This window comes from Haemaphysalis longicornis, unplaced genomic scaffold, assembly GCF_048455015.1.
Source record: "Haemaphysalis longicornis isolate Haplotype H1 unplaced genomic scaffold, Haemaphysalis longicornis Haplotype H1 scaffold_81, whole genome shotgun sequence".
NCBI classification, from domain to species: domain Eukaryota; kingdom Metazoa; phylum Arthropoda; class Arachnida; order Ixodida; family Ixodidae; genus Haemaphysalis; species Haemaphysalis longicornis.
This window is the reverse complement of record NW_027526449.1, coordinates 26,933-87,880: the sequence shown is the minus strand read 5'-3', so window position 1 is coordinate 87,880 and position 60,948 is coordinate 26,933. Positions and strand designations below refer to the sequence as shown.

Sequence of the window (60,948 nt, the reverse complement as noted above, 5' to 3'; positions counted from 1 at the left end):
AGTGCCCGCAAGTAGGATAATCATGGGCTGACGAGCGCGACCACGAAGGGCAACAGGAATTTCAACAGCAATCAACCGGATGCTCCAGGCGATTCCGGGGTGGCGAAAGAGCTTCACAAGATGCTGTCCGCCAGGCAGGTCAGGTGGCGACGGGCGTAGCCACATATTTATACATAAAATTTAAGAGCAAATCAACAGGATATCCAAGCATGCGCCTTCACATTCATAGAGGGTTTGAAGCATTCCCATGAATATTTTTTACTTTCCTATTAATTTTAGTTTGTGTAATTTTCTTTGTTATGACATATCGCCTTTCCTATTTCTTCGTTTAAGCATCCCTTCCTTAGCCTAATACTTGTCAGGCAATCAGCGGCGAACGCTGCTGCTCCGGATCTGCTCACTTCATCTATAGGCTTCGCTCGTTTGAGTTTCAGAGAAACGTGTTCTTCTCATTTCGCGAACTCAAAATATTTTATGGTTCTCGTAGCGCAAAAAACAGACAACGGGCTGAGAAAGATAAAGGCAAGCACTGCTTGTTTCTCTGTCCGCACTTTTTGTTTGTTTTTCGCACTTTAGGCATCATGAACTATCAATTATTTGATACAATAAAAATATTCAGCAGCCAGCCCAAGAACACTGTAGGTAAGAATAAAATTATGAAACATATTGGGGCTTTAACCAACGATTTAAGTGCAGAAATTTCAGGCATAAACTCCACGTAGCAGGGCGCCCAGATGAATCACTTCATCCGGGCTTCACGCCGCAACGGCGGCTTAGGCTCGTGCGATGACAGGGAGTTTGATTCCCGCGAGCTGAAAGCCGTTGCTCTGTGTTTTGTGTCTACACTTTATAGATCAACCACCCACCTACGGCATCCTCGATATCCTCCTCCCCACACCCTACCACACAGAAAGCAGCTGCCACAAGCGCAGACGGATAAATTGAGCGCGCGAATATGTCCTTGCATTTTGCGATAGTCCGTGACTGGTAATCAAGGAATCGCATTTTCTGTCCCAAAACTCGACTCTCCATTAAGCTGACCGCAATTAGTGGTCCTGCCACACGTGAAATCCAGAATCTCAAATCCACTGCACACTCCTTGCATTTTGTGAGTGTGCAGCTTCTCATAACATTTTTGTTACTGCAAAACGACCTAGTACATTACATGTGTACACACATAATTTGCTTGGAGGCATTGAACCATAACCATCAACGATAAAAATCTTAGGCTGTCAGTTCATGTTGGACTTTATGGTTGCAAATTGTTCCGTTACTTCGTGTTTCGGGTAAGTGAGGGTGCGTGTTGCAAATATCGGTCATACGCAGCACTGTGAACTAACACTACATAATTAAACATGATGAACGCAGTCGTTCTTTATGTTGTGTGCGTGTGGTGCAATGTACTCCCTGTTTGTTGTCAACTATTATCCCAGTCGAATATAGCACGCCCAGTATTTCCTTCGTCTCAATTGGGGGGCTCTAGCTTGGCCGCAAAGAAGCTAAAATTTTTGTTGTATATTAAAATTATGTTTATTGGCCAGCCAGAAAATGCAATTTGTCGGAACGCTTGCTTCCACGACTGGTCACTGATCGTCAAACATGTCAATTTTCCGAACTCAAATTGTCCGACATAAATAGGAACTTACATTTATGAACACACTGCAGCACGTCTCTGCCCAATGGGTACAGAGTCCATCACTATCCACAGATGAGTAGTAGTTTATTTTTATTTAGTGTGGGGTCTAGAGTTCATGAAAAAAGACAAATGCGATTTTATTTGACTCTTCATTTTGGAGGCCCAATGAAGTTCGTAGTCCTAGCTCTTGGCAGCCGCAGCCGTATTCAGAACGCTCGCTCGAAGTTACCTGCGGAGAACGGAAAGGAAAAAAATATAAAATATAAGTAAGCAATCGGCAGGGGTAAAGTTGCATGGGTGCAACAGCGCTGAAAACACGGAGATATAAATATGGTCGGAATGAATACATGAAATATTTCTTTATTGTTTAACGGTCAACGGCAAGCTTCAATTTTTATTTAAAAAGAATACATCTGGTCCCAAAACTGACATGGGAACTGTTATCGGCACGCACTAAGTTTGCAGAGTTCTTTCTTGAAGGCAAATTGACTACAACGTTGCAGACCTGTGTGCACTAAAAAAAACTCAAATTTTTGGCACAATATACACCAACTTCCTTTACAGAGCTCAGGCGCCTCTCGCAAACATTTCTCGCATTTGAATCATAGTAAGATCAAACACCTTCAATTGTCATTAATTTATGTGCAGGCGCACACGATACGTCCTCATCAATTTAATTCCAATGTTAGCAGAGCACAAGGCACAGAAGTGGCAGTTATTTGTTTAGTGTGAATTTTACCAGATAGTTTAGCATTTTAATTTAGATTCCGATGTGTAGCTGTTTGAAATCAGGTACTTGTTCTTTCATATGCCTAATTAGGATAGTGTTACGGTTTATTTACCTTATAAATGATCTATTAAGTATACGCGAGCAAGTCAAAGCATTTCGTATACGTGTAATGTACGTTACAAAATTCCCGTCAGCAGCTTGTTTCCACAGACTACTTTACGGATCGCTTTTTAAACCTGGAGCTTTTTGATCAGTTTGATCAGAAACGTACTTGGTATCGGTATAGATTTCGATCGTCCGTAGATTCATTTACTTAGTGGCCAAATCATTAGCGCGTGGATCCGTTCTTCGTTTGGGATTTGGGTCTTTGAAGATTTTGGCGACCCGATGGACGGACTTTCGGTGACAGCGGGATGATCTTTAAGCGTCCCTGCTTCCCTCGATTTTCTTTACAAGGAAATGGTAAATTTCCTTACAGTAGCCTGACAAGGCAGTGACATCCGAATCGTTCAGGTAATTTTGAATATGGAAAAAAACTGTTACTGTGGGAACGCAGCGATTAACAAACACAGAAATAATGTCCGCGACTGTCACGATAGGCCTCTGCCTGCTCCCTGCCGCAACTATATCTAGGTAACATTTTGGCAATAAAGCTTTCATTCTGAAACGTGTGAGTGCGCCATCGCGTAGTCTACCACGTTCACATTTCTTCGTGCAGCTTCAAAACATTGAAACTGGCTGTACAGCACTAATAATGATTTATTTATTTAATAAATACTGCTGACCACACTTACGTCCAAGCAGGAGGGCATGGTACACTGCAAAGAGCAATACCATGAAACACACACAACAAACAATGCACAGTTACCCACTAATAGAAAGACATGGTTCAGGTACCTGGTTCCCTTTTGAAATAGTGCACGGGAAAAACGAGAATTTGAATGTATCGCTTTTCGAGTAGTACGGAGATAGTGAGTTTGGTTTGTGATGTCTTGTCGGTCTTGTGTTAGCGCTTTTTTAGGGTTTGAATTTGAGCTTAAGATGAATGATTTTACGAGTTAACCAGGGTGTTCGCTTCTCAATTTTTTGCTCTTCCTCGGTATGAAGTTGTCGGCGCAGTAATGAAACACGTCCTTAAAACGATCCTATAGGTTGCAAACGTCATCACGTTTGCAAGACATATTTCTAAATGTTCAAGCACAGAGTAGCAATTAGCTCGGGAGTAATCTTTGAAATACCGTGTCGTCGACTTATATTGGGAAAGCAACTTGAGAGAGGGTACAGTAACGCATATTAATTGGTGATCAGCAATTCCTTGTTCTATTGAATGGAACTATTAGTCAAAATCGCAGGGAATAAATACAAGATCCAAAACAGAACTACAGCGGTCTTGTACACGCGTGGATTCGTTTACAACTTGTTTTATGGTATGTCTAAGCAAAATATCAAATACTATATTTGTGTATTGGAATATTTCGAACTAGCCATCAATCGCTTCCAGTAAATCTCACGAAGGTAAATATCCCCAACTACAGAATTTTTCTTGATCAGAAATTTTGACATATGCTCTAGAAGTCTAGAAGTCAGGAGGCCTGTAAAGCGCGCAAAAAACAAAAGAAGGTCCCCAGCACGATACCTTTAGGCACAAGCACTCGATTTCGTCAATGCCAGACAACAAAAGGGCCTGTGTGTTTCTCTTTAGAAGAACGGCTACGCCCCACCCCTTGTAGCCCTCTCTTTGCGTATTACCTGACACGACGTAGGAAAGACGCTATCAGCTATCATAGTGCTTCGGAGTAATGTTTCTGTCACTACGGAAATGGGCGGGTCATTTTGAAGGCAGATAATTTCAAGCTGGTCGCTTTTATTTTTCAGACTACCAGCATTCAGGTTTAGGAGGCGCAGCTGTTTTCATTTGGTTTGGTTCGCATTACTGTTAGGGGTGCTCCTGGTTTTTGGTCGATCCGCCTTGCGGGAATATTTTTGCTCACAATGCCCGGTTTAGCGCTTGTGCTTGTTGTCTCATCATGGGACGATTTGGCTTTCGTTCGCCGTTTTTTCGTAGAAGTATCCGTTCGTCTGTTTCGCTATCCGAAGTGTAAACGTTACTATTCATGAATTGTTTGCTAAACACTAACGACCCTTTTTCGTTTCGTCACAGTTTGGTTTCTCAATTGTCCACAGTTTACTTCTCACGTCTCGCAATCTACAGGAGAAATCTTCACGAATAGATAAATCTCAATCTTTCAGCTTAGATTCTTGCTTAAGAATGAAGTTCTTGTCCTTTAATAAAACGTGTGGTTGGGCTAGTTGGTACATACTGAAAGGGAGGCTTAGCGCAAGAAAAAAGACGAGGACGGTGGCAGACGTGACAGGTGCTACTAACAACTCCCAACCGGAAGTTTTCGTTTGCTCTTAACAATTTTCGTTACTAGCAGTTTTCGATACTCACAACAGTTCTCGTTAGTAACAGGCGCTGCTAACAGTTGTTAGTAGCGCCTGTCTCGTCCGCCAACGTCCTAGTCTTTTTTTGCGCTACGCCCCCCTTTGAGGTATTGTCCGTTGCGTCTTCTAGCTTTAAAAAACTGGTCTAACTTTGTTACTGGCCTACCTATTCGATAGATGCGCTTGATCTTAACTGGTTCAAGGACTGATATGCACTGTGCTTCAAATTACACGTGTTGAAAATTATTGCTATGCGGTGCGCGTTCCCTCCTTCCGTCTTATACGTATGCGCTATACATTTTACGGAAGACACACCTCCTCGCACAAAAAGAGATACTTCTGAATTATACAAACTGCTCAATTGAGGAAACGCTCTTTTGCAATAGTCTTTTTTTTTTGTCACTTGTCCGCAACTTTGTGAAACGGAGAATAACATAGCACACTTCAATCTTGAAGCGCTCCAAACTTTGGCATCTCATTTGTGCGGGTCGCGTCCGCATATGCGGCTCTCTTTGGTTGTTGTCTCCTTTTTCTACTGACTTGATTGTGTTCTGTGCACTATATAATTCTTGCGCGTAGGCTTTGTGTGTGGACTATGCTGTAGACATTTCTTTTTTTGTTATCGACTTCAGACTAAAACTTGTATTGCAAACCTCATCATCATTAGTTGCTTCGGAGTGTTTTGTTACTTATGCATTTGTGCTGTATGATCTGTCACCCCCTACTTTGTTACCCCTCTAACTGAATGGCCTGTAAAGGGGCTTGTATTGTATTTTAAGTAAATAAACAAAAAATAAATGAATAAATTCTTTATTCTTAACAATCATTATACAGGGTGTCCCACCTATCATGCACCAAGATTTAAAAAAAGAGCAATGGCTTTACGCGAACAAAACCTAGTGCGTAATGTTTGCAGTACTGTGGAGAAGCTTGATAGTAATTTTTTCGTTAATGATGCTTAACTAATTAATTGTAATTAATTATCTAACTCGAGAAGTACTGTTCTAATCACTGAAGTGTCAATGAGGCGCTTGTAGGTACCCACGAGGGGCATCTAACTGCGGTATTTTCAGCGACGAAATAATTGCGTACTCATTTATTCTGACTGATAAAGAAAACCCGCGAAATATGAAAAATACCACGTGACGGCGCTTCCGCGCGCATTGTAAAGTAGCGTCCCCAAATAAGCTGATTGAAAGCAACTGCTTCGCCTGTCACCTGCCTGAAGAGACACTCATCACCTTGATAATGGCATGCATGGAAGGAGCAACAGCAGCAAGGTTCGCGGGGTGCGTGTGCAGATAAGGCACAAACTCGGTCGCGATTTATTCTTTCTTTCTTTTGTTTATTTCATTCTGGCTAACTCAGAGGCAGCCTGTTTGAGGGCATTGCTTTACGGTGCGCGCTAATGCGCGCGGAGGCGCCGTCACGTGGTATTTTTCATATTTCGCGGGTTTTCTTTATCAGTCAGAATAAATGAGTACGCAATTAGTTCGTCGCTGACAATACTGCAGTTAGATGCCCCTCGTGGGTACCTACAAGTGCCTCATTGACACTTTAGTGATTAGAACAGTACTTCTCGAGTTAGATAATTAATTACAATTAATTAGTTAAGTCTCATTAACGAAAAAAATGCTGCCCGCTTCTCCACAGTACTGCAAACATTATACATTAGGTTTTCTTCGAGTTACGCCATTACTCTTTTTTTAAACCTTGGTGCATGATAGCTGGGACACCCTGTATACAATGAAATAAATGAATAAACAGAATACCTAAAAATCATAAGCCGCCCAAGTATTTACCTAGTGAATCAGCTAGCAAAAAAACTATGAAGTGACTTGATGAAGGCGCCTCCACGCCCAAATTGATGATAAACGCTTCACCAAGAAAACCAGCCATTATGCTTTTATGCATTTGTGTAGTCAGTAAAGTGTATTCGTGGCAAACCAGCAGAGCGATAGTCCACAAACACATGTAGCCTCAACCTAACGTCCCAACACCTATCTTGGTACGCGGCGATAGTCCGCAATGTTGCAAGCGGCTTGCGCATGTCGTTGTAGTCGACTTCCAGAGAACAGGCATGTTTTTAGGCGAACTAGCATGGTAAGGTTGAGTGGTGGCCAGCTTTATATCGCCGTGCAAGATGACAGAAGTTAAACAAATTTGGGTGCTGCGGCTCAAAGCCCTCGGTCGGGGAGTGGTCTTGCCCTTTGAGTCAATACCAGCTGGTTTTGCGCTAAAATCCTGTGGTACGTATTTCCTCCCCTCCGTGGGGATCAACTACCCTTTTCTTGGCTTGCTGTTGCTACGGCTAATTTTCCAAATTACATAAATGCTTGTTTCACTCATTGAAAATTTGCGCTTTGGTCTTCATCCTGTGAAGCTTCTAATCGCTCTTCTAAATATATTCGTTTTCGGCGTGAACTTGGGCACACATATAAACACGTGTAAATAGCGTCTATACACAGAATTTTTTTAGACAATTACATTCAAAATTTTCATGCGTTTTATTTTTGTTCTCATTATGGTGAGTACACAAAATCCCTTCGGCAGGTAGCTCTTAGTTGAGTCATGTGGTGTTGCATGCGTTGCTCATACTCTTTGCATGCCTATTAAGAAAGTCAGAAAATGATCAAATGACTTTGTCCATTTTCAGTGTTTTTTGCCAGTATAACGCATTTCATTGCAATTTCTGTCCGGCCGCAGACGCTAAGAAATCATTTTTGAGGTTTTTTTGCACAGTTCGTCGAAGCGTTCCTCATTTAAATTTATTGCAGGGAAATACTTCAGATTCCACCACACGTAAATATAAACGGAATACGTACTCTGAATATTGTCCAAGGTTTGTGCAGGCACCTTTGAGTCTGGAACCGACCGCTCTACTCTTCTACACCGGCCTTCGGAACATTCTGTAAAAGTTTATTTTTTCAGCCACAATGCGCCTTGTTTAATGAAAGCCAACTCGTATAACCCGTAATTCATTTAGCAAAGTGTTCGTTCTTTTGCTACTTAAGTACGATGACGCCTAATTTTATGCGGCAAATAAGTGTAGTGCAGGCTTACTCAAAACAAATACCTTGTTAAAAAAGCACTTTTCGGTCATTTTGAAAACTATTACTGTGGAAGCAAGCATCTTTCATATCTGTCAGCAAATTTTGTGAGGTGCGAGGTTCATAATAAATAGGGGCCTCATATTTCCGGCCTCTGCGGCCGCTTTTGTAATGGGGGCGAAAAGCGAAAACGGCCATGTGTTTGAGATTTCGGCGCACGTGGAAGATTCCCAGGTGGTTTAAATTAATCCGGAGCCCTGCACTACGGTGAGCCTCATCGCCTGTTTGCGGAGGTGCGTTAAACACTACAATCAATCACATAGGGGCCTGTGGGAGCAGCGCATGTAATTTGGTGCTACGTATTTTTTTTTTCTACGCCATTTTTCCTTAATAATTTTTGTATTCTCAAATTGGCGTTAACTTCAACAAAAACAGGGGCGTTATATTTCAGGTTTTATATATATATTTTTTTTCAGTGGAGCGCATACAAGTATGACGGAATGCCCTGCTGCTTGGCTCAAAACCAATTTACACCGCTGTAACAACTTTAAGGCTTTGATATTCAAATTGTCCTTGAAATTTGTGAAAGCAAATACAACCGTTTTGCGCTAGCTACTAGCAAAATGTTTAGAGATAAATTTGTTTGTACTGATCTTTAAGCCACCGTCACAAGCGAGAATATCGATTATTTGGAGTATCCTTAGAGCAATAGATATTTTGCGAGTAGTAAGAACACCAATAGGCTTCAGCCCGCACGTGTAATAACAAAAATTTTGTTTTGCCTGGACGTCAATTAAACGATGCAGGGCCTCAAGTTTAAACGACTGCGCCAATTATGAGCTCACCGTGTGATGTATCGGTCAGTGATCCTAACGTAACTGAAAGGGCTAGATCAGTAAGCAGCATAAGAGATGGTCTGACGTAAATATGGTTTACAGTTTTCTGTCTACGCCGGACGGATTTGTGTCGACCTTAACACCTCTGCAAGTTAAAAAAATTCCTCCGACATTCCTTGCACCGAATGGTCCGCATCGAGACGTCCTGCACCGAATTGTACAATTTTAAACAATTGATACAATTACTCAATTTGTACAAACAACTGGCAAAAATAAAAAAATGTCATCAAGAGAGAGGAATTTTATTGAAATAAAAATGGGGTTCGGTCGGCACCAGAATCCCGGGACGCTCGCCGCCGAGTCTGTACACAAAGCAGCCGCGTCGGCGGATTGCCTCGAAATCGCGTCATCCCTATTTTATATATGCCGCGCTTTCGAGGCGCTTTTTCAAATAAAGTGCAACGAGTTGTGCCGCGCCTCCTCCAGATGGCGCCACGGGTCCCGCGACCGAGGGAAGACGCAGTGAAACAGGGGCACGATCAAATGCAGAGCATTTCCGGGGGCGCGCGACGTTAAGTAGTTTGCGTTACGTTAATGTTGTTGCACTTGTGGCAACTGCTGACGAGAGAGCGCTCGTCAGCAGTAATTTGAATGAGTCAACGATATAAGGCGCGTTCGTAACGTCCCATTCTGTGTCGGCTTTGTGGCGCAGTGGGTAGAGCACCATGTACATTGCGTTCCGCCCGCAGGGTCGAGGGATCGAAACCGGGCGCCGGATAGTATTTTTTTATATATATAGTAGGGAGGGGTGCGGTGCGGACTACGGACGTCAACGCGGGTGACATCGTGAGTTACTGAAATGCTATGCATTTAAAACGCACCCCGTGGTTGAAAGCGAACCTGGGTCCCTCGCGTTATGAAGCCGACGATTATGATTGCGCCATCATCGAATTCGGGTCGCTCAGCATCTCCTTCGGGTTTGCACCGCGGGCGTTGGCTTTGGACTTTGGCTTAGTTAAAATGGATTTTGGCATTGGTCCTCGGCAGTTTTGGTCTTGGACGTTAACATGGGTGGGGCGCTCACCTGTCTTGCGAGGGATTGTTTTGTGTTCGCCTTAGCTAGAAGTTTGCACTTTGATCCGTGACACTTGGACTTTAATGGATCTTTTTCCAGTAGCGGTCTGCGCATGCGCGGGCTGCCGGTCCGCCATTCTTGTCAGGCGCCTCGGGCAAAATAAACAAAAGCGCGCCCCTCGGTTTCCTGCTTGGGGAGCGGCTATAATCTGCACGTTTTCTTTTTTTTTCTCTTTGGACTCCTCGTGGTGGGTTGGGTTCGTACGTGCATACAATAATGGCTTTCTAAGAAAAGGGGCGAAAACGCTTGAGACTGACCACGCTGCCAGCACATGGCTGCCAGTGAGGGGGTTACGAAAATGAAAAAAAAAGGGGGGGGGGTGTTTTGAACACGGCAGATTAGTCACGAGAACGTTCGCCTGCTACCCTGCCATTCATGTGAAAGGTGCGGGTGACTGGTCAGTGCGGGAGGAGCTGCAAGACCACGATATTTTGTGCACGAGTTCTCGGAAAGCCAAACTTTCTTGGGGGTGCGCCTTACTGCCATTTTTAGTTCGCCGTGGAGGCCGCTAGAGGGACCGGTACTGGAAAAAGGTCCATTCTCAGGCGGTTTGCACTTTGATTGTTCACGCATTGACTAATTGCAGGGGCCTTTGAATGTGACACTACGCTTTTGATTTTTGCATGCAAGAAAGATTGGCGTTTCAACCATCGTGGTCTTTAGACGGAAGGGCTTCTGACTTTTTGTCGCCCTCTGCTACACAACACTACTCAGGAAACAGTCATTGTCTTTCTGTTGTGAGGGTATTTGCTACGAAAACGCGTTACTACTCCCTCCAAACCCACAATCAACGCATTCGGGATCTTCCGTCGCCGTCACCATGGTTGCAAAAATTATCGCCTAACTATTGCAGCTTGAAATATTCTTGGTGCTCGAGAAATAAAACTAAAGGCGTCAATGTAGTGAAGGAACCAGCTGTTTCAGGGTCGATAGTAATATTTATGCAGGACAGCCAAGACGGGAAATCAGGTGGGATACTTCTGTTAAAACCGTGGGTACTTACTTAACACAATCCTGTTCTGGTGACGGTGATGGTGACTTCGTTTTTCCTGATTCTTGAGCATAATAGATGCAATTGAGGCGCCCAGGCTGCCGAGGGCCGACGCGGTGGCCACACTACCAAGAACTAAGCTTGCAACCGCTGCTGCGTCTGTGTAAGCACAAAAAAAACACGCATAAAGAAAGTCATGAACTTGTATTTGGTTATGACTCACTATTATTAACTTTTTTAGACAGGTTCACGAGAGTAGAATATTTTGTGGAATGCACCGGCAACTTAAGAGCATCGCCTAATGGCCTTTTGATTTCAGGCGCGTACAGCACCAAACATTGATGGTAGCCAACGACAATATGATGAGGTACCAAACCCTACACTCAACGGCATGAAATGAACCACCGTGGGCTTTATATCAGCAAGGGAACGTTGGCTCATCAACATTTTTATTTTGCCAAATTTTCAAGTTATCTTAGACTTTATTTACCTCCAGCGTAGAAATAGCTACAAGCAGACTTTTAACCATTTAATAAACGCCTAATGTATTTTCCTTCTAAATTTAGCCTGTTCAATGGCTTAAAGCGACATAAATATACGTTCAAAACGCTGTAATTTATGGCACTGAATTAAAAAAAATATCCCAACCCACTTTTTTTTTTCCAGAAGACCACCGCAACACGTAAAGAGAAGAGAGCGATAAAAATTGCGACAGAATGTTTTTCCTGGGAACGCACTAGCTCTGAAAACACATAGTTTGCCACATCACTCGTCGTAAAGAATAAAACACAATGCTGTTTGTTGTGTTGAGCAATGAGAAGGGAAAATATGCCAATATACAACAAACACACTGCGTTTGTGTATATATTGCCGCAGTGCAATCCCCCCATCGGGGTATGCGTCATAGCGCCTGTATGAAAGGACTGAAAAAAAGACGAGGGAGAGGATCGAGACGCGTTCTGCCTGTTTTGCCTTCTCTTTCCGCTCGTCGCTGCCGCAGGTCTTGAGCAACCTACGCCGGAACTCTGGCCAGCTGATCATCTTGCGCTCATCCGTTGCCACTTTAAAAGGTCGCCCGTATAAATATGGCCGGAATTTGGTGACCGCCCACACGACTGCCAACCATTCTTTTTCTGTTATGGAGTAGTTGGCTTCGGCGCGTGAAAGAGTTCGGCTGGCGTATGCTATTACATGCTCGACACCATCTTGCCACTGTACAAGTACCGCTCCTAGGCCGATATTGCTTGCATCGGTGTGTATTTCCGTTTCTGCGTCTTCATCAAAGTGGCCAAGGACAGGCGTGCTCTGTAACCGATTTTTGAGTTCGCCAAATGCTCCGGACTCCTCTGGGACCCAACTGAAGGGAACGTCGTTTCTCGTCAAACGGGTTAAAGGCTCCGCTATTTTAGAAAAATTCCGCATAAAGCGCCGATAGTATGCACAGAAGCCCAAAAAGCGGCGGACAGCTCCTTTGTCAGTAGGAACGCCTAATGCGGCTACGGCAGCAGTTTTCTCTGGATCGGGACGGATGCCTTCACCACTGACAACATGGCCTAAAAATTTCAGTTTTTTGTACCCAAACTGGCACTTTTCTGGTTTGAGAGAAAGTTGCGCAGAACGAATGGCTTGCAGAACTGAACGGAGTCGCGCTAAGTGCTCTTCGAAAGTTTCGGAAAACACGACCACGTCGTCTAGCTAGTCAAGGCGCCATTTGAAGTCGGATAAAACAGCGTCCATCATTCTCTGGAACGTGGCAGGAGCGATACACAAGCCGAATGGGAGCACTTTAAATTCGTGGAGCCCGTCTGGAGTAATGAATGCGGTTTTCTCGCGGTCTCGTTCGTCAACCTCGATTTGCCAATATCCACTGCGTAAGTCAATCGATGAGAAGAACGTAGCATGGCGGAGGCGATCTGAAGAGTCGTCGATACGCGGGAGAGGGTACACATCTTTTTTTGTCACCTTGTTCAGTTTCCTGTAATCTACACAGAACGGAGCGTACCTTCTTTCTTTTCTACGAGGACCACAAGTGATGCCCACGGACTCGTTGACGGTTGTATGACGTTGTCGGCGAGCATTTCTTTCACCTGCCGGCGAATAGCATCCTGTTCCTTTGCCGAAACTCGGTAAGGGCGCTGGTGTATGGGTCGCTCGTTTTCATCGGTTATGATACGATGTTTTGTTATGCTGGTCTGCCGTACTTTTGATGACGTAGCAAAGCAATCGCTAAAAGAGTTTACAATCTCCTGAAGCTGTCGCTGTTGTTGTGCTGTCAGGTTGGGGTTCACGTCAACCTTTGTAGTTCTTGAGACATGAGGTGAGGTGGATGACTCCGCTAAACTGTGCAGCTTGGGACCGTCGCTGACTTCTTCGAAGTAGGCGACGGCTGTGTGGAATGGCAGATGCTGGTGTTCTGCGCTGAAATTCGTCAAGAGAATTTCGGTTCGGCCGTTAATAAGGTCAACCAGGCCACGGCCAGCGCAAACTTGCCGAGCGAGAAGAAGCGAAACATTTTGCTCCACGGTGCCACAATTTGCCGGTGCTCGCTGGCGTTCAACGGTGACAAACATGCTGGCTTGAGGCGACAGCGTCACGTTGTCTTCGCAGATGCGAAGTGCCGGTCTTGGCTGAGCCTTCTCTTCGTACCGTGTTTGTGGGGCGGAAAATGTGACGACCAGCTCCCGTAGGTTTATTATTGCGCCGTACTCGCGAAGGAAGTCCAGGCCGAGTATAAGCTGCTTTGAGCATTCATTCAGCACAACAAAACAACCGGTAATGGTCACACCGCGAATTTTGATCCTCACAGTACACATGCCAATGGGCACCACGAGGTGACCGCCCGCTGTACGGATTGGCGAGTCATTCCAAGGTGCTGTAACCTTCCGAAGCTTTCATAATCGGCACCAGTATCGACTAGAGCGGTTACTGGGTGATTATCGACGAATACTGGAATGTCGGCGGAATTATTTCGTTTTCATCAAAGTTCGTTATCTGGGTCGGGTGAGCTAAAGGAGTTCGTCGCTTCGATGGAGGCTCTGGACTTTGTTACGCAGCGGCCTTGCCACCGGAGGTCGCAGGATACTTTAAATGAGGATATCTCGACATTTTTGTGGGAAAGAAGTCAATATCTTTAAAGGATGTCAGGCGCTTTCGCTATGCTCTCATTAAACGCAGCTTGAATTATGCTGTCGGGAATTTTTCTGTGGCGATTTTTTCCCCGTCATTGGTTTTTATCGGTACATTAGTTATACTGTAATACAAAAGACACAACATCGCAGCGTATTTGATAGGCAGCCCTCGCCGTATCAGCGCAAGTAGTGTGCCTCTTCCACCCCGTTATTCGTGTCGTACTCTGAGTATCGTGCCCTTATAACGAGGGGCAGGGGTCGCGCGTACCTATTTAGACATTTCGCCTTCCCAACCCAATCACCTGACATAGGGCCGACCTGGCAAGAGGCCCCGTCAGCGACATTCTCGGGGATTTCAAAATTAAATTTCATTTGAAACCCTAAGGCCGGAATACCGGCAGTCAAAGAACGAGGTAAGTATGTTCAGAACCTACAGAACCTTAGTAAGAGATGAGCTCAATATACGAAAGTTTGTTTCCCTATCAGAGTTGTGCTGAAGCCCACCTGCCGCGATTTTTTTTGAAGAGTGTCAGTGCAAGTATTTTTCTGAATTGAGGATAAATATTTTAAACAGAACCACGCGGTGAAGCGCTTTGCTGTTTTATCCAAAACAAACATAAAATAAGTACAACAAACTTTTGCTACACTCTGTGATCCTCTAGACAGTGTGGTTTAAGTTTTATTTGCCTACTGAAAGCAAGCCATGACCAGCAGATTTTGTGATTGAAATTTTGTATGTCCTTTAAACTGTAAGATTAACATACAATTATTTTTTTCTCTTTGTCCTAGAAAGCACGCGGCTTAGACGTTAGTCGTTGACATGCTGCGTGTCAGAGTACGGGTGCCGCTCAGTCACCTATTTCTCCAGGTTCTTGAAAATACAAGATGCCAGCATGGCAGCATTAATGTCTCTTTAAGGAATTGTTACGACGAGATAGTAACTCTTCCACATAAATTCTCAATTTTATTCCAGTTATATTCTTATGAATGAGAGGCTACCGAGATGTGCCGAAACAACAATAATGAAGGGTATTATTTACAAATACCTGCTTTTTTAGCAGCACCATTCGGACCGGATGGCTTGTGTCCTGCAGAGTTAAAAGCGAGTACACATTGTCAAATCTTTGTCCTAAAAGGAGTACATACTATAGCTTTTATTTGAGCGGCTTTCGCCGGAGTTTAATTCCAAACTTCCGTAAGATAACTTTTTCGGCCCATTAATAACGCAGTAAATAGCAAGCGTTAAGCCGGATACCCACTCTTGCGGAATTGAAAACAAATGAGAAGGCAAACGCATTTTTTAGGGGCGAAGCACCTTAGGACTTCGCTTTGTCTGTGGTTTGTCCCTTGGCGTCCGTGTACACAGTGTGCGCATGCGCGAGGATCATTGGATTGGATTGGACATGGACTTGGATTGACTTCGATTGGATTATATTGGAATAAGTTAAATTGTATTGTATAAGATTCCATTGGATTGGAATTGTATATACGGTACAGCACAGCACAGTACAGGACAGCACAGCACGGGACAGCACAGCGGTTCGAGGTAGGTGGCGAGGCAGTGGAAGTTGTAGGCGAATGTATCTACTTAGGCCTAGTTGTGACCCCGATCCCAATCATGAGGCAGAGATAATTAGAAGGATAATAGTAGGGTGGAGTGCATACGGCTGAAATTCTCAGATAATGAATTGACCCCTACCATTGTCCCTGAAGCAGAAAGTGTATGACAGCTGCATCTTACCGGTAGTCACCTACGGGGCAGAAACTTGGGGGCTCACTTAGACGGTTCAACAGAAATTGAGAATGACTCAGCGGGCGATGTAACGGAAGATGATAGGTGTAACATTAAGGGACAAGAAGAGAGCGGAGTGGGTCAGGGAACAAACGTGTGTTAAGGACATATTAGTAGAAATTCAGAAGAAGAAATGGACGTGGGCAGGGAATGCAATGCGAAGGCAAGATAACCGTTGGTCATTAAGGGTAATAGAGTGGATCTCTAGAGAAGGCAAGCGTAGCAGGGGGCGGCAAAAAGTTAGGTGGGCGGATGAGATCAAGAAGGTTGCAGGGATAAATTGGTCGCAAATAGCGCACGACCGGGGTAGTTGGAGGTTAATGGGAGAAGCCTCTGCCATGCAGTGGGCGTAGATAGGCTGGTGATGAATGATGAATGAATGTATACTGTACACACCCGTTGTCACTCATTTACATGCACGAGTGGGCAATGCCACGGGTGATTTACGTTTAAGAACGATCCCCAGTGCTTCGCCCACTCGTCATAATTCACTTCGCGGAGATGCGTGAATTTTTTTTCGACAATATTTTTTTGACAATCACAATTGCCACTACGTAAGAATTTCAAACTGTTTGAACAACACCAATTAGCAACGACACTATTGATGCAGCGTATTTATACGTGCTGCATCAATAACAATCACCATTACTTGAAAATTTCCTATTTTTGAAACAACAGGAAGCAAGAGCACGCCCATCGATCCGTAAATGCCAGGACAGACCATGAGCGTCATTGTGTGAAAGAATAATGATAACCATACAAAATAATTTGCCCAGATCGAATTTGAACCTTAGCTGTTCTTGGTATAGCCAGAGCAACTGGCGATCCCAGAGCCCATGAGGCTTAGTAATTCACCATGCACATAAGAAGAAATGTGTTCCAAAAACAGAGAGTTTGTAACGTATAATCAGAAGTATAGCGACAGGCTATTCTCGCTTTTGGTCTCCCACCGAAGCTTTACAATTATTCTTCCTCAAAATTTATTGTTCCCCAAAATTGAAATGTCATTACCTGCCAGGACGTCATTACGTGGGTTACTGTTTGGCCATTTATACTTGATTTAGAGCTTTTTGAGTGTAGTTTCTCCGTTATTATTTTCAAGTATCCTCGCTTTCCAATGCACAAGGCGACGACATCCGTAAAGGAACCCGGCAACTATTTTGATGAAAACTTTCACTCTATTTTTCAAGTATGGAACCACTGCGAAAGCTATAGTTGTCTCCAGCACGAAGCGCACTGCGTGATTTGCTCTTCGCACCAGATACACCTTCCATTTAGGCTTGTTTTTGTGTATTTTTTTAAGTTGCTATCGAAAAGCGTTCATTGCTGCAGCTGAAGGAAAATCGGCCAACAGCTGCTGCATGGCCTTAGTGATGTAATTTCTGCCGTCGATGAACGCCAAAAAAAGAACGAAAAAAAAACTTTTGAGCGAGTTTAGAAGTCATCTGATGCGCATAGAGCAGTATTTTTGGCTGAGGTACTTTGGGACCCCTAATCTAAGTACTGGGTGTGTTCGTTGACAACGTTCTGCAAGCATTTAAGAATTCAAAAAAAAGCTGAAGAACCGCTTGCAGGGTTCCTTTAAATTGCAAGCGTCTCGAATCTGCGCACTTGCTTGTAGCACTGACACAATATAAATTTTCCAAACCAATATAAAGGGCAGTGTAAATTTCGCGTTGTCCATGTAGACTTTTCTGAGGCACCCTTGGAGGATGGAATTCTCGCACTTAAAGGCAAAGATTATCGTATCTGTCTATCCTTGGTAGGTGTTCTGTAAGAGCACTGTGTACGTTTTCTGTATTCCGTGGTGTCTCAATGTTTCTATCACAGCGAAATTTTGTTTTGTTTTCAAAATTTTACAATTCCATGCAAATGGTCTACAAAAGCCGATTGTAATTCTTTGGATACCTTAACACAAACTTTCGGTACTGTCTGCCTGTCTCTATATCTGTTGGTCTGTCTCTGTATCTGTCTGTCAGCCTATGCATCTGTTAAGCAAATCATCCTGCTAATGAGACTTCTGGCCGAACTGCTCGCCCAAAAGTCCGCCTTCATCAGGAACTGGTCATTTTGAGCACTGCTGAGAAAATCACCACAAGGAATTGGTCATTGCTGACCTCCCAGTGACCCACACGTAGATGATTGAAGGTTGACGCGACCTACGCCCAGGGCACCGCTAGTAGCCTTTGAAAGAAAAGTAATGAGGCAACTAGGCATTTTTGTGATGTAGTGAGTACAAAAGCATTAGTGTCCCTATGCCCTACGGGTCCTCTAAAATGTATAATTATCGTTTTTTTCTGAGCGTCCTTTGTCTTATCTGCATTACTATCTCCCGGCATACACCCTCGTTCTGATTGCTAAGCAAAGAGAGCGTTGTTTGCGACGCCCAGATGCTACTTCTGTATTTATCATGCAGAGTGTACTCCTCAGGCTATCACCATACGTCTCAATTACAGACTTCTTTCTAGAAGGCCTGAACATTTATAAGTTGTACCTTTATCCAGCCACTTAGAACGATGGTGTTGGAGATGGGGTGAGGCTTCAAAGTACCGTACGCAGTAATTTAATGACAGGGTCTATAAGCGATGTCTCTAATGGTAAACATTTAGCATCATGATCAGGGGCACAAGTACCTTCCTATTGTTTAACCAAAGAAATTTAGGCAAACGTTTCACTACTCCCTCCGCTCGTGGAACGAAACTTCAACATTTTAAAATTTACTCTTCTATAGGCCAAAGTCATTCTTGTCGGTCTTTCAATATTCGACATGTTTTCCACCGACCTGCCAGCCAATCTCCTATTATCTTTCAATTACTAACACTGAATATTTTTGCAGAATGATGGTAGCGCTGCTCCAACAATCCTAACATTGTAAAGGATATTCAGACATATAACATGCATTGCTGTTCTCCGATAACACCCTCATAAATGGCAAATGTTTAAAGACACTTGTTTATTTTCAGCCCACATTAAACTAAAACTTCGCGCATAACAATATATTGTCGGTTCGTGTACACTGCCTGGCGAACTTTCTAGAGCAGCGGCTGTGTACTGGGACAATAAAAAGACGATCGAACTGCGAAACACTTTCTGCAAAACTACCGCACAAGCAACCAAAAAGGAAGTTTTGACGACAAATTATCCAGCACACCGGGCCTTAGGATTGATTCTCTGCTACTAAGCGTAACTATCAATTTTCAATGTAAAACTTAAAACCGCACAATTTTTCTGCCAGCCGACGCCTAAGTGCCTACATAAATACTCCCTGCGTCCATCAAACGAAATCGAAACAGTTCTAGTTTTCAAAGGTTGTTCCCTTCAGGGCAGCTCAAAATATCAGATAAGTTTTAAAACACTAAAGGGATGATCTTATCTACAGCCAAGACATTCACCAAGGCATCGATTACTAGGCACATTTGGTGCCTTCGAGGCGTTCAGAAACATATTCTCATTGACACAGGCAACATTGTTTTTAGATTTTTAAGTTACAGCTTAAAACTGGCTAACTTTTAAAAAAGAAACTCATTACAGCACATCAGGTTCAACCCTGTCATCTGCTTCCAATAAGAACGGGAATACGATGAGCCATGCTCGTGCATCTTGTTTTATAGGAACTGCAAGAAGAGACAACTGAGGTACGTCCGGGGATGGTTTGAACATTCACTTGATTAACGTAACTATTACAATGCCTGTGTATTGTCTATCAGCCGTAGGAATTACAATAAAACCGACCGATAGCTTTTGCTTAGGTAAATCACTGTGAGATGAAGCAGGTACAAGTGGCGACCAAAACTTCCTTTCAATGCTCTAAGGGCTTCTCATACAAATAGGAGGGAGTTGCTTTGCGTTTCAATTTAAAATAGCCCTAAACATATTTTAATTGAAGGCGGCACCTGACACTCAACCTTCCTTGCTAGATAAGCGTAAACAATTTTATGTCCAGTTTTTCTCACCTCTACCCGTGCTGCCTACGCCTCTGCCGCCCTTTCCACCACTTGGAAATCCAGTGACTGAACCACCTTTACCAGAAACAGCCGCCGCTCCGTCCGCTTTGATTCCGGGTCTGGCATTTCCACTGGGGCCTGGTCCAATGCCAGGACCGGAAGGCGGAAGGGTGGATTGTCCGCCAACGTTTCCTCCAAAACCTGCACCTGAGTTTCCTTCAGTCATTCCTTCACCAAATCCTTCTCCAGACCGCTAGCACCGTCAAGTGCCTCGCACATTCTGTCTCCAATACAGCCAGTGCACGCCCTTGGTAATACCGACCAGATTCACAGAAGACCATCGCTACTTTCCTGAAAACTTTTCTTGTTAAAGCCCGCAACACTAGTGCAGAAGGCCTTTACCTAATTTCTTTGGGACTAGATGCCCTTGAACAACCTGTTAAAAGTCTTATAAATTTTCAGCAAAACTTTGTTTTAGTAATAAACGTCCCTTTTTTTAATTTTACTCGTGAATCGTCCGCAACAAATGATTTGTTATCGCCATTTATTCTCTATCGCTTGCTTCACAGTTGTTTTGATCAGGTAGTGTAGTGTTGCTGGGGAGGCAGCATCATCATATATGTCCACTTCATACAATTAAGGAGTTAATCTGGTTACCCAGGATGACAGTACAGAATTTTGGTCTATAAGAGCAGGCTTCAGTGATCACTCGTGAACCTTGAATCCACATATATATAAAATTTATTCTTTCTATTATGACAAGTCCGCATAATGAATAGTTTACATGAATTAGGTCCGTTCTTTTGCCTACCCCGAACAGCAAGAAAAATTAAGTAGAGTCCTTTTTGATGTGATTTATACCTTCACCCACCAACATTTAAGCGCAAAATTTATCTAATTATTCTTAACAAATGTAGCAATTCATATAGCCTTGGAATTAAACAGTAAATCTCCTTCTTAACTGGCAATCTCGGCATTATGGAAAAGGTGCGCAGACTTTTAACAGGGAACATTCGCAAACCATAGCTAACTCGTGTCACCGAATCTGTGCTATATGACTGGCAGTTCTCGAATAAATCGAAGAAGGGTTTCAGTGCTTATAGAACCACTGCCTAGGAACAATCCAGCACAGTGCTCCTGTGATGAAGGAGTACTATTACTACGTTCGGGTTGTATCTCGTGTTTACTCAAAGTCTACAACAGTTGCAAACACGAAGACTTATTGTTTTATGGAGGCGAATAGATACGTTGTTTTTCTAAAATATTACAAGTCTCACAAAATCTCCTGGCGTAGAAAATTTGTAGTGTAAAGAAAGCTTGTATTCTTCAGTGACAATACAATCACCAATCATATAAACCTGTGACGTAATTTAGCCTCTTGTAATTTCACGGGTGATTTCAAAACATCGGCGCTATACTTTCGTTTTTTTTTCCTCTCTCCTCCAGAACAGAAAAGTCACAAAGCACGCCCTCGCCCTTTTTTTTCTTTGCTTTGCCGCTGGCTCCACGGGTTGAAGTGTGGGAGAAGTGGTAGCTTTGCCCGCGTGTCTTTTTTGCTCACTCCTTCTCTTCCTCCACGGCACAAATTCTGTTCACGCTGTGGTTTTCTCTTACTTTTCTTTCCCTCTCGTCGCGTGAATGCCCCGCCGCATCCCGCCAAGACTGCCATGTTTGCTACCCAGAATCGCCAGCAGTGGTGGTAACCGCGAAAACTGTTCGTTAACCAAGTAGTACGTGCAAGGCTGTTCTTCTTTACCGATTCGTTTTTTTTTTTTTTTTTTTGCATTGGGCCTATGAAAAACCAAAAAACGTTCCCACGCTGTTCGGCATAAGCGAGAACTCGTCCTAACCGAGTTCGTCTTAACTGGAGTTCACTGTACATGGGATCAAAAATGTGCTATATTTGCCACTCCTTTAAGGAACTATCCGAAAAGTCGATTAGCTCATAAAAAACGCAGAATTTTTATCTACTTCCACCCACCGAAGTCTTAAAGGAAAAATAAAGCAGTTGCACTCAACGTGAAATCTCCCAAGGGTGGATGAGTGACATGTCAAAGAGGCCGCGGTGTCCTCTATTTTCAGTATCAGCCTAATGTTAATACCAAAAGTTGTCAAGATAGGGCAATGCAGCCCTTGGAAACACCTATAAAAAGACACTGGCTTGAGTTTGAATTATTTTGGCGCTTCTAGTCCGTAACTCGTGGTGATTTCTTTATTTTGTATTATGTACAGTCGCGCTCACTATGACCTACACCGCTCATTAGTATTCAGACGAATATATCGTCAAAACAATGACTATGGGCATATACGTTAGGATAAGGCTTGATTCATTAGGACGTTGTTCTCCTAGTGCGCACTTGGTCTTTAACACGGGGTGCCAAACAAAGGTCATATAAAGCTGTGAATACTAATGAGCGGTGTAGGTCATAGTGAGCGCGACTGTACTCCTTTACTATCTACCAAGATCAGCCTCCATGGCAACGGCGCACCGCGAAAAGCATTCCAAGCAACCTGCATTTCAGTAACGTGTGCCTGTATGACGCAATGAGATTGACATCGGCTTCGTAATGCGGCGGACCCAGGTTTCATCCCGACTACAAGAAGCTTGCGGTAATGTTTACGAAGGCTCAGTTTGGGGGCGTGATACCGAGTGACAGCACTGGCTGTATACCGTGCATTTACAGTTACAACAAGACGGCCGCTAAAGTGCTCCGTACTTAAAATGCACAATTTCTGAACACGCGCAACTTGCGTATATCCATTAAGTTTATCGTAAAAGCCTCCTTGTGACTGTCTGTGTGCAATATGGCATCATTGCGTAAATTTGTAACGCACATGCTCTACAGACAAAAGCGAATACACGAAACTGATACTCCACTCTATTAGATGCGACTGCATCTCATTCACTCGCCTTGTCCCTTCATACGGCGTTGTTGCCCGTCCACAACCCTCCCCCTACACTATAAAAAAAATAATAGTTAGCGGCGCCCGGTTTCGATCCCACGACCCTGTGGGCGGAACGCGAGGTACATGGTGCTCTTCCCACTGCGCCACAAAACCGAGACAGAGTCAAATGATACGAACGCGCCTTATATCCTTGACTCATTCAAACTACGTCAAGAAGCTACTGATACAACGCATGATGGGGCAATGATTAACACTTGCAATAAAAGAAAAGAAGCTCCCACTTACAACAACAATGATGGAGTAAAGGTCGTTGCGACAGCGAAGATTGACGAATATTGGCCAATAAAACGTAATAATAATCATAAAACATAATAATCATACGCGTTCCCGACACGTTTCACGCGATTTCAGAATCAATCCAACGGAAACACCAAGTCAACCCCACGATGCGTCCAATCTACACAGGGTTCCCCTCGCGGGGAGGTGGGCGAAATTTTTTAGGACAGTTTCTTGGCAGACTCTTGGTATCAGCTAGCCATGAAAACACCACTAGAACCAGTCCAGCCAACCACTTTTGTTATCGAGGTACACTCTCTCATATCAGCCTATAGTCGCCTGTGTTTACTTGAAATGGTTCGCCAGCGCAAGCAAGCCAACTCGGCTCTTTTCCTGGGACTCCAAATATTACTTTATTCAAATATTGTTTTTCTCAGTAAATCTTTACATTGTACAAAGTCGCTCAGCTTTAATGCTTTTAAACCTTGTTGCCAAGAGCGAAAAAAAACACTATGCACACAGTGATCCCAAAATTTACATTTGCTTCAGGTGTTGCAGCCTGCCGTGTATCTATATCGACTGTATGATTGGATTCATCGTTTCAATTGCACTTGTAGCCCCGATCAAAACAGGCCGGTTCGCGCGCCATCGATGGCGAGACTGAGGAACCAAGCGGTGGTAAAATGGCCGGCAGAGCAATCTTTCAGTGCGTACACTGGGTATTTCTCTAGTCTTCGTTGCTGTAAACTTAGCGCAGGATCAGGCGTTAAACCCTAGCCTAGTCATGCGGTATCCAGCCGCGGAGCTGACAGCAAGCGAACCGATAACAAAGGCGTTGCTTGAAGACAATGGGGCGCGAAGATTGACCCTCAAAAACGTAGCGTAGTGGAACGTTTGCTTTGAAAAGTTGGTTCTCATACAGGTTTGATATTTCTGAGCTGCATTTCAGTAAGAGAGCGCATCAACCTACGAGGAACTGGAAGCATTAAAAATTTCGACGGTGGTTCGAACCTTCTAGTCGGCTTATCCGCAGCAGAAATGCATGTGTAATCGGAGAAGGTTCCACTATGGTTGACAATTCCAACTTACATAATATTTCTTGTACTGATTATGTTTTGGATGAAATGGCGCATGGCAACGTACCTCCACTGTTTGTATGCGATTCCATTTCTGTCGCGGATGTTATATAAAATTCAGAAATAATGTTACCATGGAACTGAATCAACGTTACTATAATAATAGCAACACAAATTGGTTTTACGTTCGACAAATAAAATCGCACTGATTCATTTTTATAACGCAATTGTGTTAATCGATTGGAATGTAAAGCACAAACGACGGAACCAACAGATAAAGAAGACACGCCACGCTGCTGTGTACTTTCTGTTTTCTATTTGTTCAGCTGCCTTATATTCAACCCACATTTTTATTTTAAAGGTCTTTTGCTGGTCTTGTTATATCTTGCATACAATTTGAAACGCCAAAGCAAGCTCTGCTCTAAATTCGGGAAACCTGCTGAGGTATTCCAATGCTGGGAATGATTAGTCTTTTGTGACACTTTTTTCCAAATTTAAGTGCAACTAAAATTTTAGTTTTTACTTACATATTGACAACAAAGAAGTGTTTATTTTTGGCAAAACATCTATTCAAGCAGAAAAGCAATAGTACCGCTGCCGTATTGCACCACCGTTTTCGTTAAAAAAAGTGGCCGACATTGCAAATATATTTCTTTTACGCCAAGAAAATCAGCAAAGAAACAGCGTTCGCTAACGTTCCAGTTTTGTATTTATATTTTTAAAGCTCGAATTCCTCTGCAATATATATTGGCTTAAACTGCCAACTATATTTTGATAAAGAAAATCTCTGACAAATAAACTTTGAGTTTTCTAAGTACGGCCATACAAGTAGGCGTTATTTAAACTCTAAAACCAACTCATTACACGTCTTTCGTGATAGCACTACTTGGAGCACAACATTGGTTTCGTAATATCTTTGATACGCAATGTCGATGATACCCTATCTATTTTTTCTCACCTGCAGTGTTGCTGGTCACGCCTCCTCCGCTGCCGCTTCTCGGGAAGCCAGTACTTTGACCCGCTGTATTAGGGCCATTTAGCCCCCCACTTGCCGTCTGAGCACCATTCCCTCCTCCGAGGTTCCCGTTAGCAACTACCCCATTGCCAGATCCAGTGCCAGGAGCCCCACGGTTGAGTTGTCCGCCAAAGCCTCCTCTGAAACCTGCGCCAGCGTTTTCCACACTCACGTTTCACCAAGAATAACTTTAGTACAGTTACAATCGACATGTGTCTAGGGCCTTTCCTTCACCTCAAATACAGCCAGTTTGTCGTCGCCTAGGTGGTTCCCACTACCTGAAAAAATTCTCAAAAGACTTTCCCTACCTGTTGGACACGCATTATTTTATTTTGGGCTTCTATCACAGGCACACTCAGCGTGCAAGAATTATGATTGCCTTTCACATTCCTTGTAGAAACAGTCATCACCCTACTGCTTTCTGAATACACTGAGTTCAGGTGGCCTACATTGCCCGGTTTTATTCTACAGGTCGCCTGTCCCAGACACGATGTTCTCATCCCCATCTGTAACCAGCGGCCCTGGTCTTCCGGGGCGGATGAGAGCTAAAGGCTACGGCATCTTGGACTAGGGACGCCATCGAGGACGCCATCTTCCTTGTATGGTTGACGCTAAAGCATGACGATCATCTGTCACTCTGTTTCTTTATTTTTGGGCACAAGAAACGTTAAAGCTCTCTCTCTCTCTCTCTCTCTCTCTCTCTCTCTATCTCTCTCTCTCTCTCTCTCTCTCTCTCTCTCTCTCTCTCTCTCTCTGCCCGAGTGTTGCTTCAGAGTCATTTTGATATGGTGATGCACAGCTGGTTATAACACAGGGTGTACAATTTATCGGTGGAGTAAAAAGTTTTAGTTAAGAGAGTAACGAATTGTAAAAATATACCACCACTGCCTATGGAACGGGTCTGCAGTGCTGTCTCTGGGCGGTGTTGGAAATGTAAATACGGTTTGACTGCGCTGTAACGAGACGCCGGCAATACACTGCGCAAAGCTTTCACATTCAGTTTCTTAATACCACACAAACAAACGCTCAGTGTAGCCTTTGTGTGTAACGTTTATTTACTTCCCCGCACGAAGTGCTAGGCAAGTAATAAATACGCAGTTTTAACATAAACGCTACATGACCCGGCCGTGAAACCTGCATTAAAGCTTTTTTGATGGGTGAAGCCCCTTAATAAGGGCTCGAGTCCTCGGCATCCCATGTCGTCAACTCATGTCATAGTCGATTTAGTGACGGTACTAAAGCACCGATACACTCGTTTATGCCTCACGCTAGAACTTACGCGTACGAAAAGAACACACCGCGACTCTCAATTTCCAACGACCCACGCTAGAACGGCTCGTACTTCAAGCAAAGCTGTATACCTCTAACCGCCAACGGTTTCATCTCCGTCGGAAAAAAACGCCAAGCACCAAGATTGTACTTGTGCACTGCGTGCTTCACCCTATCCCAGGTTTCACGTTATTGAAATGGCCTGGGGTTTTTTTTCTTTCAGCACACTCGAAAACTCGGGCTCTTTTAAGCGAAATACTACTTTTAACGAAACAACTTATTTCCCTGCCCTGAGACGCCATTCCAGACTTGTTAATCTCTCGGCGATTCTTTTCACAAGCCAAAGAAACGGATTCAGACAGCGCAACGGAAACCGCGTGAAACCAGCTGCGACAGAACATACCGAAGAAACGAAGATACAAGGAAAAGGAAGGCACGGTTGTGGTTTGGCGAGATCTTGAACTTTCCGACTGACCAAGGAAGCTTGCTCAGTTTGAACCCAAGTTCGGTATGAAAGCGATTCTAGCACCCGTCAAAAAAAATGTGGAGCTGTCCAGGACTTTGGCCCGCCAAGTGAAGAAAGAAAAACCTAGTCGTGTTACGAAATGCGTTACGCGTTTTGCCTCTAGTAATGTAAGACAAGCGGTTTCTAGTGGTTTCCAAAAAAATGTTTGTGACTGTCTGCGTCCGCACTGTAGCATCATCGCATATTAAGTGGAGGAGGAATAACTTTCATTGTTATAGAGCAAAAGTTTGCTTCCTGATGTGGTGGTGCCCTTAGTCCAAGGCCCTAGTCTTGCGGGGTTTGCTGAAGCCCTGGGGATCAGCTTAAGCCGGTAGCTCCGGACCGAAGTGGTCAGCGCAACGTTCCATTGCTTAGGGGATGGACTGGGAATTTAGGGGCATTTTGAGTGTTTGGGCAGGTCTGCGTGATGAGCTACAGAGATCCGTATTCGTCGGGGCAGTGAGGGCATTTGTTTGAGAACTGGTCCAGATAGATGATCTGTAATAGGCTTGTGTGCGTGTATCTGTCGGATTCTGGCTTCTTCTACACTGCGGTTTTTGTGTAGTGGTGGGAGCTTCTGGAATGCGAGACGGTAGTGCTGTAGGATTTCAAATCACTGTGGGGGATGGGTTGCGGGAGTTCTTGGTCCGACTGTTGCGGCGCTCGGCGGGCATACGCTCGAGCAACAGCATGTGCTTACTGCTTTCCGCCTAACGCCATTGTGTCTAGGCGTCCATACAAGACGCTTGGGCGGTATGAGGTAACTCGGCTTGCTTGTGAGGATTCTAAAAGTTGTATGCGAGGCACGCCCCCTGTCAAATTTACAACATGCAGCTTATGAATCTGTTATTACCCTAATGCTTTGCTGATACGTAGTGGCGTTAACAATGGCCAAGGCGATGACTGCTTCCTCTCCTTCGAATGGTATTGATGTTTCAATCGTTGCAGCTGCAAACTCTGTGAATTCACGGTTGATATCTCTCCCCCTATAGCTTGGAGGCCCAGGGAGCTGGCTGCGTCCATGTAAACTCCGTTGCATTGGTTCCCATAATGTTCTTGTGGGCGTTTTGCTTGTGCATGTCTTTTTTGTGCGTGTTGTTGCGGGAGCATAATCCTCAGTATCGGTACTACTGTGATTTTTTATCTTGAGTGGGCCGGGGTATGAGTCATTTCTTATGATAGGGTTCCCCTACCGGCGAGCGTCAGAAACAACCGTTCTCGTTGGCTAGTGAGGTGAGCTTCTATGAGCTCTGCACCCGTGTTATGTGGGCCCAAGTCAAGTATTGGGTGGTAAGCGGAATGATCCCTTGAAAGCCTTCCCTATGATTACATCTGTTGTCTCCAGGTCGTTCTTGCGTAGCCGCTAGTGGGGGGTTACATAGATCATTCTGCTGATGAGGAACACCTGGACTATTCTAACGAAGTCTGTTTCTATCATACCTTGGTTTTATTCCATGATGTGGCCGATCATAGCCATAATCTGAGCTGAGGCTCGTTAAAGTCGGTGTATTGTGCTTCTGCTGCGGAGGTCTTTATGTCAAAGCCTGGGATGCGAATGTTGTCAACGCAGAGAATCGGCGCCGTTGGTGGGTGGAGCTAAATATCAGGTTTTTCGGCCCCATGCCGGTTCTGGTTAATAATTAGAAGCTCCGATTTTTCGGGAGAGCAGACCAGGCCGTCGGCATTTACGTATTAGTTTACTATGTCAATGGCCTTCAGGTCGCCTTGGAAGGCTCCGTCGGGCCCTTGCGTGCACCAGATTGTAATATTGTCTGCGTAAAGTGTATGCTGGACATTTTCGAGTTTGTCGTGTCTTGCCGGTAGCCCAATAGTGGTGATATTGAAAGGTTACCGATAGTGAACCGCCCCCGGAGGTGTTCCTTTGTTCGGTACCAAGGCGTTGGAATGGGCTAGTTGGTACATGTTTGAATGGAATAAAAGCCAGCGGTAAACACAGGACACAGAAGAAAATGACGGGGCAAGTCGATCGGTAAGTAGATCTTGTCAGTTGAAAAAAGGCCGAGGGCAGTCGTGGGGGTCCGGACCATGAGAAACGCGTAGATGTAGTTGTAGGTCTTAACACCGCAGTTGTTGAGCTGAAGTTGTCTAGTATGGTTTGGTGGCTGACGTTAAAGAACGCATTTGAGGTCGTGAGCGAGAATCGCTCATGGGTCACCCTTTTCTAAAGCTAAAGGAGAACACCCCTGCTGGAAAGATGGGCTCGATATTCGAAGATGAAATACAGGAATAATTCGTGGTGCTCAATGTACGGTTGAAGGCCATTTTCGCATCCTTCCAGCTTCACTGCACAGCATAATCGTGCTATGCAGAGAAATCAATTAGGTGTACAACACTTCAACCACACAAAACTTCCTTGAACCTTAGAACCCTTGGTTTCTCAGTATTGCATCAACCTTCCAATCATGGTAGCTGCCGGCAATGTTTAATGCCTTATTCTAGAGCTGAGCAGGAAAGCTCACTGTGAAGGAAAACCAAATGCAAAGTGTATAGTTCTCTCTGTACTGTGGCGTTAATATAGTCATAAAAGTTGGGTCCGCAAGCCCTTTATTTTCTGTTGCATTATTATTTTTGCTTTATGAAAAAATATTCATAAGGTACAGCACTTGCAAAGTTTAGTGGCATATCGAGTTTTATAAACATACATTTAGAATAAATGACGCCACATAGCAATACCAAGAACTTTACACATCACGGAACATTGAATATGAGTTCCTTGGTGAAGCCCATGGTTGAAATGTGATGACATTTAAAAGCATGACTCGTGTACACTCTGCTTTTCTTTGCCTCGAGAAAAAATCACTTCATTTATTAAACAAGATGATATAACGCGAAGCTTTCTCCCTTGTAAACTGCGTAAAAATGGAAGCCAACTACCACGCAACAAATCCAAGCAAGGAACCAAGAAGTGGAGTCTCTACCCCAGCGCAGAGCAAGAAATTCTGAAGTTCACAAAAAAAAGAAGCCGAGATACAATGCAAGCGGAGACAAAAAAATCCTGACCTTCAGAAGCAAGTAGCGGAATGGAAACGCCAGCGCGAAGAGATACTCGAAACAGAAGGCGCGAACGCGCGGTTCAACGGGACACAGAGCTCGGCTGTTTTATCAGATTGTACAGGTTTAAAACCGGCTTCAATTTTTAACTTTCACACCGAGCAGGACACTTGTTTTGAGGAATGGCCTCGTTTAATTTAATTTGCAAGGCATGCATGTTTAAAAGGAAGAGTCCGCGTTATCCGCGTAGCAGTGTCACGCAAGGAGCATTGATAACAGTACGTTCGTGGAGCTAATTTTGCAAAAGGTGAGGAGCTCCGGCGTTGGAAATGGGCTCCCGTTCACTTGTTTGACAAAATTTGCAGGGGAAACATGTAAATGTTATATCTGCGTTTTTGGGGTTTTATTAAATGTCAGTTGCATAAAAAGACCCCTGTGCACGCGTTCGCACGTCTGATGCTAGGTACTCTAACGACTGCAAACGTGCGCCGGGCTACGAGGAAGCCGGCCAATGAAAGAAGCCATAAAGGGGCACACAAGCCTAGAGTCCTTCGACGTCCCGGTTCTTTCCGAGCGAAGATTCGACGCGCACCTTGCCACAAAGCCGGAAAAGTGCTGTTTCGCATACTGAAGTTCTTAAGCTACTTCGTCAACGTTGACGGAGTAGTGCCTGTCCCGCGAAAACTTCAGCTATTACCAACTTCCCGACGCTGGAATATAAGAAAGGAGTGTGAAGATGTTTCGTTCTCTGGGAGTACTACCGGCGCTTCCTCGCAAACAATGCACGCTTAGCAGATCCCCTTATGCCACTGACAAACAGCACCCGTTTTGGTGGGAAGAGGACCACAAAGAAGCATTCCGAGAGCTGCTACAACGCCTGCACAGCAAGCCTGTGCTCTCTCATTTCGACAAAATGCCAAAACAGAAATACACGCAGATACCAGTGAGGCAAGCTAGTGTGCCCTCCAAGTCCAAAAGCAAAGCAGCTAAGAAAAAGCAATCGGCTTTTCCAGCCGTGGTCTGGTGAAGGAAACAAACTACTCAACCTCTGAGTAATAGTGGCTCGCGGTTAAACGGGGCATTCAGATATTTCGCCCGCACTTGCTTACCACACACCATTAAAGGTTGTGACAGACAACCATGCGCTGCGTTCGCTCACCAATTTGAACGACCCCAACTGCCGTCTCGGGCGATGGAGCTTGTGATTGCAAAAATTTGATGTTATAATCGTCCACAAAAGTGGCAGGAAGCATTCGAATGCCGACTGCCTCTCTCACGCCCCGGTCGACCCACCATCACAGGACACCGATGAAGAAGGTGCGTTTTTTCGAAACGGGACAGAGAGCGACGGCGTGCGCCAGCGACGCATCCACCCCGAATTTCATGTCACGCTTCCCCACCTTCAAGGACGTAAAGTCGGCGTGCCAAGGGCCTTCAAGCGAAACTTGCCGGCAGCCATCTCGGTAATCTCCGCCCTCGTAAAATGCACTTCAAAACCAGGGACAACAAATTATATTCTCGTCATTCCCACAGGCCCTCGTGACAAAATTATGGCAGCGTGCGCGTCGGAGAGATATCCTTCCGGATATCTCCCCGCATCAATCACAATTGAAAACATCAAGGTAAGGTACTACGGCCCCGCCTTACGTTCCATGTCTCCACTACTTCCGAAGCTGCCGTGAGTGCCAGTGATGCAAAACGCCACCGAAGAGACCTGCCAGGCTTCTGCAGCAGATCGTCGTCCTGTCGAGATCCTTCCAACACATCAAAATAGACCTTCTGGGCACCTTCCCTACGTAACGAGCTGAAAACAAGTGGATTGTCGTAGCGACAAACTAAATCGCGCGCTACTCAGAGACCGCCGCTCTTCCGTGGGGGACTAAAAACAAGACGTCGCAAAGTTCTTAATCTACCAAGTTCTGCTCCAACATAAAGCCCCTGAAGTACTAATCACGGACCGCGGGACGGTCTTCACTGGGGAGCTCATGCAAGGTGTCTTACGCTATAAAAACACTTGGCCCTGAAGAACGATGCCATACCAGCCCCAAACGAACAGACTACCGTAACGCCTGAACAACACCACAGCGTGTGTGCTGTCTATTTATGTCGATGTTGCCCATAACTCGTGGGACGCGGTCGTCCCTTATGTCGGCGTATACACGGCTATCTACGAAGCTACGCTGATGACAACGCTCTAACTTGTCTAGGGAAGATGGCCCTCTACGGTTCCCAATTACCTGCTGCCTCACGTAGAAGACGACACCCTCAATGCTGACGTCCAAGGATATCTACAGTGTACACGGAGAAGGCTCACCAGTTTTCTCGAGGAACGACTTTGTACCAGCAGCTGGCACACGATGGACGCTACAACCTCCGAAGCCGATAGGCAGAGTATACGCCAGATGACCTAGTGTTGGTTTTCACCCCAGTTGGACGACGCGGATTCAATGAAGGGCTCCTGCGGCAGCATTTCGAACCCTAGAAATTTCAGCACCCGCTGCTGTGGCTCAGTGGCTAAGGCGTTGTGCTGCTGAGCACGCGGACGCGGGTTCGATTCCCGACTGAGGCGGCGCTTTTCTGATGGAAGCAAAAAGCTAAAACGCTCTTGTGTTCGAGATTTTGGCGCACATTAAAAATCCCAAGGAAGTCAAAATTAATCCGGATCCCTCCACTACGGCGCGCCTCATCGCCTGAGTAGCGTCGGCGCGTTAAACCAATCAATCAAATCATCTACAAATCTAAGCGACGTAATGGGTTACTTATCTATCAGGTTGTCTCGCACGTTTACGCCGGCACCTGGCGACGACCCGCGTGGTCCTAAATCGTCCACGTGACTCGTCTCAAGCCTTACTACGCCAGATACAGCCTTTTTATATTTTATACCATAGCTTTCGTTTACCATTGGGTTGCTGCAATCTTGAACTGTGTGTTTAGGGGGGGGCGGGGCAATGCAGAAAACCTTGCCTTCGGTTTTGTTTACTTCTGCGGTTTGTTGCCAGCGTCTGACCACGCCCTGCTTTCTTATCTGTATTCGAAACGAAGCGTGTGTTTCTCTTTCTTTTCCATGCCCGACAGGCTATCTTTTTAAGAGCGAAGCTCTTTACCAAATCGTAATTTTTTCTGTCCGTACTTAAAAATACCAAGAAATTGCCGAGCGCGCGCCCGTGAGCGCGGGGCTGCGCGGCTACCACCCGGCCGTTAAAAACAACAAGAAACGCTCCCGGGAGTGTGTGCACGTGAGTTCCTACTTTGCGACGACCACCAAGCAGTTGAAGCCCTGCACACGTTTGTCACGCAAAACCAACCCGCTTATAGAGATTGGCCAAGATATGCCCAAAACGGGACTCCAGCGTAATCGTCGCAACACTTTCGCTAGCGCAATCACACTGCTCGCGTCACCCGATGGCTCCGCTCATAACATAGAGCTGTGCATTCGTCATTCGCATGCATCTTAACGTGCGCCGGCTAAGGCGCATAGATGGGTTGCCCACAAGTCGTCCGCACGCCCAATGGAGAGGCCACTCACACCGAAGCTCGTCGCACTCGGAATAGAAAACGGAAATGACTCCAGACAGCCAACATGAACCACGTGGCCGGGAATGCTGTCAAAAGGCGCCGGTGGGCCCCAAACACCGAATCGGTTCAACCCAACTGGCGAAGGTGCGTGAGTGGTACTGGCAACATCCAGCCGTTACCGTTCATCAGCAGTGGCAACGTCAGTCGATAGCGGAAGCCGACGCTCGGCTCAACCGCCGGTTTCTCTCAGTCGAATTTGAACACTCGTGTCCAAATTCGACTGAGGTTGTGGTTTATGGTTTGACTCAAACCAGGTCGTGGTTTGACTCAAAAACAATGATCAAATTTATTCTCAATCACGAAAAACACACGGAGGGTCTTAGAAGGCTGCGGGAGATCTTCCGGACGCATCGGATGAACACGAGAAGATGCGAGTGTGCCGGACGTGACGCGATTCGCTAATTCGAAGAAGGGTGCCTCTGTTCAGCGTGAGCAACGGGTTGGTGTACCCGCTCAAGCCCACCTCGTTGCCGCTGTTGAACGACGTGGAAGAGCGGATGGTCTCACCTCGAATTCCGCTCACGAACATTCGTCGTCTGACTAAAGGCTATCGTCCGTACGAAATACGTTGCCAGATCGGGAACGTATTTATGAACAAGAACGTTCAGGAAACTGTGCAGCTATTCCTGCGTGCATTGCCGGAAGACACGGCGGTGGACGTGCACCGGAAGCACGGCCTGCTCAAAAAGCCGGTATATAAGTCGGGTCTAATGACTAACTGAAACCTGTACGTGTGGTTGGAGTACCTGGAGGAAACACTCACAGGACCGAGTCTGACTGGGTGCCTATCGAACCCACAGTGGTTGTGACCAATCTGAGCAGAAAGAAAGACGAGGTGGTCAGACGCAAACAATTAATTCCCCCTGACACAGGCAAATGCAACGACCATGCACAAGTCTCAAAGAGCCACATACGCGAGTGTCGTGTACGAATTCGACAAGGTGCACAAGCAGAAGCTCGTGTGAGTGGGCCTTAATCGGTGCACCAATCTCGAAAAACGTTAGCTGACCAACACCGTCGAAGACTTAACGCTTCACCACGGCATCAAAGACAACCCGGATCACGCACATTATGCTAAATTTCAGAGGTTACAAAACTACCCACTCGGAACGATCTGCTGAACTTGTAGAATGGCATACGCAAAGATCGGCGAAGATGAATTCACCGTCGCCCTGCTCAACGTTCGATCGCTTCACTGCCACGCAACCGACGTCAATCACGACGAACAGCTACGAATGGCATACGTAATATGCTTCATTGAAACATGGAACAATGCCAGAATGCAGATCTAGGACTACGCTTGTGTTGGATACAAAAAGAACGTGGACAGAACTGTCGGATAAGTAAGCGTCTGCGTCAAAATGACTGGAGTCCTCTACCAGAACTACAAAACGTGGACCTACCAAAAGACGGTGGGTTCAAGCCTGAAATCGAACTTCGGTGGCTTTAGAATGCTCGTACTCTACGTTGCGCCTCACACTACTCAAGAGAAAGCTAAAACGTTCTTCGCATTGAAGCTCAGACACATGTACGAACAGGAATGTGCACCCGTTCTAGTGACGCGAGACTTTTACGTGAAGAGAAAGGGGGACACGTGGCTGGATCTGTTCAGTATGAGTATGGGACACATGAAGGATCGAGTTCAGTATGAGTTGCCTTAACCAGAAATGGGGTAATCTACCTACTACTGTTCGTGGAACTTCCATAGATCTCATCTATTAAAACTTCGGCACTCCTCAAATAAATCACTTGTGTCAGCCACTGCCGGTCTACCATGGCGATCGCAAGGCACTATGAAGAGAACGCCTGCGTGTAAAAGTAGACGACACGACGATGTACTTCCAGCATTGGCTCCACAACAACCACCACTACTGGAAATGGAAGTAATCACCGGGGGAGAAAAATAATTATTTGAAGTGTTTAACTGAGTTGCACCGCGTTCAGCTACACTCGATGATGATTGATAAATGCACCTCCAACTCAACGGTGTCAGAGTGGTGAAACATGCTAATGCACACAAGTTTTGTGACCAGTCACTTACCTAAATGTAGGAATCTAACACTTATACCAGCAAAGAAAAAGAAATGGTCCTTGCAGCCACGAACACGCTAATCGGCTGCGATTGTGGACTTAAACCATCGTGATGGTCATGAAGGTTGCGTACAGCTTCGTTGATTGATTGATTGATTGATTGATTGATTGATTGATTGATTGATTGATTGATTGATTGATTGATTGATTGATTGATTGATTGATTGATTGATTGATTGATTGATTGATTGATTGATTGATTGATTGATTGATTGATTGATTGTAGGGTTTAACGCACCGCCGTAACGCAGGCGATGAGGCGCGCAGATTTGGACAGCTCCGGATTAATTTTGACCACCTGGGGATCTTTAACGAGCTCCAAAATCTCGTACACACGGGCGTTTTTGCTTTTCGGCTCCATCAGAAATGCGGCCACCGCGGCAGCCTCGCTGCCTTCAGGTCTTACGCGTTAGTGTGAGCTTCCCTCATATTTTTGGTAGAGGGGGCGTTTAACCCTGTCGTCAAAAGACTGAAATGTTCGTCTGGGATCGCTAGTGTTCAGTGTAATTCGTTGATTTCGGGAAGATTTACACGGAGAGATAAATGCGCGCAGGGAAAAATCCGCGGCATACCTTTTCGCCAACGCTTTCTGTGTACGCCACATTGGTTACTGCTTCATCTCCGCTTGCGTATTCTGTGTACGCTCTTTGTGGAGCACAAGTTCTCTCTAATAAGTCTCGTTTACTGGGAGAACACTGCGTAGTTCTATGGCGTAATGACAATATTTGGCTGCAACGGCTGAAGCAATCTAAAGTTCGTTCCGTCTGGAGGAACATTTTTGTTTGCCACAAGGTGTAAGTGTCAGTTATATCACAATTGTTTATTGTATTGCGATAAACAAATAAGGGCGATTAAAACAAGCCGGAATTTGCTGAAATGATAACTGAGTGATATATAAAAACATTCGAGTCTATAGGGAAGAATTTTAATGAGGCTTGTTAGCTCCTTTTTGTCTGAATCATTGATGGCATTTTAGGGCTAGAGCCCTAACTTCTTCCAACTTCTTCTGGCCAATGTCTTTGTACCAGATTAACGAAATGTACTACCTTAGAATAGTATACACGCCAATTTTTCTTGTCAACATAAGTAATCCTCGGAGTTGTCGTACGACATTTTTTCATGATTCGTTGTAGGTTTAAACACGGCCAACAACAAAAAAAATGACTTTGAAAGGCCCAATTCAAGCTTCCCGTCAAGCCAGCGAACCCCAAAAGGTCTCTAAAATTCTGCACGGCTAGCTCCCTCGAGCAATCCTGCTCACTATTTTCATTAGCACTTGCAAATATGCTTTGGAGCGTTATTTGTATAGCTGCAAACTACCTGAATTTTTGAAAAGGTTATCCCGTCTGCATCACATAAGTTTAGGTTCTGTTAACTGCTCCCACTCTCGGTGTAAATATGAGAGGGAGATGTACAGACGCTGAACTTAATTTTTTGCCCTCGTAAAACCCAGAAATAACCTCCATCGCGGATTGTTTCTGCTTTCATAAGAATAATGAGACGCTCTGTTAAATTCTTCCCCGAGATATAGACTAAAAGCTCCCTCGTGCTCAGTTACAATACCGTCATTAAAAGCCGAAACAGATGCTGTAAAAACGACAGCTATAAGAAAAAATTACCCATCCCTAGGTTCCAAGCCCAAGTTGTAATAATCCAAACAACCACTCCTGCTAATAATTCTGCTCCAGTGGGCCCATAAAGCCTTACAAGCAGCGTTCGATAACTGTATGTCACTCGGTCATATAGTACTTCAAAATTGTACTCACCTGAAGTTTGGCTTGGGTTCCCTTTGTTGCCGGCACCAAATGTGCCACGGACCGAACCAACTCCACTGCTTTCACGTCCCATACCATTTGACAGGTGACTAGCAGGCCCCGTGGGCAAGTTTCTGCCAGCTCCTCCAAAATTATTACTGGATGTAGGAATATTACGGCCTCCGAGAGTGCTTCCGCCAAAACCCAAGCGGGTACTTTCTCCATTATTCATTCTTCCATTAAAACTGGACGTGACGTCTCTCCTTCGACCAAAGCCTACATTGGAGACACTGCCCAAACCTTGTCCAAAGCTTCCCACAGGTGTGTTTTGATAGCCTTGACCATTTAAACTTCGTTGTTCTTGTTGTTGCTGCTGCTGTCGTTGTTGCAGCAGTAGCTGCTGTCGCTGTGGCTGCTGCTGTTCCGGTTGTTGTCGTAGTTGCTGCTGCTGTTGTGGCAGTTGTTGTTGCAGTTGCTGCTGTTGTTTCAATTGCTGTTGCTGTAGTTGCTGTTGTTGTTGTTGTTGTTGTTGCTGTTGTTGTTGTTGTTGTTGTTGTTGTTGTTGTTGTTGTTGTTGTTGTTGTTGTTGTTGTTGTTGTCGTCGTCGTTGTCGTTCCACTAGTTGCTGTTGCTGTAGCTGTAGATGTTGTCGTCGTTGCTGAAATTGCTGCTGCTGTATTTGTATTTGCGGTTGTAGTTGCGGCGTTGCTTGTGTAGCGCCACCTCCTACCGGGTTGGATCCTGTTAACAAACAGAAAACGCAAGCTGTTTTAGGCACATTCGAAAGCAAGTCGATTTATAACCGACCGCACAAATTTGCCATACAGTTAGGGCTTAATTGCAAATGAAGACCCGAACATATCAGCGCGCAATCACTTCTCTTTGGTTAAACTTGCGCCTCAAAAAAGAAGTGAAATCGGTGCTCTAATCTCGCGTGACAAAATACACCAATGCCATTTCAAGGCATTCAAGCATATAAACAAAAAACACACTCAAGTTTCGCAATTCGGCCTTATAAAAACCAGGAAAGTACCCTCAAAACACGTTTACACCCACCCGACGTTTCGCGTGTTTCCGTAGAAAGTTGTTATATACCATAAATATTTCCAAGGAGCCCTATTTTATACGGCAGGAGTTTAAAACCACAGAACTAGCTTTTTCCTATATCTTGTTTCAGTAACCATTACTTATCCATAGGCCTAAAATATAGTTTAATGGTGCATCACGGGTTTCACTGTTAAATATCAAGAATAACTGAGGGAGGTACACTAAATGTTAATAATATTCTGTAAACGCACTATGAAAAATTCTAGCATTTTAAGTTCTTTAATTATTTTAATAGTCATTTAGTATGTGGTATATTTTTGCTACAGATTAGAAGCGAAGTGCGGGAGCTTTTGGAAGCAGTGATGCGGATTGCAATTTATTTGTTGAGCCCGAACATTCGACAGGGTTTTTTACGTGGGGTTGTTGAAAGGTAAGTAGCCTTTTATCATCTAAATAGAAGGGAAGACTTCATTTATAAAAAAATGATTCTTTCTGATAAAATTTTTATATAGCACTAATGCCGAACCACGAAAGACCCAAACTTAAACTTCTCTTCATGCACTCACAATCGATGCAATGAACACATTCAGTGAATTGGAGTCGTTATATCGTATCCATTAAAACAAACAGCCACTCTCTGCTGATGACAAGGAATGTTTATAGGACAGTGGAAGAAACATAATTCGCGGTGGGCACTCGTGCCAGTGTACTCGTCGCCTGTCCGCACACTTCAAGCAGTTTCCCATAGCATGTTCCTGTTCTTTTGGTCTCTCAAGTTTTGTTGAAGCATTCGATTACTGTCGCTCACAATGAGGACATCTTAGTGGTAGGCTAATCAATATTCCGATAGAAAACTATCGACGACCTCATTTCGTCGGGAAGCTAAGCGCTGATACAAAGCCATAAGGCCTGATACAAAAGTGCTGATACGTTACACGGTAGAATTCCTGAAAATCCTGCGAAATGGTTATTATACGAAATACCCCACACACACACAGTTAGTCATCCTTGAGTGCACTCTATACCATATAATATCTCTGGTTTTTGACACGTTAATGCCCACCTGTGTTGTTCAGACATCGCATTGCCTCAACTTAGGACATTTCATTATTATTTGAGAGGTATTCCAGTTCAGAAAAGGTTTCTTCACTAGACCGACTTCTTTTGCTAAACGCTCTGCTTCGTAATTAATGGAGGATGGGACAGAGCTAGATATCCTTATCCCACGTCCTTATCACCTTCCTTTTGCGCACCTTCTCAATCCGGAGAGCAGCAGCTGCTGGCGCTCACAGGCATGTTCCGGCAGCCTTCCATTAATAGGAATACCTGATTTTCGAAATTTTATTACCATCCATGCACTCTTCATAATATATTGAGAGACACTCCATAAATGAGTCTTTATAGCCTGTTATCGCTGGAAACAATGAAGATTTCGCAAAAGGTGTTTAGCCATGTGACCAAAGCTAAAGTGCTGTCGACTGTTACCCCTCTAGTTCCTGATAACGTGCCAACATTCTAAATCTACTTCTATTTGTTTTGACACTCATGTGGAAATCATCTAAATAAACTACGTTTGGCCCTCTTCGACCCTTTCAGGCTGGAAAAGCCAAACTTAAAATGCTTCACTCCACAATACTCGGAAAAGATAAAGTTCCAAGGTAGCAATACCTTATGCTAAGATAAAATATACGATGAACTAGAAACTCATGACAACAAAATCAGAACAGCGCGGGCCTTACGTCTGTGTGTACGTTACTCTGTTGACGTTGTCAAGGTTAATTTTAAAACATGCCCGGACATTATTTGTAATACTGCAGAACCCTGTAGTCCCTGATTGCTCTCTAGACAATGGTTTCAACGGCTAAGTGGACCCGCAACACAAGACATTTTCTCACCTGAATTGACGACGGCCATGCCACCTCCAGCACGGACAGGTGTCCCACCGTTCGGGATTGCCGAAACTTCTCCCACACCACCAGCAGCCGCTGACCTTCCAATGCTTCCGGGTGGGCCACTACTGAAACTTCCGCCGCCTCTTCCTCCACTCAGTCCTCCGCCAACATTAGACACTAATTCAGTACGAAGGCTGCCAACATAATCATTGCTCAATCGCCCTCTGGACGTTCTGGCCGGTCCACGTCGATAGCCTTGGGTGCCTAATCTTGGTTGTTGTGGTTGTTGCTGCTGTAGTTGTTGTTCCTGTTGCTGTTGTATTTGTTGCTGTACTAGTTGCTGTTGTAGTTGCTGCTGTTGTTGTTGCTGCTGCTGTTGTCGTAGTTGTACTTGTTGCTGTTGCTGTAGTTCCTGTTCTCGTTGTTGTCGTAGAAGTAGTGCTTGCCCTTGTTGTGGCTGTTGCTGTAGTAATTCTCGTCCTGCTGCTGCCCCGCCTTGTCCAAGTGCACCATTTGCTGTAAAGAAACAGGCAACGTAAAACTTTCGTCAGCCCATTTTAGCGTACATTGTGCAAATAACCAGCTCAACCTCCCGCAAATGCCCTCTATGCCCTGTAAAAAACTGAAGGATCGTAAAATTGGTATGAACTTTCTTTAGTTAAAATTATTCTTCAGCGGCTGAAATCGAATTCTTTCTCCCCCTTTTCCCCAACATGTAGGGCGCGCGCGTTACCGCCATTAGTGCTAACCACCTGGCCCGTGGTTCTGTGGTATTGCAGCCAATAGGTGCCTTGCACGAGATGGAGGCCACTGTGAGCACAGCACCTTTCCTAATAAAATTTCCCATAGCTCCCGCTGTGGCATCGACGAAAAAGTGTTGACTTTTCAGCCCTTATCACCCACTTCACGCGGCGTGCCGTGCCAATGGTCTAAAGGGCTGACACTGAGACAAGGCGTAAAGGAAGATTGCCCTCATTAATGCTTCAATTCCTCCTTGCTTTTTCATCTTCTACAACCTGATCAGTCGGTTACAGTAAAAGCGACTGACGTTTTGACATTTGCGCTGCTTAAACTGTTCGTGGTCTTTGCATTTGTTATGACATTACCAAGAGCTTTCTGTGTGTGGGCACCCGTGGTTTGAACCGTGATTAACATGGCAGTTCCTTTTTCGGTCAGGGCGCCGACTCTCACATGAATTGAATGTTATGAACAGAGGTCGTCATGAGCATGGCATTTTTCCCAGTAGAAATGACGACCTGAACCACCAGGATACAGATGATGGCGCTGGTGCTGGTGCGATAAACATCAGCGCAAACGTGCTCATAATAAGTGCAATCAACTGAGAAAAAGATGAAATAGCACTGAGTGTGGGCGAGACGATTAGGACACCACGCTTGATAAACGGGCATCAAAAGCAGCGCAATCCAGTGCAGTAATGCCGAAATTAGGCAAAAAAGCCAAATCTAAAGAAATTACTTCGGCACCCGATATCCACGAGTTCAGGCAGGTCGCATCTAAAAAATGGCCATGGCACCATTATTTCTGACTTTTTCTGAATATAAGCATGACATTACATTGCAAAACTGCCCCAGCGAACGGTTTCAGGCTCAGCGACGCCTAAAGAGCTTTTCAATATTCGATAACTGATTGACACTTTGTGGATTCACGACATGACGTTTTACTGACCTAAGGCGAAGTTACTCGGGCCACCACTGTTGCCACCACCTAAGGAGTGAAAGCTAGGACCACTTCTGATTCCACCAGTTGCCACGCCGTTTGGAAACTATCCTCCATTTTATGTGCCAGTTTCATAAATAGTTTTCCTATATCTGCACCAGCACACCCGTGGGCACGCCTTTGCTATACCTCCTGCAGTACCTGTGCCGGTCGGTTGATTTCCTCTCATCAGCCGTCCAGGAAGACCGCCTCCTCGGACTGGGCCAAGGCCTCCACTAGGACCTCCACCAAAGGCATTGCCCGTGCTTGCTCCGCGGTTTCCGCCAAGTTGACCTTCAAAGCCCGGAGGGGTTAAAATGGGAGGTCGTTGTGTTTGTGGTAGTTGTTGCTGCTGCTGCATTTGTATTGGCTGTAGTTGTGCTTGTTGTTGTTGCTGCTGCTGTTGTTGTAGTTGTTCCTCTTGTTGCTGCTGTATTTGTGTTGGCTGTGGTTGTTGCGCTAGTTGTTGTTGCTGCTGTTGTTGTAGTTGTTCCTGTTGTTGCAGCTGTATTTGTGCTTGCTGTTGTTGTTGTAGTTGGTGTTGCTGTTGTTGCTGTTGTTGCTGTTGTAGTTGCTGCTGTGCTGCTTGCTGTATTCGTAGTTGCTGTTGCTGCTGCTGCTGCTGTTGTAGTAGTTGCTGTGGTTGCTGCTGCATCATTTGTGCTTGCTCAGGTTGTTGCGGTAGTTGCTGCTGTATTCGTAGCTGCTGTTCTTGCTGCTGTATTCTTAGTTGCTGTTGCTGCTGCTGTTGTAGTTGCTGCTGCTGCATCGTTTGTGCTTGCTGCAGTTGTTGAGGTAGTTGTTGCTGCTGTTGTTGTAATTGCTCCTGCTGTTGTAGTTGCTGCTGTTCTGGCTGCTGCGTCATTTGTACTTGCTGAAGTTGTTGCGGTAGTTGCTGGTGTTGTTGCAGATGCTCCTGTTGCTGCTGCTGCATTTGTGCTGGCTGTTGTTGTTCTAGTTGTTGCTGCTGTTGTAGTTGCTGCTGCATTGGTAGTAGCTGTTCTTGCTGCTGTATTCTTAGTTGCGATTGTTGCTGCTGTCGTAGTTGCTGCTGCTGCTCTATCATTTGGGCTTCCAGTAGCTGTTGCGGTAGTTGTTGCTGTTGTTGTAATTGCTCCTGCTGTTGCTGCTGTAATTGTGCTTGCTGCTGTGGTTGTAGTTGTTGTTGCTGCTGCTGCTGTTGTAGTTGCAGCTGTTGCTGCTGTGTCAATTGCGCTTGCTTTAGCTGTTGCGGTAGTTGTCGCAGTGGTTGTTGCAGTTGTTGCCGTTGTTGCTCCTGCATTTGTACTTGCTGTAGTTGCAGTTGTGGCTTTTGGTCCTGTTGTAGTTGCTGCTGTTGCTCCTGCTGCATTTCTGCTTGCTGTAGTTGTTGTAGTTGCTGCTGCTGTTGCTGTAGTTCCTGCTGCTGAATGTGTAGTGGTTGTTGCGGTTGCGGTAGCATTTGTGATGGTGGTTGGAGTATTCGTTGTGGCTGTTGTTGTGGCATTTGTTGCGGTGGCTGCGACACTTGGAATACTGACATTTGTTGTGGTTGCCCTTGAGGTTGTAGTTGTAGTTGTGTTTGCGGTCGATAAAATCTCCCGGGGCTGTTTCCTGTGACAAAAAAAAAACAAAAAACTGGGTAAGCACATTTAGAATCAGATTTCATTTATAACCAGCTCATTTGCAAAAAAGGAGGAACTGAGACTTATTAAAAATGCAGATACATCTATAGGAAGGGCAGAAACCATTTGGTTGCTTTCAAATCACGCCTTCTCACCAGATGTGCAACTGGACGGCGAGATATATGTGAAAAAGAATGCCAATGTCTCTGCAAGGTTTCTGCACCTCAGAACATGCAACATCTAGAAAATGGCTCCACCGAAGTAGTTTAGGACACATAAATACTTCAAAATAAAGCGTATAAAACTATTCAAAAAATTCTGTTTTCACGAAATTGGTTGCACTGTACAATCAGTGTATGAAGGTTTGCTTTCCATTTGGTAGGAATATGAATACACGCCATCCGCACTGTTTAGCTTTTCTTTTTGTAAGCAATAAACTTTCCTTTGTGTAGAAACTCTCCTCTCACAATTCCCAATTTCTATGGTGGCATCGGAACAGTTGCTGAGGGACGGCAACAGAAAACGCTGGTGATTTGTCTATGCATTGTTATCCATAATGAGCTCTTACTATAAATTTTATTATCCCAAATTAGCTGCCTTACGTGCAGTACATGCCAATCAATTCAAAAATGCAGCCCCCCTTTTTGAGCCTGTACAAGAGCTGTAATATTCTAGGATGCCCGAACATTAAAGGGGCCATGCAGAAAGAACGCGTTTGTTTCATTCGAAAAATTTAATGTTTCATAGTGGCGTCAGCGCTTGTACGGCAGCAAACGACGCTTTATTCAGTGAGAACTTAATCATTCGAAGCAAAAATTTCAATTCTTTCAATAAATCGTGTGTTTTCGTGACGTCGACAATGACGTATCCTGAGTAGAGCTTTAACGCTAAGGATAGCCTGATGACGTCGGCTGCTGCTATCTCACAGACCGCCGTTTGGTTATCTTGTTTATCACCCACTTTCATAGAGGGTGCTGCAGTACCGCTTAAGTGCCCGTGTTCGCAATTTGCTTGTAGCCAGACTGCTATACCTGCCGTATATTCATTAGGGTTCCTATTAATCCTCCCGCATAACGTAACGTATGAGTCGACAAACATGGTCATATAAGTGACCGTGCCGCTTATACCAGTTGGTCAGCGTTGTGTCATAGCATCCTCAATATATCGCACTGTTCCGCACCATCTGTCCTCAATAAACCAGGGCGCACCGTCGCGGGACAATTTTTGGTGACCCCGCCGCGCACCGGGAGTACAGTGAACTAGACTACCGAGATAGTCATCGGAGCACCGGGATTCAATCCCGGCATGCATCGCGAACGACGCCTAGAAAGCGGCTTCCTCCGCCATCTGCTGCAGCCCATCGGCTGCAGCGACGGTGTGTGGACGCACTCGCATGAAGGCGGAAACGGCTGTATATTGTAGCTGACAACGATAGGTCACTTGCGAATTCATAAGACAGCGATTCCACGGGCTGCTAACGGGCGCTAAAAATGGCCAGAGATTGCATATGCGCACGCAAACATTATGCGTCATGTAGGAATTTGGTTTACTGCAAAGAAGGTCGTGCCCGTGTCGTTTTTCCTCTCAACTCTGCAAGGAGCCACCCAAACAGGAAACAGTGACCCAGCCCGTAAAGGGCTCGTCACAACATCGTAGGTTCTATTTCGGGAAATGAGCTAGTGGGTTTTATGGCCATTCTTTTTTTCCTAATGATATAGCTTAATTTAGCAATGTTTCCATTAAAAGTGGTGCCAGTATGATTCTAACGAGGTAATCTTTCGAATAAACCAAACTTGTGTTTTTTCTGCATGGCCCCTTTTAGGCGGTATGTCGCGGGTGTTGAGAACGTTTGTAAATTTTGCTTGCTAACTTTGATGTAAAGACGAATCCCTTAAAAGTTATGTTTTCTTAATTGGTTTTTCCAGAAACGCCAATGCAGCCACACCATAAACTCCACATAAGAAAATGTTAAATTGTGCCAAATGAACTGAATATTAATGCTCCCAACGTGTTCATGAAATCGGAAGCAAAATAGGAGCATATTGTTTACATATTACAAACGGCTTACATATTGCTGTTGCCCTTATGTTCGTCTACCCACTTTTCCAGCTGTCTGTACTCATCAAGGAAGCATTCACGTCTGAAATGGTGCTGAGAACCAAATTCCATTTTTGATGCCGAAACACGGTGGCCCACTCGGTTGTTAATGACTACGGATTCCTGATGTAAGGCAAAAATTACAAAGCACGCAAAATCGCGGCAAAATTTTCTAATCCGTAGCATTCTTCGCCAAGTACCCCCACAGCCAGGATACTGTAACGCCCTGCATTCCCACAAAATTGCAGATTTGGCGAAAGCGACACCTTTACTCGTTATATGCTTGTGAATGGAAATAATTGGTCGGGTAGAATTTTGTAACACCAAAAAAAATCAAACTACTAAAAATTTTCGTAAAAACAATCCCACAAATTCAGAAATATGCGTCTTGTAAATTTCCCCAACACCGAAGAATAAACAAAGTCCTCAAAAAACGCTCCAAATACAAATGGATAGCAATAACGCAGAACCGTGTGAAGCCCTGCATTTCCACAAAAATACAGATTTGGCGAAAGTAACCCGTTGAATAGTTATACTACTGTTGATTGAGTTGACTGGTCAGACTGAATTTTGAAAAACCTAGAAATAGAAAAACAAGCAACAAAAAATTTTCAAGAATAATTTGACAAAATCAAAAATATCCATCTTATACAACTCCCCCAGGATGAATAAGCAAAAAAAGTCCGCAAAAGAACGCTTCGAATGCGGATAAAAAAATAGCTAAACCAACCAACTTTTCAGCACAACTTGCATTTTCGAAAAAGGATAATTAGGAAAGTAACGGTACTTCATCGCTCTAATGATATATATTTACATTCAATGCGAAAAAAAGAACGCTCAAAGTACTACAATTATTCAACGTATTCACCTAATCAGAGCCGTATTTGGCTGTGAAGAACTCAAACTCTAGATGAGCAGCACCAGAATGCTAGGCAACATTAGAAAATTCTCTGAATTTCAGAAGGATATTTCTGGCTCGGGTGCTTAGATATTTTGGTTTTTCAGTCTCAACGGAAAGCGCATCATCCCTCCGCCAATGACAGATCCTCCGCCAACGACAGATCCTGTCGTTCGCCCTGAACTGACGTCCACTTAGCGGACGAAGGACACAATGCTCGGTCAAGATGAAAGACTAGTTCAGTACGCCCAAGGATGTGTATTCGGCAGCACTTATTCCCGGCTCCCAGAAAATATGTGTGATTTTTATAGTCGATCAGTAATCAAACACCACCAAAAAAAACATGCCAACACTATACGAAGCCTTTTCTGTGGCTGAATAAATTTTGGCTCAGTGAGAATACGAACGTCATGAAGTGAATAGCTTAGGCACGACTTCGACAACTTCCACCAATGGAGTTGCAGATGGGCTGCTTAAGAAGACGAAGGCAAAAAATACGACCAGCAAAAAACAATGAGGGAAAAAGTGTAGTGCTGTCATATATTGCTATCATATATTAAAGATTGCTCCACGTGCCCAAGTTGAGGTTGCGTTTTCTGTGCCGGATGCGCTTGTGAAGCTGTGTAGAAAAGGTAATATAGAACCACCAGTTGATCCCGCCTGCACACAAAACTGCACAGCTAACAACTGTGGTTCATTACATGTGTTTTGAACCCTCTTAGTGAGCCTCCAAGTTTCTGCCCGGTAGGTGAGTACCGGTAAGATGCAGCTGTCATACACTTTCTTCTTCAGGGACAATGCTAGGCTGCCATTCATTATCTTAGAATGCCTGCCGAATACACTCCACCCCATTCTTATCCTTCTGATTATCTCTGCCTTATGGTTCGAATACGGGGTCACAACTTGGCCTAAGTAGATATCTTTGCTTACCAATTTCACTGCTCCGCCACCTATCTCAAACCGCTGTGCTGTCCCGAGGTTATTGATCATTACTCTGCGTATTAATTTTCAGGCCCACGGATTTACTTTGTCAAGTGCGGTAAGCATGCTTTGCAATTCGTCCACCCAGCAAATCTGAGGTTCCCGCGGTATTCTCCGTTACCACTTACTCCCACTTGTTCTCAATCCATTGTTCTGAATACTTGTTGTAAACATGCTGTGAATAATATTGGAAAGATTGTGTCCAAACTTTGGTTATATCGTCTCTTTATCGTTTGACAAGAAATATGTTTGACAAACGGGGAGATGCGTGTATGACAAATTAAGAGGATGTAATTACGGCGTGGGAAAATCAACCAAAAGTCATCGTGGCATACGTTACAGTAACTACGGGGAAAAACCTATCTTAAGGCACCAAATTGGCACCACAACAGCAATGAAAAAAGACGCGTGAACGTCCCTTCTGCCGCGATGTCGGCTAAAGAAATTGCGTGAACCAACAATTTGTAAGCGAAAAGCGGCCGGACAGTCATCAGGTTTGTTTATTTGTTCTCACTTGTTACGCGTCATTTTCTTGGTTTTGATGTCATCATGTCTGCTTTGTTTACATGCCAAACGTAACAGCAAAACATTTTGTTGAGATTTAAGCGCTTCTTGGCCTCGTCCCTGTTGGTTGTGGTGTGAAACAACACTACACAAAACTAACTTGCCCAAGCGTATGTTGACTAATTAAGAGATGTAAGTGCGATTTTCCAGAACTGGACCCTAAATTTCATAAGCCGGCGTAGTATAGAAGTTACTTTTGCGTTGAAATATCTGTCTAATCAGTTGTAGTGTCATCGTACTTTTGTCAATGTCTTTGTAATAACCCCGGATAATAAAAGCCTGGTTCGTGTCCTCCTAGGGCAATATAGGTTTTGTCCAATACTCCGCCTAATACCGCCTCATAACGTGCTTCTAAAGGTTGCTCGCGAATGGCATGCGTCGTTGAGTGGCAAATGGTTGAGCTATGGAATATGCAGTGCTGTTAGAAACTTTCCAATACATTAAAAAACTGGCGTGAAATACTTACGGTTTACGAGGAAGATTTATTGATACTTAGAATATTTCACGCTTCCCGCGAATACGCGGGAATACTCAATCGAGGGAACATAGCGTCCGTGCCTTCATACCATGCAAATGGGGAATGAAATTTTTACTGTGAGTGTGCCCGCAACAAGCATATTTTTTTACACCGATGGTCGTATATATGTCCCTGTGTCTTCTTTGTGTTTTTGTATTCTTTTTTTAAACAGCATATTTGCACCCACCTACAAGCGGAACTTCGCATTTTTACGTCAAAGGGGCATTTTCCTTGCCCTCTGAGTATCAGCACCAAAAGTAAACACCTAGCTATTTTCAGGATAATGCAAGTAATCAATGACGTACCTACTTTCAAAGTGCAATGCAAATTATTTTATATCATCATATTTTATCCTGGTTCAATTACTTCAAACTATTTTTCACCCTTTCTAACCAAAAGTAGTACCAGAACTGTATAGAACTTTCTGAATTTTGAGTTGCGTTCGATACAAAAGCAAGACTTGGGACAAGCGACACTGCGGATAATCGACAACAAAAAACCAAAGCCAGACTGAGTAGTACGATAACGTTGTATCAAAGTCGCAGTGCATGGAGCATAGGCAAGATGGTGGATCAAAGTGCCATGCTTGTCAGAAAATAAATGCAGTAGTCATTTCTTTAGTTTCAACACCTCCGGAAATAGATCATGGTCGGTACTTGAAGAATAGGGGGAGATGTATACACTGCGATATTTTCTATTTTTTTCTGAGCTTGGCACTTGTTATACATAACCTCAATTTTTTTGCATGTTTCAGCGTAGGAAATATTTTAACGAGAAAATTTCAGCCTTGCATTGGGCTAATTTTGAAGAGAATATTTCTGTCAGGTAGTTCCTATTTACTGCAAGTTCGGTTGGCTGTTTGCTCACACAACACTGTATGGTTGAATACAGAACAAAAATTGACTTCTGAATTTTACGCTTAATAGCTACAAAAACTGCTTACTACTTTTCGAACTCTTCCGTGTTGGGAATAGTTCCCTCACTAGCGTTCTGATGATATATGTCGCGTTTTTTTCCACAAAGCCTTTATATAGCAAGATTCCTGTGCCAAGTTGAGTACTTTTTGCAGTCACCGTTGCGACTTCAGACGCACACGTCAATGCGCTTTCAATGAACTACGCCTGTGGCTTGGGGTTGTAAATTATACCGCAAAGAAGGCTTTTTTTTTTACATTCTATACCTTTTGCCTAGCTCGCCTAACCAACCAGTAAAATTTTTATCAGGGCAAAATTACGTGAAAAAAGATCAGAAACAGCTTCTTGAGCAACTCGATCATAAAACCTTCTTTCCTTGCCTCTTTCACGGTGAAAGTATCAGTCATTAATCTCCCAGCAGTGTAAAAAGATACGTTTACAAAGTCCACATATTACGTTCACTTACTCTAAAGTAAAAAGTCCTATTAAAATTGCCTTTTTGTAATTTTCAACCTTAAACAAATCAACTATATAGAATACACAGACTTACCTTTTGTCAAGCCTACAAAGGCCACTAAAGCCACGAATAAGTCCAGATATTTCTTCATTGCCTTGGGCTCCCTGGTTCCCTCTACAAACGCCCCCTCTCACTGCCGCCCAGAGCAGCCCATATACCGGTTTTTGTACAAAGGGACCTGCCTAAAAGCTACGTCAATACAAAGACGATCACCAGATGCTTACTGAATGATTCCCGAAGGTAGCTGCAGACAAAAAGATGTCAAATTCACTACTGTCTTATTATAACTGGATGAACGAGCTATCAGACTGAATGGAGCATAAAAATAGAACTTTTGCAGTCGTTCTTTTCTTTGGGTCCTGTTATTATCACAGGACTTTTCGCGCAGGTGTTTCTATAGCTTTTCGCCTCCAACGTGGAATTCAGTGGCTATTCCTGTCCAGGTCTGGAGAGTTTGATGCATTTAGTTATGGTCAAGCTTTTATTTGCCCACTTTCTGGTCTTTAAAGGAACTACACAAAAATAATTTTAGCGTAATTGTAAACCATGTCCGCAGAAGCACGACCCTTGCATGGAGTTCCTTTTTCTACCACCGTGTTTTTCTGCTGCGCTATTAGAAGGTCCTAATCCATAGTATGGTTTAAAAACGAATGAAAAATATTCCATCTTCGAGTCCGCGGCATCGTCACTGTGTTCTAGGCTTAGAAAAAGGCACTGAATGTAAAAAACGTTGTGTATAACAGACTAATATTCATCTTGAACGCAATTGAATACGCATGCTTTCCGAACGCTAGGTCAGGGGACTAATTTACGGGCGAAGGTCATCCCGTAAATTACCATGAGAAAAAAAACAAATTAATGGTATGCGTGCATTGATATACAAATATAACAAAAGGCTGCAGCTTGCCTCTGCTTCAAAAAAAGAGTCGCTGCAGTTGACAAAACTGGCTAACGTATTAGTATTGTCATACACGCATTTTCTGGCATTGGTGGCTTGCAAGAGCGCATTTTCCTGATATATAGCGGACGGCTGCAGCGAACGACATACATTTCCCTTTTTTTATGCGAGTAATTAAAATGGACAGCATTGCTGTCGTGGTTGGCCTGTGACAAAGCCGTTGTAATACTGAGCGCAAAATCATAGATTGGAATTCCTGCAACGGCAACAGTTTTGGACATGCAGGTTACAAACAACAACAGCATGGCTTGATGCTTCTCTGTACGTTGAGAACACCTATCGGCCCGCCCTAATCGGCAAACCTACACTACTACTCAATTGTGTCTTAGAAGCAAAAACGCGGCTTCGTGCGCAGTAATGGAACGCCTTTACTGCTTCGCGAATTCAGTGTGTGCTGTGAAACGTAACTTGCAGGTGGGACACGCGACGCACACATTTTCGTTTACTTCAAGGAAAACCCTCGTTTTCTCGGACAAAGACTGGGCCTAGTGTTTGCACAAAAGCCGTACTCTGGTCAAATTTAAGAACGCAGCTGTAGTCACCGAATGGGGGAAGATGTTTTATGATAGCGCGCACACAAACAATTTCGGTTGCTTTTTTTGTCAAATTAATACCGCACAGGCAATTGCATGGAAGAGGCGAGTGGGTAAATACAGTAAGACAAATAAAACACTGCAGTACAGACCACATGATAGAAGTAGTTATCACCTGTGAAAATCAACTGTATACAGGTAAATAAGATTACAATCTTAGTGCTGCAACTTGAGAAGTTTGGCTGAAGTTCGCATGTAATATGACTTATACATTGGGCTAGTTAGTATTGCCAGACAATACTTTTTGGCATTCATTGCAAAGGTGAACCCGAATAAAACAAAAAATGTACCTTAAACATGTGGAATTTGCGGAAACCCATGCATTGTTAGGCATAAACACCTAGGAGATAATATTAGACAAATTGGTGCGAACAAAATACGAGTTGCTAATTGAACCGACATCAAAACGAAGGTGGTTCTAGTTTTTAAATGTGCGGGGAATGAAGAAATGAAAGAAGGTCTTAGTTTTCCAAGAAATAAAGCTTACTTTATTTACATAACATAAGCGCGAAGGTAATTGTTAAGGTGGAATAACTAATGCGTGGTGAAGCGTGCTGCGTGGACATTTGATGGAATAAGCACATGCGTGCTATTGTCCGTCGTGACGTAACAGGTGTTACATCCAAGTTGGCTTTCACTCTGGATGCGCTGGCATCTCACTGACATAAAAATTTATAGCGCGGCGTGATTTGGAATCCCTGTGAGGTGATGGCTAAAAATAACAGTAGGGGATCTCATAGCGGTGATGCATAGTCAAGTTGTGAACGCGCAATTGATTAAACAGCAAAGTGTATCCCTGAATACTTTTTCTTTTAGTGGGAAGGCCGGCCCTTAAATACGGTTGGTGATATTTTTGTTTTCATATTTATAGGCCAGGCTCTGGGTTTAAGTCAGACTTGAGGGAGAATACTTAAAGCCAATTCCGGACGCAAATTTATGGTCAAAAAGGAACTCTTGCGTGTCGCTTACTTCTCAGTTTTCTTAAGCAAGTATAAAATTTTAACTCGGCACAGTCAAAACATTATTCTCTCTTTGCCTACCTATAGTATCCTGGCTATCGACCTTGTACATGAACCCCGTCTCCTAAAATCAAACAATTACGCCATCCCATGATCGCCGAAGGTTTTCAAATCCTTCAAAACTGTCTCACGACAGCCAGTGCCCAAAGTGTCCGAGATCACGATCGCGGGTAGTTTTAAGAGCAGGCAATAGTGATACAGAAGCTGGTATTTTTAGCATCAACTCTCGAGGTTATAGGGATGCTTGTGAGTTGATTTTTGATTTGATTTATTGATTCCTCAAAGGTCCCATTGGGACATTACATGAGGGGTGGGCATGACACGGCACTCGTAAAAAAGGGTAACAACATTGTAACGGCAACAGACGATGTACAGTAACTATAGCGGCACTTCTATATAAGGGGTGGGTATGATACAGTACTAGAAAGGAGGGTACAACAACGTACCGACAGCAACAGAAGGGGTACACTAATTATGGCGGCATTTCTTCAATGGCGTGCTTGAAACGAGATTGGTCAATGATTGTAGCAACTGCATCAGGTAGGTCATTCCAGTCTCGGGATGTGCGTATGAAAAATGATTGTTGAAATGAATTAGTATGGGCACGTTCCGGATAGACTGCATTGGTGTGACTAGTACGGGAAATACGGTGGGCTAGTTGGATGTACTGATTTCTAAGTTGTTGCGAGTGGAAGAATTTGTGGTAAAGACACAGTCGAGCTATTTTGCGGCGAGATTGAAGTGTAGGAAGGTTAAGTTCTGCTTTTAACGCTGAAACGCTTGAATAGTGGGAGTAATCAGACAAAATAAATCGAGCGGCTCGATTTTGGACAGATTCGAGGGTGTTGATCAAATAAGTTTGGTAAGGATCGAAGATAGCGTTTGCATATTCTAATTTAGGCCGCACGAAAGTTACGTATGCAAGTAATTTTATTGAGGGAGGGGTTAGGCCAAGATTGCGGCGCAGGTAGCCAAGAGCACGGTTAGCCAAGTTCGTTATGTGGTTAATGTGATTGATTGTGGGGGTTTAACGCGCCGACGCAACGCAGGCGATGAGGCGCGCCGTAGTGGAGGGCTCCGGATTAATTTCGACCACCTGGGGATCTTTATCGTGCGCCGAAATCTCGTACACACGGGCGTTTTTGCTTTTCGCCTCCATCAGAAAAGCGGCCGCCGCGGCCGGGAATCGAACCCGCGACCTCGTGCTCAGTAGCGCAACGCCTTAGCCACTGAGCCACCGCGGCGGGTATGTGGTTAATGTGACAGGACCAGTTTAAGTCGTGGGATATATGGACACCTAAGTATTTAACCGAGTCAGCAGAACCAATAGCAATGTTGTTAATAGTATACTTAGGTTGCACAAAATTGCGGCGGCGGTGGAAAGATACGTGCACAGTTTTTTGGATATTTAAAGACATCAGCCAGTTATTGCACCAATCCTGCACGCGAAATAGGTCTTCTTGTAATGCGGATATGTCACAGCTACTACTTATAGGGCGATAAATGACGCAGTCGTCAGCGAAAAGACGGACTTTCGACGTAAGATTTATGGGGAGATCATTTATATATATGAGAAAAAGAAGTGGCCCCAGGACGGTTCCTTGGGGAACACCGGAGAGCACGTGCGTGAGTGATGATGTATGCGAACTGGCGTGGACAAATTGCTGGCGGTCACTTAGAAATGCGTTTATCCAATTCAAAACTAATGGGTCCAAATTAAGCCGCGACAATTTTAGCAGTAGGCCATTATGTGGGACTTTATCAAATGCTTTTTCAAAATCAATAAAGATTGCATCAGTTGGAATGTTGCGGTCTAGGCATGAATGTACGTCATGAAGGAACATGGCAAGTTGAGTGTCGCAAGAATGATCTTTACGGAAACCATGCTGATTAGGATTGAAGAAATTGACGGAATTCAAAAATTTGGCAATGTGCGAATACAATATATGCTCCATGATTTTAGAACAGACACTGGTAATTGAAATCGGACGGTAATTATTAGGGCTCAAACGATTTCCCTTTTTAAATACTGGGATGACCTTACCGATGCGCCAGTCATAGGGAACCGATCCTGTGTTCAGAGACTGTTGAAAAATGAGTGAGAGAAACACGCTGCTCACGTGTTTGGTGTTTTTTAGCACTTTAGCATTTATACCATCAATACCAACAGATGATGAATTTTTCAGCGAGTCAATTACTTTGACTATGCCTTGTGGTTCAAACATAATACTCGGCATGGGGGGGTGATCATAAGAAGGGACAGTGGGCAGGTCATTCAATGGTTCGCGCGTAAAAACCGCGCTAAATGCGTTGTTCAATATATCTGGTACTTCACGGTCCGGGGTAGGGAGTTCAGAGCTATCGCACAGCGAAACACAGTTAGATGCACTGGGATTAATAGTTTTCCAGAAGCGCTTCGGTTCAGTGCGTAGCATAGAGGGTAAGGTGACAGAGAATAAACTTTGTTTAGCGTGGGCGGTTGAGGTTTTGTAATCGTTTTCAGCGGCGTAATATTTCTGCCAGGCTTGACTTGTGTTAGAATTCTTTGCTGCCCGGAAAAATCGCTTTTTTTTTATTGTTTAAGCGTTTAAGGGATGTATTAAACCACGGAGAACTCAGGCGTTCAAAAATCGTTTTAGTAGGAATATAAAGGCGTATTAGGCGTTGCATCTCTGATTTAAAAAGAAGCCAATTGGATTCAAGTGAGCGCTGCGCAAAGCTGGCTGCAAAGTTTTCAAAGAACGTTGATAAGTCCCGGTTCATACTGTCGTAATCCCCTTTATCGTACAACTTAAGTGTTTTTCTGGTTTTTTTACTTGTGTGAAAACTGCATGAGAATGAAGCGTGCACAACCAAATGATCACTCAGGCCACGCAGGTAGGTGATAGGGGAGACGTTCTCAGGGTGTGAATTTAAGACAAGATCTAGTATGTTAGACGAGTGGTCGGTAACACGCGTAGGCTGAGTGACCAGGTGGGACAATCCGAAGGTGAGGCACGTGTTGATAAACTCGCCAGGGGGGGTATTTTTTGATGACATAGAAGCAGTATCAGACCAATTTATCCTAGGGAAATTAAAGTCGCCAAATAACAATATAGGACTGTTTGGGTGGGTCGTTCTTAGCTGGTTCAAATTTTCATGAAACAGACGTGCAAAAGAAGTGTCAGTACTAGGAGCGCGATAGCAAACTCCAATCAAGATGCGCGGGTGGGATGCGTGGCAGCAAAGCCAAACAATTTCTAATGGCGATGTAATATTGATGCGCACGCAGCGTAGGTCGCGTTTCGTGGCTACCAGGACACCGCCACCGCGCAAGTTGTTATCCCTGTCCTTGCGAAATATGTCAAAGTCAGGGAGACATGGCAATATTTCTTTATCATCGATTAACGAGTTAAGCCACGTTTCTGTTAGTAGCACAATATTTGACGATGAGGAATTTATCAAGTCGCATAGCTTATCCCGCTTCGGAATGACACTTCGTATGTTGGTTAACAAAAATGATAAAGACTGATGGGAAGGACGTGGCCCGCATAGTTTATTTGTTGGCTGCTATGAACTCTTTTCGACAACCGTATTTGAAGCATGATCAAATACATTGGTTTTGTTGTTTACGGTCAGTGTTTCATGGCGTAGCTTGTAACTCGAGTTTTGAGTTTTCCCAAATTCAATTAGGCGCTTACGGGCAAGGCGAGTACTAGGGGAGAGATCCTGAGAAATGCTGAAGTCGGTGTCTTTAAGCTTACTGCTAAGTGACAGTATATGGTCCTTATCTTTAAAATGCGCGAATTTAACTATTATTGGTCTGCACTTTCCGGCGCGGAACGTGCCTATGCGATGGGCCCTTTCAATGTCACGGGGTTGAACGGTAGTTTGAAGGAGGCGATTGCAGTGCTCAATTACTATTTTTTCCGACTCTTCCCACGATTCGTTTTGGGTATCCTGGTGCCCATAAAATACCAGGTTATTGCGCCTTGATCTGTTCCCTGAGTCATTGATTCGAGCCGTCAACACTTTTATATGATGAGCATTGCTATCAGCATCCGACTGCAGTCCCGTCAGTAGCGGCCTCATAGTCTCTAGGGAAGCATGGTCTGACTCGATCTTATCTAGCCGTTCCTTCATCTCTCTGAAGGTCTTTTCATGCTCCACTAACGTTGTCTGAATCGCTTTTAATTGCTCTAACATAGCTGACTGACCAGATTGCAATTCTTTAAGTGCCTTGAGCATTTGCGACTAAACGTCGTCACAGTCAGAAGAGTGGTGGGAGTCAGGCCCAGGGTTCGTCTCAACATCGCCAGCTAACAAAATAAGCTGCACAAGCGCGTTTGTACAGTCATAAGCAAAAGTACAAAACCAGTGTGGGCTCGGCAGCACAACTAGGGCACGGTAACTAGTTCGCTTAGCAAAACGACAATAGCGGTTTGTTACCTGCACCAAAAAGAAGCGAGGAAGATTAGCTCGGTCCATTGCGGTGCTGCCGAGCCCACTGAGCGCTGTGACGATCCGGGCGAGCTTTATATCCAGGTTGAACGCATGCGCTGTGCAGGACGTCCCGGGTTCCAGATAGGTGCGGCATCGCCAAGATGTCACCAGATATGACCAGTGAAAGTGAGGCGGCTGCGTAGATCTGGATGCGCGTGGCCTTTCGGTGTGGGTAGCTGCCGCTTCGTCCGCCTTCCATGTCGAAAGACGGCCCGTGAACGGCAGACCCACGGTGTCGACCATGGCAGGGCAAGCGACGCGCACACGGGGTGGTTCCGAGAGCTGTAGGCACCAAAGTCCGAGCAACTGCACCAAAAAGAAGCGAGGAAGATTAGCTCGGTCCATTGCGGTGCTGCCGAGATGTGCAAACAAAGCAGTTCAGTACGTATTACAGACTGCGAGATGAAACAGTATTGGTTCTGCCTCACGTAATCTGCGCTGCTGTTGTATAAAATACTAAAGTGAGGTGTGGGGCGTATGTGGTATTTGCTTCAGGCAAACATGGAGGTTGGGAAGAACGTGCAGAAAAATAACGAATTGGCACGTGCCTGTAACAAATAGAAGTACCTCGCTTATCACACCAATCAGTGTGCTTGTAACAGTGCTAGAGCTTTCCTCTGTAATGTGCCTGCAACGTTTTAGGTTAAACCAGTCGAAGCTTGTTTCTCTAGTTGAGCGGTAAGTCGATTTTCTGATGTAATGGATTCCTAAGACCTGTCGGTACTTTGCGGCGATCGTGGTTTGTATACTAAACACCACCAAGGCGCTGTGTTGGAAAAACACGGATCTCAGCCTTTCAGCTGGATTGCTAAATCATTTGAAGTTAAAGTTGAAGTTGGGCTGTATTCAGACAGAAGTAGCCTTAGGAAAAAAGCAAAAGTACTCTGCCTGACAGCGGCCTACTTCCCCTACAGTCGGCATTGCACACTGTTGATGACGAGAGCAGAAGAAAAAAAAGAGAAAGAGCGAGAGAGAAAAATGAATGTCAAAAGGAACAGGGTTATACAAGGACTACAAAAAGCCATCGTCAGCAATAGTGATGGGAAAGAAAAAAATAAGAAAAAAGAACGAAAGATTCCAGCAGAAGCACCGTTATACAATGTCTACAAGAAATCCGACTTAGATAACATGAAGTGTAATACAGAAGCAGAAAACTGAACACATAGCACAAAATTGATCTCATTAAAAACAAAAAAGACACCAGTGCACACTTCTAGGCAATTTAAGTAAGAAATGTAGATTTATATTTTGTTTAAGTCTGAGCAGCCAGATAAATTGAAGAATTATGTCGAATACGACTGGGTTTTTATTAAGAAAACGGTGTAATATATACTCTAGTTTTTGTGCACCATAGTTTGTTCTAATAAATGGTGTCTTAAGAGCCCCTGGTCGAAGATTGTAACAGGGGTTAACTGGAGTGTAGGGATCAAGAAACAGTGCATCTCTATTCATTTCGCTGCGAATAGGAACAGCAATCTTAAGCTCCAACAATTGAGGTACTTAAAGGAAGTTGTGTCTTAAAAACAACGGTTTCGACTGGTGTGAGCTGAGAACATTCTCTGTGCATCGAACTGCCTTTTTTCTAAAATAACACCTTGTCTAAATTTGTTACGGTTGTGGTACCCAAAACTAAAAGGCACTAATGAAGGTGTGACTGCACAAGAGCATCGTATAATTGGCGCATCAGCCAGGCAGGAATCAGACACTTGATTTTGAATAACGTTCCTACAGACGGAGGCATACTTGCGTGAACTTTATTTGTATGATATGTCAAATTGAAATTTTCATTGAAGAGAACACCCAGAAATTTGTACGTGGACACACGTTCGATTCCGGAGTTACGAAATTCTAGGGATATAGTGCAGTTGTCAGGTTTATTCTTGGGCTTAAAAACAACAAATTAGGTCTTATTAACGTTCAACTGACGATGATTGCAGATTAGCCAACTTGACAATTCGCGAAGCCAAGTATTGACTGACGACTCAACTGCATGCAAACATCTTCCAGAAAAAAAGCACTCGTATCGTCAACATACAACGCAATGTTTCGAGTCAAAGGTATATGTACAACGTCATTTAGGTAAAGCAGAAAAAACAATGGGCCCAAAATAGAGCCTTGCGGGACCCCGTATAAAATTTGTCTCATCGACGATCGATACCCATTCAGGCAAGTAAACTGTAAGCGATCAGACAAGTAGCTGGTGATCAAATTTAATGCAACACCACGGATTCATATAAGGGGAGTTTATGATACAATACATCGCGTCGAATAGAATCAAAGGCCATCCTAAAATCGAGGAACATGCCAATGGTGAGCAAATTTTATTTATTTATTTATTTATTTACTTATTTATTTACTTACAAAATACTGCAGGCCCATTCTTAGGGCCCCAGAAGGAGGAGCAAGGATATAACACTGTACACAGCTGTACATCAGCAAGAACAATAAAAAGATACATAAGTAGAAGACATGGGTCACGGTTCAATACGATCAAGTGCTTCTACAGAGCCGGTTAACGACTGAGGTAGACAGTTCCAGTCGTTTATGGTTCTAGAAAAGTATGAGTATTTGAAAATGTTAGTTCTGGCGAAATACGGTGTTAATGAATGACCCTGCCGATGCTGTGTTTGTCTTGTCGTGAGCGGTTTTAAATACAAATCACGGTTTACTGACCGCTCGTTCTTATTAAAAAGAAAAAAAATTGAGCCTGTGAATTTTTCGACGCTTTTCAAGTGTGGGTATACTCTTTTCATTCATAAGGATTGTGGGGGATCAGTTCTTCGGTACTTGGTTAAATAAAAGGTACCGCTTTGCAGTGGATTAGTTCAAGAGCTTCGGTATTTTTTTGCGTATGGGTCCAAGGCAATTGATGCATATTCCAACGTGGGTCGTATAACAGTGAAATAAGCTAGTTTTTTTAACTGTAGAAGAGGCACGCTTCAGATTGTGTCTCAAAAAAAAAAGTTTCCTAAAAGAGGACGCGCAAACATTAGACATGTGCTTATTCCAGCTGAGGTTTGGTTAAAGTGACACCGAGGTATTTATACTCAAGAACCTCAGCTAGTGCTTGGGTACCGGATTGATATGTGAATGATAAAATAGCTTTTTTACTTACTCGCATTATGACGGTTTTGTCTGCGTTTAACTTCATCTTCCAAATTGCTCGCACCATTCAAAGATATTATGGAGGTTAGTGTTTAGCCAGACCTGGTCATCATGGGAAGGAATTTCAATAAACAACACACAGTCATCACTAAACAGTCTCATCTGAACTTGTACGGAAACAGTATCAACAATGTCATTACATAAATTAAAAATAAGAGCCCAAGAACACACCCTTGGGGAACCCCAGATGTTACAGGAAGCGGGGCAGAACAATTACCGGCAATGCTTACAAACTGAGCGCGCTGGGACAAGTATGAAGAAATCCAAGAAAATATAAATTCAGGTAGGCCAATTTATACCAGTTTTTGAAAAAGCTTATAATGAGGAATCAGATCAAATGCCTTTGTGAAATCCAAAAAGATGACATCAACTTGACCTGCCTTATCTAAAATTTGTGAAAAAATGTGCCCAGCAGAGAATAATTGCGTTTCTGTGGAAAACCTTTTCCTGAAACCATGCTGAATATCTGAAAGCATGGTTTTTTTATTAAGGAACGTTATAATAAATTTATCTGTAATGTGTTCAAGTACTTTGCAAGATCAAGATGTTATAGAAATTGGACGATAGTTTGGCACCAAATATTTGTCACCCATTTTGTACACCGGAGCAATGCGTCCCACTTTCCACTCACTATTCAGCGTACGCGACGTTTCACTTTCGAAATTGGGAAAGCGCCAGAGAGGTCTGGAACTTCCGAAGTGTCATCGGATGCGGCAAAAAAATTCGTACAGAGGGCATGGCATCACAAACCTTGCGACCTCCTACAGTAAAAATGTAACCCCGGAGGAGTCACGTCAAGTCAAAATAGAGGGTGTT

The 60,948-nt window shown here is 44.2% G+C and overlaps 1 protein-coding gene across 1 annotated transcript; it reads right to left on the bottom strand.

Annotated features, from left to right (window-relative positions):
* Positions 1-1,783: 1,783 nt before the first annotated feature.
* Positions 1,784-50,068, bottom strand: LOC144150943 (uncharacterized). Its single transcript, XM_077682250.1, has 10 exons — positions 49,949-50,068; positions 41,986-43,416; positions 40,111-40,623; positions 37,181-37,909; positions 24,905-25,108; positions 19,697-19,888; positions 14,998-15,039; positions 10,836-10,982; positions 7,637-7,720; positions 1,784-1,865 (listed from the first exon to the last, which is right to left on the bottom strand). The coding sequence occupies exons 1-10, from the start codon at positions 50,004-50,006 to the stop codon at positions 1,843-1,845; spliced, it is 3,423 nt and encodes a 1,140-aa protein (XP_077538376.1). The 5' UTR covers positions 50,007-50,068; the 3' UTR covers positions 1,784-1,842.
* Between the last annotated feature and the right edge of the window lie 10,880 nt (positions 50,069-60,948).

Bases quoted from the DNA above. Each gene is read 5' to 3' on its own strand.
- LOC144150943 (XM_077682250.1), bottom strand. From the start codon at position 50,006: ATGAAGAAATATCTGGACTTATTCGTGGCTTTAGTGGCCTTTGTAGGC. The intron at 43,417-49,948 runs GTAAGTCTGTGT...TTTTTGTCACAG, and splicing joins CTTTGTAGGCTTGACAAAAG to GAAACAGCCCCGGGAGATTT. The intron at 25,109-37,180 runs GTGAGTACAATT...ACGCTGGCGCAG, and splicing joins GAACCCAAGCCAAACTTCAG to GTTTCAGAGGAGGCTTTGGC.